Raw genomic sequence first — 57453 nt, forward strand, 5'->3', positions numbered from 1 at the left:
GTGGGAATTTGTTGTTGGAAAAGTTACATGGGAGGGAGGGAGGGTGTGACTGTGGGCACCTCCCCAGGACATGCAGTGAATGGGCGTTTCTTTCTTGGATGGGCTCAGCGTGCATGGTGGCTGTGGGCTCCTTGTTGGAGAGGAACTCGAAGTCCAGGCAAAGAGAGGTTTACAGGCCTATGATGGGGTCACATCCTGACCAACTCATTGTTAGTCCAAAATATAAGTCAAAAATGCATTTAATACCCCAATAAATCTATCATAAAGTCACAAAATCATAAGTTGAAGTCTCAAGAGGGGGGCATCTGTATTTCACTGGAACCGTGGCAAGAAGACCCCACAGACTGGCATTCTGGACACGGCTGCAGGTGAGAGGAGGGCTGCAGCCTGAGGGTCGTGGTGGCCTGAAAGGACCTGGGGATGTGAAACGCTGTCATCGAGGGCTGGCGCGCACACAGGAGGTTGATGGGGGTGTGGCTGCAGGCTGAGTATTGTTGGCTGCAGAGAGATTGGGGGGTTGAGAGTGTGGTCATGGAGCTCAGTGGCTACAATGACACTCCGTGCTCCTGAGGGTGGCGAAGCCTCAGCAGGGCTGGCTGAAAGCAAAGCAGGGCCCTTCAGTCACTTTCAGCTGTTGCACAGAGTGGCAGTGAGATGCTGACAACTTCACCCACGTGGGAATCCTCTGAGGCCACCTGAGAAGGAATCTCACGGATGAGAGCTTGGCTGGGGATGCAAAAGGCCCTGAGACGAGCTTAACACCTTGGCGGCTCCAGGGAGAGATTCCAAAAAGTTTGCAAAAGAAGCAAATGCATCATCCTTTAAAGAGGCGATGTAACGGACCTCCACGCTGAAATATGTGAGTTTCCCAAATCCATGATTCTCCAAGGAAGAACTGAAATCTGGGTATGAAAACTACTCAGCCCCTTGGTGGAGGGGTGTCTGGCAGAAGTTTGGAGCTGTTCCAGCTGGGCCCTGCTCCCAGAAGAGCAGGCTTGCAGAACAGGCCTGAGCATGGCCCAGCTCATTTGAACTGAGTCTCCCCTGTGTGCCATTGACTGGCCCAAAGAAGACATAAGAGGGAAGCTTCCCAGGGAGACTGATTTCCAAATTCATCATTTCCAATTCAAGGCATTTCTGGGAAAAGTTCCCGTTGTTCTCAATGCTCAGTTCAACCAGGTACGCTAGGTTGTCCAGAATCCTGAGGGGTAGTATCTAATTCTGGTCTCTTTCAGCCAAGTGTACCAGGGTCGGCTGGCACCCTTGTCCCTTGGGCAGGAAAGAAATGTCAGTATTGCTTAGGAAGTTTCACCAACTCTCAAGGTTATCAAACGGTCTCTTCTTTTGATTCACCTGTCATTCTGAAGACTGGGTTTTCATTTCTGCAGCTGGCAAGGTGGTGTCTGAGCACCTTGGTAGCCCATGTCATAAAGTGAGATCTCCAGAGACGCCCGAGCACACCAGGCCTTCCAGATTAGTAGTACATCTGCTTCAAAGGGCTTAGCCAGAGCCTGCACAGGCCACTTTTTCAACCTTGCAGGAGTATTAATGCTCCCCATCCGATCACAGGAATGTCCACGAACAGGAAATGGCTCTCTGAAGGCTGCCTCCATAGTCTCTGGAATTTCCATGACAGCCAGCGTGGTGAAGAAATCTTGCAAAGGCTGTTGCTGGAATAATCCATCCCACAGGACTGGAATCAAAGGACACAGGCAGGCCAGCCACAGAGTTCCAAGAAAAAAAACAAAAAGATCCCCGGATTCAGTGACGGATGAAAACCGCCAGGAAAAAGGCTCAAGGAAAAAGGCTTCCCAGCTACTGTGGGACCTCAGCCCCGGATCCCCAGCCCTGCAAGGAAGCACATCCTTCACGATGGCCCGCAGTCACAGCTTCTACGGTACAGAGATAGTGGAAGTGAAGGCTCTGCGTTGTGTGAGCGACTACTTGTGAGAAGTGGCTCCTGCGATGTTTAGACTGGGGACGGGAGGACTGCCTGAGCATGATGAACACTGCTTCCACTTCTGAAGGGCTGTCTGGGGACAGGGTGTCCACTTGCCCAGGGCCAGCGGGAATGTCACAGGGAGGCCTGCCCAGGGAAGGCTGAGGTGCACAGAGAGGGAGCGAGTTCATCGACACTGAGCACAACCAGCGGGCAAGGAGAGTGCAGAGAAGGTTCTTGAGGGGCCAGGCTGGACAGCTGCAGTCTGCGCTGAGTGGCGGCCAAAGGGTTCCGCTGCCCCCAGAGTGCTGAGAGTTTGGGCTCTGGCTGGGCCCCATCCTGGGGAGGTGCCCACCATCCTCCAGGCCAAGTGAGGGGGTGGGTGCCTGCCGGAGAGGGTGGAGCAGGAGGTGGGGCATCCACACGTCCACCCAGGCTTTCAGCCCCTAGTTACTCAGTGAAGATTTTGAGGCCTGGAGAGAGGGGGCGTGGCTTGTTCACAGGCACAGATCACAAGTGAGGCAGAGCGGGTGCTTCCTAACTGTGATGGTCAATTTTAGGTGTCAACCTGAGTGAGCCACAGGGTACCCTGATGACACACCGTTCCCAGGTGTGTCTCTGAGGGCGTTTCCCGATGACATTGACATTTGGAATGGTGGACTCAGCACAGCAGATCCGCTCCCCAGCCAGGGCAAGCACCACCCAATCCACTGAGGGCCTGAGTGAACAAAAAGGCAGAGGAAGGAGTAACTGCCCCGCGTCTTCCTGCCTCACTGCTGGAACGGGGACATCTCATCTCCTGCCTTTTCATCGGGATTTATATCATCAGTTCCCCTGGTTCTCAGGACTTGGGACTTGGATGGAATTACACCACTGGCTTCCCTGGCTCTCCAGCTTGCAGAACCTGAGATCTCTCAGCCTCTGCAATTGCATGAGCCAATTCCTATCTATCTATCATCTCTTGTTGGGTCTTTTTCTCTGGAACACAGACTAATACACGAAATCTGTCCTTTCCCTCCAAATGCAACTGGAATCTCTGCTCCCGTTTACAAAGCTTCTCTGCTAAAGGATCTCTCACGCCGTGGTGGGAAGGGGAGCCTCAGACCCACAGCCTCCACCCCAGGAGGAAAACAGGGCCAGGACACACCAGCAGGCCTCCTTTGACGAAGACCATGTGGTTTTGCTCCTTCTATTACTTTGAACTCTGAACCCCACCCCCGCAGACCTAATGATTTCGTGGCAAATCATTTGTAACACCCTCTTTAGTCTCCTGAAAAAACTTCACAGATAATACCATCAAACCTCGCAGAGAATTTAAAAATAAAACCTTCTATCTGTAATATTAATTAGAAGTCAAAGGTAACTTATAATCAAAGAATTCGTTTCCATGTGGAATGTTTGGCCAAGATCTCACTAACAGACTGGAAGTCACTGTCACTCACTCACAATGCGTAAAGGATGAATTTTTGTCCGTGTTTGACATTCTGCAATCAGGGCTAAGCATTGCCTCGGGATAAAGATTCCCAAAGTGCTGAACAACTCTTGATAAAATCCCAAAGAAAACAAAGCACAGTCTTCCCAGGATGCACGTTGCCAGGTGCGGTCCTGAACCGCGCGTCCACGTGGCTGCAGGGCGCAGCAGGAGGCTCCCCTCTGAGATCCTCGCGGATGGGGTTCGCACCACATCGGCATCTGGAGGTCTCGGGGACGCTTGGAAGTCGTGGAGGGCGCGGGACGAGTCACTGTGCAGGACTGCGGCAGCGCGGGGACAATCTGGAGCGCCCCCCACGATTTGCAGCCCCACCGGGTGGCGCGTGGACTCGCCTCCGCCCGGCCGCTCCTCGGTGCATGGGCCCCAAGAGGACCTGGCGCTTTTTCAGGCGTGCAGGAGACAGAAGCCGTGACGGCTCCGCACGCACGCCCGCATGCACGCCGGCAACTATCCCCCGGGTCACCGTGTCAATGTGCCCGTGTCCCTTCTGGGGAACCCGGTTCTGACTTTCCCGGAATAAAGTACCGCGCCGCGCCTGCGGCGGAGCTGGGCGAACCCCTCCCTCGCCCTCCACGTCGGCCCGGGGCGCGTTCTTCCGTGCGACCACAAGGGGGCGCTCCGAGACCAGGCTCGGGACCCTTGCAGGCGCAGACTTGAAATGCTTGCAGCTGCGCGCGTGCTGGAAGCAGGCTGAGAGGGCCAGAAAGCATTCGTCCTCGGACTCGCATCGCGCTAGACTGTCTAATCTTCCACGGCACCGTCCAGTTTTCCAGCATCCACTGTTAGCACTGGACAATTGTGTCAACTGCATTTCCAATCCTCCCAAACAATGCAATTTTGATATATAAACAGCAGTTTTAACGTTCTTCCAGAAACAGATCAACGGGAACAGGTAAAACAATTGGCCGGTGCTTGCCTACCCCGTCCGCACCCACACCCACAGTTCTCTCTAGAATAACACTAACAAAAATAATAATGCAAGATAACAGTTTTGGAGAAAGTACCACGTGTCATTGTTGTGGGTACTTTATGTGGATGCACTGATTTTATCTTCACCAATAACACTATGAGGTGGGTGCTATGTGATAAAAGTATGGTGAGGACACTGAGCCACAGATAGCTCAGTAACTTGCCCAGGGCCGCATGGCTGGCAAGTAGCAGGACATCACTAAAGAAAGTACAACATTCAAAGCTTCCTGGAAGGGAGTCCCGCCTGCTGGAAGGAGGAGCTTTGGAATGTCTTAGCCATCCTTTACTGTAAGAAAGCGAGGCAGGCCGGACGCGGTGGCTCACACCTGTAATCCCAGCAGTTTGGGAGGCTGAGGCGGGTGGATCACCTGAGGTCAGGAGTTCGTGACCACCCTGGCCAACATGGCGAAACCCCATCTCTACTAAAAGTACAAAAAAAAAATTAGCCAGGCGTAGTGGCAGGTGCCTGTAATCCCGGCTACTCGGGAGGCTGAGGCAGGGGAATTGCTTGAACCAGGGAGGTGGAGGTTGCAGTGAGCCAAGATCGTGCCACTGCACTCCAGCCTGGGCAACAGAGTGAGACTCCATCTCAAAAAAAAAAAAAAATTAAAAACGTCAACAAGAACGAAAAAAAATCCATGAAATATTTTTATACGTGATGTTTGTCACTTGTTTCATTCATGAATTCATCCAGAGCAGACACCAGGTGGGTCTGAGGAGGCCAGCATTGCCCAGTGCAAATTACACTGAACCTAGCCCTGGACAGTGCCCGAGACAAAATTCTGTCCTATATTTTCAATCTTGGCCATGCGTTAGAATCGCTGGGGGAGATTTAAACAGAACGATATCTGGGTTACCCCAGTGTTAGGGGCAAGGGCCTAGAAGAGACAGAGTAAGATCATCTGAAAATCAACTCCATCTTAAAGCTAGCAAGGCACATTCCTTGCCAATCATGACCCATGGTCCTAAGATGCTTACAGCTAAGGAAGCAGCTTGGGAATGGCCTGCAAGAACGAACTCCTACAACAACAGAGAGTCCAGGTGTCCCAGTACCCATGAGGACTAAGTTCTGATTTTTTTATCTTGCCCAAATTCCTACCTAAGGGGTCTACGGAGTCGCGCCTTACAAATCATAAATTCTCATCAGATGGGTTTTATTTGACCCTGTATGACTTACTTTTTAATTTAACTATGGCATAACATTACGAGACAAGGCAAAAATATTTAACCTCCAAATATATTTCCTTGCCCTACCTTGAACTTGCCCTGCAGAGTCTCTTGTGGGGAAAATCCACATCCTATAAAAAAGCCCCTTTCCCCTTTGTTTTCCTTCCTTTCTTTCCAGTCCAGGAGATCATCAACTAAGAGCCAGGCACCCCTTTTAAGTCGATAAGAAACATTTTACAACCTGCTCTCTCTCTCTCTGAAGTCTGCTGAAAGCTTCCTCTGCACAATAAAACTTGGCCTCCACAATCCTTTATATTAACGTGAACATTCCTTTCCATTGATCCCAGGTCTTCAGCTAAGCTCAACCAATTGTCAACCAGAAAATGTTTAAATTTACCTACAGCCTGGAAGCCCCCCCGCCCCACCCCCGCTGCTTCGAGTTGTCCTGCCTTTTTGAACCCAACCAATGTATTTCTTAAATGTATTTGATTGATGCCTCATGCCTCCCTAAAATGTATAAAACCAAGCTGCACCCCGGCCACCTTGGGCACACGTTCCCAGGCCCTCCTGAGGGCTGTGTCACGGGCCATGGTCACTCATATTTGGCTCAGAATAAATCTCTTCAAATATTTTACAGAGTTTGGCTCTTTTCGTCAGCACCCACAGCAACATATGCTTTTGGGAAAATTATAGCTATGCTTTGATGTGCTTACATATGCTGAATGTCAAGGATCATTTCCTTTAAATCAATAAAATAATAAATGTTGTCATATGCTGTCAGCCCATCCACATGTAGTCACAGCTGAGTTCAGTCTTTCATAGACAAGGCCCCTATATAACAAAAACTTAAAACAAAGGCAATGCATTCCTCCGCTTGCCTTCTGAGGGCGCCCTGCCCCGTAAGGGAGTAGCTTTCAATCAAATGTCTCTTGTCACGGCACTCAGCGACTCGCCTTGAACTCCCTCCTGCGTGAGATCCAAGAACCCTCTTTCGGGGTCTGGACTGAGACCCTTTTCTGGTCACACCGCCACCACCCGGCTAACTGAATCAGGATCTCAGAAAATGGGGCCCAGGCACCGGCGTTTTGGTTTTTGTCATTACCAGTTTTTAAAAGCCTCCCCAAGTGTGACTGAAGGGTTCAGCCAGCATTGAGAGCCAATCTCCTTCTTATATAGAGGAGGAAACTGGGGCCCAGAGAGGAGCTGTGGTTTGCCAAAGGCTGAAGAATGTGAAGAAAAGAGGTGTGGGTGCCGGGCGCGGTGGCTCACGCCTGTAATCCTAGCACTTTGGGAGGCTGAGGCGGGGGGATCACGAGGTCAGGAGTTCGAGACCAGCCTGGCCAATATGGTGAAACCCTGTCTCTACTAAAAACACACAAAAAATTAGCTGGGTGTGGTGGCGTGTTCCTGTAATCCCGGCTACTCAGGAGGCTGAGGCAGGAGAATTGTTTGTCCCGGGACCTGGGAGGCAGAGGTTGCGGTGAGCTGAGATCACACCATTGCACTCCAGCCTGGGCAACAAGAGCAAAACTCTGTCTCAAAAAAAAAAAAAAAGAAAAAGAAAAAGAAAAGAGGTGTGGGAGCCACGTGTGCTGAGTTCTAGTCCAGAACCCATGGAAAACGTTACTGCTGGGCCAGACCAGACACGTCACCAGGAGACAGGGCACGAGGTGCCCCGGGGAGCAGGGCACACTGGGAGCTCCCTCTTCACTGATCCCTCCTCTGCCTGAGCTGGCTGTTGGCCATGCTCTTTCCCCAACACCATTTGGCAGAGAGAAATTCTGATGTTGTAATTTAATGCAGGGTTATGTTTTGAGGGGGAAATTTAATTGAGAGAAATGTCTGCTGGACTTTCCTATCCCTTTATCCCTGCCAGCGGACAGGACGTGTCTGTGGCTCAGACAGGCATTCAGGCGATGGGGATTTCCGAAGCTCCTGCTACGTGCTAGACATGGGGTCGTTTTCCCAGAGAGTGGCAACACATCCAGGCTGGAGCCAGCAGCCCAAGGCCAAGATCCCCAATCTTGGAAGGGTCTGGGCAAGGTTATTCTTAAACCAAATGAATTTGGGTGTCTGTTGCTTTGGTGAATCTGTGAATCAGCTTCCATCCCCTTAGAATTTAATTGATTTGAGCCTCAGGAAGCCTGTTTCTTTTTTCTTTTTTTTAAGTAGCCCCACAAGCCAAGCTCAGTGGTGTACGCCTATAGTCCCAGCTACTCAGGAGGCTGGGGTGGGAGGATCACTAGAGGCCAGGAGTTCAAGGCTAGCCTGGCCAACATAGTGAGACCCCTGTCTCTAAAAAATAAATAAGAAATAAAATAAAATGCCCCACAGGAAATGAGGAAGACATTGTGTTTCCTAGTCTAATGCGAGCATGTCACACCTTCCTTCCCCCAAACCTGCCCCTGCCCTTGGTTCCTGGCCTCACTGTCTTCCAGCCACCCAGGAGAGAAACCTGAGACTCAGCCCAGGCTCCCCCTTTCACATCTCCCAACATCACCTGCTTGACTCCCCCACCAAACCCTTCCTTAGACTTAGACCTGCTGGCTTGTTCTCAGGGGGCTATGCCAGTGGCACCTGGAGGTTCCCCGATGCCCTCACCCTGACCCACACTTGGCATGATCTCTTTGTAATTTTTGCAGGCCTATCAGTGTAAAGTGACACCTATGGTGTTTTCATTTGCATTTCTGTAATTCACACTTAGGTCTTTCAGTTTCTCTGTGTATGTGCTGTTCAGTTGCTAAAACTTTTTTTTCTTTTGAGACGGAGTCTTGCTCTGTCACCCGGCTGGAGTGCTGTGGTGCAATCTCTGCTCACTGCAACCTCCGCCTCCTGGGTTCAAGCGATTCTCCTGCCTCAGCCTCCCAAGTAGCTGGGACTACAGGCACGCACTACCAGGCCCAACTAATTTTTGTATTTTAGTAGAGACGGGGTTTCACCATGTTGGCCAGGATGATCTTGATCTCTTGACCTTGTGATCCGCCTGCCTCGGCCTCCCAAAGTGCTGGCATCACAGGCATGAGCCACCGTGCCCAGCCTGCTGAAACTTTTTGATTCTCTTCCTTTGGCATCCCTTGCCCTCTAGGCTCTCATCTCAAACCAGGCAACAGCTCTCACTGTTCCCTGCCTCTTGCTCTCTTCAGATTTCGCTGGGCCAGCTGCCTGAAGCGCTGGCGGGAGCATGTCCCTCTTCTGCACGACCTTCAATAACTGCCTGGGGCCTCCTTCATCAACATGCACACTCCTCACTCTGCCCCAGGGCCCTGCAGAATCAGCTCATCTGGGCTTCCAGCCTTATCTCTTCCTCCTCGTTGCCCCTCCACAGCCCTGACCCCTCGTCCTTGCCCTTCCCCATTCCTTAGCTCAGGCTCTTCTTGCACAAGTTTCCTGCTCTACCTGGAGCCCTCCTTAAGGCCCAAGATCCAATGCAGCCTTTCTCGCATCCGGTGCTTCCTGCCGCTTCACTTCCTCTGAACTCCCCAGCACTGGCCTGCGCTGGCCTCTTTCTGCCTTGTGTTTTCATCCCATGTGGCTGATTTGTCCCGGTGGCCAGGAGCTCCTGGGGGCCTGCTGTACATCTGGTTCCCTCCTCCCCGCTGCCCAAGCCTTTCTCCCAGGCCAGTCCACAATACAGCTGGAAACCAGGTAGAAGGCTGTGCAGTGGCTCAGCCGGGGGCTACAAAGTGTCTGGGAGCAGGAGGGGAGGAGCGGCTAGAGGGAGGCTCAGAGGCTGGAAGCCTGAGCATTCTCGGACTCCTTGGCCCTGAGGACTGAAGGGAGGGGGAAGAGTGAGTGAAGAACGCGCCCACCTCCTGGGCTGGTCAATGCGCTGATGAGAATCAGGGGGAGTAGGGGACAGAGCCTGGTTAGACGTGTCTGTGGTCGACAGGAGGACATGGGGCTCTGAGCAGGGGGTATCAGCCGGGGCTGAAAAGAGCTAAGCCCAAGAGGAGAGCTGGGCTTATTACCAAAGAGGAGGCATCCACACACGGGTGCATGGGAGGCTGCAAGGGGCACGGGAGGACAGCGAACCCTGAGACGAAGCTGCAAGAGGTGGCCCAGGAGGGTTGCGGGGGTGGCCGAGCCGGGTAAGAGGCCGGGCATGGTGGCTCACGCCTGTAACCCCAGCACCTTGAGAGGCTGAGGCGTGTGGATCACCTGAGGTCAGGAGTTTGAGATCAGCCTGGCCAACATGGTGATGAAACCCCGTCTCTACTAAAAACACAAAAATTAGCCGGGCGTAATGGCGTGCGCCTGTAGTCCCAGCTACTCGGGAGGCTGAGGCAGGAGAATCGCTTGAACATGGAAGGTGGAGGCTGCAGTGAGCCGAGATCGCACCACTGCACTCCAGCCTGGGCAATAAGAGTGAAACTCCATCTCAAAAAAAAATAAAAATAAAAATAAAAAAACAAGGGAGAACAGCTCTAGTGAGTGAGCAGCTCGCACTCAGCTGCTGTGAGAATGAAGCTGCCACTCAGCTGGCCCAGGCTGCCCCTACACCTCAAACCTTTTCCTTCTCCTTAGCAGCAGCCATCATGTGTGCTGAGCAGGCAAAGCCACCCTCCCCTCTGGGGGCTTTGTGTCACAAAGTCGAGCGTCTGGGGTTTCCCTTCCCGAGGCTTCGTTTTATCTCAGTTTCTCCTGGGCGCAGCATGGAGGTGGGTGCTGGCCACAGGGTCTCCCACACACCAGTCAGAACCCTGCCCCTATGCTTTCTGGTCATCTCTGCTTCTGTCACATCCTTTTTTTCTCTATACCAATTTTAAATGAAATTCCAGGGAAATAAATTGAAACAGACATTGGGCTTTTGAGCCAGATGTCAGAAGGCAGTGGCCTCCACTTTGTATCACTGGGATGCGGTGAATAGACCTCAGGGTGCAGGCGAGAACGGTTGGGTGTTACATAATGGGGAGGCATCAGGGCTGAGGATATTTTATTCTCCAGGCTGTGGTGCAGCTTTTGAGGATGCAAAGCATAAGGATGGCCTTGTTAGGCCGCACACTCCGGGAGAAGCGATGAAGGAAGAGGAGGAGGAGGAGACTCTGGTTAGTGAAGCAGACCAGACTCCACCCCCTCACCTTGGCAATATAACCCTGTCCCTTGCATGTGAAAAGCCAAGGCTTCGGAGACTCAGCTCCCCTCCGCCCCCACCTGTCGCCTGGTCAGTCCCCAGAGGCCCCCTTCCCCAGCTCCTGTATGCGCTGCTACTAGGGCCCCGCTTCCCGAGCCTCAATAGACACGGTGAGCCGCAGAGAACCGCAGCTCGACCTCAGGTCCCACTCCTGACTAGCATTGTACTGCAGTCCCAGGGAGCCCTGCCGAGGAGAGAGCTGGACGTTCAGCCAGCGACACTGGGCCTGGTCACAGGCGAGCACCACAGTGCCCTCGGGGTTGCTGTAGGTGCACTGGCTCCGGGCTGCCCTTTCCTGCACAGCCAGATCCCAGCTGCCCCCTGCCTTGCTTTCATCCAGCCACGTGACCTGGAAGCCCAAGCGGTCCCGGGTGACGGGACACACTAGCTGCTTCTCATTCAAGGCGGGCACCACCTGGCCTTTGAGGTAGGCAGGGCCGGCGCAGTAGGTCTGGATGTTCAGGAGCCGATCAGTGTACTGCTGCAGCCAGTTGAAGAGGTAGGCCAGGTGGCAGTCACACTGCCAGGGGTTACCGTGCAGGGCCAGGTTGAACAGGTTATAGTTGTTGTTGAAGATGCCCTCCGGAAGTGTGGTCAGCTGGTTCTTGGATAGGCTGAGCAGCTCCAGCTTGGACAGGTTCTGGAAGAGGGCTGGGTGCAGTGCCGTAAGGTTGTTGCTGCCCAGGTAGAGTTTGACCAGCTCCTCCAGGTCTCTGAAGATGCCAGCTGGGAGGTGGGTAATGGCATTGTATGAGAGCATGAGGGAACGCAAGTTGGACAGGTGGGCAAAGGCACCCTCAGCGACAGTCTCCAGCTGGTTGTGGGTCAGAGACAGGCCGACCAGGCATGGGGTGTGGGCAAAGAGGCCGGCAGGCAGGACCCGAAGCATGTTCCACTGCAAGCTCAGAAAGGTCAGATTACCCAGGGAGGAGAAGATGGAGAGCGGCAGGTGCGTGATGGCGTTGCGCTGCAGCCACAGCCTCTCCAGGCAGAAGAGCTGGGAGAACACCTGAGGGGGCAGCTCCGAGATCTTGTTGCTGTCCAGGAAGAGCTCCTTCAGGTTGCCCAGTTTGCCAAACACACCCTGGGGGAGGCCAGAGAGCGCGTTGTTGCTCAGCTTCAGGGTCTGCAGGCTGGTGAGTGGGTGGAACAGCTCCTCCGGGAGCTGGGCCAGGAGGTTCTGGGCCAGGTTGAGTGTCTTCAGATGGGTCAGAGGCTGGAAGAGCCTCCTGGGCAGGGCCTGGAGCTGGTTCCCCTGCAGGTGGAGGGACTCCAGGACAGCCATGTGCTGGAAGAGACCTTCGGGCAGGGCCTCCAGCATGTTGAAGTTGAGGGTGAGCTTGCCCAGCGAGGTCAGGTTGGAGAAGATGTCGGTGCTGAGGTTCAAGAAGCTGCTGCCTGTGACCTCCAGGTCCTCCAGCCTGGGCAGCCCCCCGAAGGCATCTGGCCTAAACTGGCAGAGCTGAGTGTTGAGGAAGACCACCTTGGACAAGTTGGGGTTGCTGCCAAAGGCTCTGGTTTCCAATGTGGTGAACGAGGTCTCCACAAAGATGATGTTTTTGGTGTATGGCGGGATGTCCGGCGGGATGGCGGCCAGCTCCTCATCCGAGCAGAACACCTCCTGGACGAAGCAGTCGCAACCCACGGGACAGGGCTGGGCAGGCCTGGCCAGGAGCAGGAGGGAGGTCCAGAGCAGCCAGGCTCCAGGGAGCATCTTCTAGATTCAAGGAGGGAGAGAGAACAGGAAGAGAAACTTGATCATCACACAGCACGGCACAGTGACCAGGGCACAGTGACCAGAGCACAGTGACCAGAGCACTGGACAGCGAGCTCGAACATGCGGCAGGACCAAGACCCAGGGCTTTGGGGCTTTCTGTGTTCTTCTCAGACTGGGGAAAGAAGTGGAAAGGAGACAAAAAGGCATGGAAGAGAGGCACAAAAGGAGACCATGGGCATTGTGGAATTTTTTAAGATAATATATAGGATATGGACAGATGATTCCTGAGTTGGAAGCTCTTCGACCATAACTCTTCCTGAGTTTCCAAATCTCAGCACACGTCAGAGCCAAATGATGCAGCGATCCTGGCACCTGCTCTTTGCACAGCTGGTGGAGGGGGAGTGAAGCCACAGAGATGAGGTGGCTCCTCAAAACTGCTGCTGAAATGCCCACCTCTGCCCACCTCTGCCCACTCCTCCACGGCGGGGCCCGAGGAGCTTTCCAACATCATGTGGACAGAAGGACCCCAGACCTGGGGATTCTACAGAACAGTAGATTTCTTTAAAATTCTCTAAAATTCTCTAGATTTTCTTGTTTTTTAAAAAAATTTAAAAACAGTATATTTTCTAGCATCTACTCACAGGTCACAAATTGGTGATGCACCTTACAAATATGCTTTATTTATCCCTCAGTGACATTGTTCATATAGGAATCAGTAGCCAACATGTAAAAATTGGAAAATGTCACAATAACGGTCTAGGTTTCAGAGTGATCTGGGGACAGTGGGCCCGCATTTCCACATAGCAAGACCAGCTGGGGCTTCGTGGCCCCTGCCCTGTTAGAGGGTGTGTGCCCTCCAGGCCGCCACTGTTCCCATGCAGAGCGCTTATTCACATGGCTTGCAGTGGTCCTAATTCCATGAGTTCAAATCTTAGGTCCATCGCTTTCTAGCTACGTGACCTTGGGCTTATTGCTTAATCCATCTGTGCTTCAGTTCCCTTATCCGTACAATGGAGATTATAATAGTCCCTACCACGTGAGGGTAATTGTTAGGGATTAAGTGAGTATATATAGGTAACAGTTTTACATCAAGATCTGGCATAGAGTGACTAATTAACCACATTAACTATTGTTAAAGGTTGCAAGCTACCTCATTACAGAAAAGGTTATTTGAACACCAAAAAAATAAAAAATAAAAACAAAATGCTCTTTAGACGGAATACACTTGAATTTACCAAAAATTTAAAAAAGAAAGAAGCCCTTTCACGACATAATCCTAATTTTTCTTAATTAACTTCTCAGTAAAAGGGGTCCGCGAATCGGTGTCCGCAGTTGCAGAATCTGGGTCCCTAGCTCTCCTCGCTGGCTGTCTCTCTGCTGCCCTCTGCTGGTGCCTCCTCCACCTAGAGATTCCGCTTCTGGCTGAAGATCTCCCATTAAACTCATGGGCTTAGGACTCAGTGCTTATTAGGGGAGCCCCCTTTACTCTCCCGCTCAGTCATTCAGTGACTCTCAGTCCTTCCAGGAATGTTCTGCCTCATCATTAGAGAAGGGACAACTTCTCCCTGAGAAAATGCACACCTTCCTTTAGGCTGCTCTAAGGCATGCATAGCTAAGTGAGCTTGGGGAGGCGGTAAGGAAAATCTCTACCAGTAATAACCGCTGGCCTGGGATTGGAATCTGACTCCTGCAGCCAGGCGCAGTGGCTCACGCCTGTAATCCCAGCACTTTGAAAGGCCAAGGCGGGTGGATCATGAGGTCAGGAGTTCAAGATCAGCCTGGCCAAGATGGTGAAACCCTGTCTCTACTAAAAACTACAAAAATTATCCAGGTGCAGTGGTGCACATCTGTAATCCCAGCTACTCGGGAGGCTGAGGCAGGAGAATCGCTTGAACCCGGGAGGCAGAGGTTGCAGTGAGCCGAGATCGTGCCACTGCACTCCAGCCTGGGCGACAGAGTGAGACTCCATCTCAAAAATAAATAAATAAATAAATAAATAAAAATAAAATAAATAGAATCTGACTCCTGCAATCACCTCTTCCAAGAAAAGGAAAATGTCCCTGCCACTTAGGACATGTGAGGGAAAGGAACAAGCCTCAGGCAAGCGTGTGCCTCCTGGCTCTGTGTCCCTAGACCCCAGCTACAGAGTTAGCATGAGACTAGAAACAGACAGAAAGCAGTGGGCCTGGCTGACGAGGCGTGGGGTAGCCACTGTCCCCCAACACACACCACACACACACACAGCTGCCACTAGCACCTGGCCTGCCCCCGAGGCACCTACACAAAACCCCTAGGGGTCCTGAAAGAAGCCGCCCCTGACCCTAGGAAGGAGGACCTGGAGGTACGTGTCTCCACCTTAACACTCAGCACAGGCGCCAAAACAATGGGTTTTCATGGCAGTCTTTTCTGTGTACTCGTCTCTCTACGCCCAGAGCAGCAGTGACTTCCTTTGGGCTCAGGCAGTTTTTTTTGTTGAATGGAGCTCTCCAAGGCTGGGAAGAGCAGCTTGGGAGGCAGAGCCGCTTCCCCTGGGATGGGCAAACCTAGAACGAATGACCCCCAGCCAGGCTGCCAAAGCTGCCTCGATTCCTCCCGAGAGTAAGAGGGGAGCAATTTTGTTTAATTTTATTATTTTTTGAGACAGAATTTCACTCTGTTATCCAAGCTGGAGTGCAGTGGCACGATCATAGCTCACTGCAGCCCCAATCTCCCGGGTGTAAGTGATCCTCCTGCCTCAGCCTCCAAAGTGGCTGGGACTATAGGCATACACCACTGTGCCCGGCGAATTCTTATTTTTACCATGCCATAATATGATCATTGTGCCAGTCCCTCTTCCTTGCTAGCCCCGTTGGTCATTGTTTCTCAAAGGCTATTTCCAGAAAGTACTCCCCTGGAATGATGGGCCAAACAACGCTGGGGCCTGCGGGTCCCGAGACCAGCTGGCCTCCTCCCAGGGAGAGTGAGGCAAGGCCCCGGGGTCTTCACAGCAGGGCTTGGCTCGTGGAGCCCAGATCTCCTGGTTTTGTTCATCACTCCTGCCAGGAAAACAGGGCCAAAGCCGGAGTTGCACCATGGAACGCTCGAGCCCGCTGGGGCGAGGATACCTCTCTGCCGAGCGAGCTGAGCTGCTCCCTGGCTTCCCGGGGTCTGTGCTTCTAACTTTTAATCCGTTGTCATTTGGAAATAATGTGCTTTACACATTTCCAACAAAGGAAGGAGCTCTAGGATTCAAGCCTTGAATCAAAGCCATGGCACTGGTGGCACAGAAAGTCAAGTGCAGGCAAATCAGCTAAGGCTCGGGAGACGCGGGCAGAGGGAGAGACATCTCCCTGATGTGGGGATTTGCCTGAGGGGTCAGTTCCCACCTGCCAGTTCCCAAAGCTCCCGCAGATACATCTTGATCCTCAGCGCAAACATAGAAGTGCCCAGGGCAAGCAGACTGGGGCTCCCGGAGCTACAGTGACTGGCCCAAGGAAACACAACACAGAAGCGAGGGGCCAGGGCCAGTCCTGACAGCCTGGGCTCTGCAGGGTCCTTGCCGTGACACCACCAGGCTCTGTCCCAAGGCAGTGGAGTGGGTGGGGTGGGCAGGCCCGCTCCTCGTATCTGCAGGTCCCAGGGAGAACATCGTCCACCTGGAACTCCACCCACTGTCTGTTCCCTTCTCTTCCCCCCGACTCTCCTGCACTGTGAGTGGAGACCCCACACACATTGCCCCTGGGCACCCCACAGGTCTAAGACTGTACACTTCTGGGGCATGGTCAGCATAGGGAAGATGGACCCGGGGAGGCAGCCCACGCAGGCCGGGGTCCTGGGCACCCAGAGCGTGGTTGAAAATGGGGGCACAGCCTCCAGATGGGCATGTGTCCTTGGCACCCCATGGGGGTGGTATCATGGGGGGAGGAGGGCCAGAACAGGGCCCTGTAACGTTCAAGGCAGGACTCCTCTTGCCTGGGTCTACTGGGGCAGGGGGCGGGGAGGCAGGGATGGTTCTCACAGTGAGGGCACAGAACACTGACAATTTCCAGACGGTCTACTCCCAGCCCGAGCCCCATCCTCACCTCACTCTGGAGTGGCTACGAGTCAGACAGCCTGGGTTCAAATCCTAACTCCCCTCCAGCTTAGCTGTGTGGCTTTGACTGCGTTGCTTAACCTCTCTGTGTTTTGCTTTCCTCCTCTTCAAAACAATGAGCACACTACTACCTTCCTGGTGGGGATGTTGTGAGGATGGAATGAGAAAACGCAGGGAAAGCTCTAAGCTTAGGACCTGGCACATGGCAAGTGCGTGGCAACGTTAGTGACCCTGATCTTCCGAGCAGTGCAGCCCCAGCTCTGTGCTGAAGCAGTCATGGGTTAGCTAGGGAGAAACCCATGAGATCATCCAACCACCCCACTGTGAGCCAATGAGACGCCTCTCCACAGCACTCCTTCTAGCCCTTTCCTCCAGCCAAGGGAAAGAGCTAGAAGGTTTAGGGGAGCGCAGATTCTGAGGGCTCTGGCTGGGAGCTCTGGACTTGGTCCCCTTCCCCAGCCCGGCCTCAAGAAAGCAGGTCACTGGGGAGCTCTGGAGATGAAAGCGCCCCTCCCTGGGAACTGTGGAGGCTGGCCCCCAGGGCCACAGCGGGGCAGCAGCCAGAGGCTTTCTGCTCCTCATCTGGGAATAAGACCAGCAAATGCCCACAAAAATGTTCCACACTTTCGGCAAGCCAAGGATGTCTGGCTTTTTAAATGGGTTTTTTGGGGGGATAGGGAGGGTTTGGCTGGGTGCAAATGAGCTCCTTCCTCTCCTCAAATTGCTTTTGGGAGGGTACGTTTCTGTGCATACCTCAAGCCAGTCTGTCATCCACCACAGAGCTAAGCCTCACTTCTTCCAGAGGGTGATGGGACCTAGAATGGGGCCTAGAACCCTGGCCCCAGACACCCAGGGACTGCCACCCGACACTGGCTCCATGGATGTCTGCCTCACCAACAGGCCTGGATTTGGCCATTTGGGCTCCAGCTCAGCTGGAAGCACAAAGAGGGGCTTCTGAGACTCGTCCAGAGTCCCTGGCTGCTCCCCAAACCTGGTCCCCTCTCTTCTCAATCCAGCAACGTAAGTCCAGTGGCTGAGACGGTCAGGTTTGCCCTGGGTCCCAGCCTCTGCTCCTGCTCTGGCCAGCCCACCCCATCCTCTGCCCAGTTCAGCCCACCCCATCCTCTGCCCAGTTCAGCCCACCCCATCTGCTGCCCAGTTCGGCCCACCCCACCCTCTGCCCAGTTCAGCCCACCCCATCTGCTGCCCAGTTCAGCCCACCCCACCCTCTGCCCAGTTCAGCCCACCCCATCCGCTGCCCAGTTCAGCCCACCCCACCCTCTGCCCAGTTCAGCCCACCCCATCCACTGCCCTGGCCAGCCCACCCCACCCTCTGCCCAGTTCAGCCCACCCCATCCTCTGCCCAGTTCAGCCCACCCCATCCTCTGCCCAGTTCAGCCCACCCCATCCACTGCCCTGGCCAGCCCACCCCACCCTCTGCCCAGTTCAGCCCACCCCATCTGCTGCCCAGTTCAGCCCACCCCACCCTCTGCCCCGTTCAGCCCACCCCATCCGCTGCCCAGTTCAGCCCACCCCATCCTCTGCCCAGTTCAGCCCACCCCACCCTCTGCCCCGTTCAGCCCACCCCATCCGCTGCCCAGTTCAGCCCACCCCATCCACTGCCCTGGCCAGCCCACCCCACCCTCTGCCCAGTTCAGCCCACCACATCCGCTGCCCAGTTGTGTCCCAGGGAGTGAAACCACCTCTCAGAGTCCCAGCCTCTGCGTCTGTAAACCAAGAACGACCACGATAACAATAATCATCATAATACCTCAATCCCAGCATTGTTAGGGCTGTCGTGGCTCTCAAATGAGATAACAGGCATTGGGCCACAGCAAAAAAATAGAAACAACCTAAATGTCCAACCTGAGGGATTGGTTACATGAATCATGCTACTCGGATATAATGGAAACCCTCTCCGCTATGTTTAAAATTATATTACAGGCTGGGTTCAGTGGCTCATGCCTGTCACCCCAGCACTTTGGGCGGCGGAGGCAGGAGGATTGCTTGAGGCCAGGAGTTTGCAATCGGCCTGGGCAACATGGTAACATCTCATCTTTTCAAAAAATTATAAAAATTAGCCCAGCATAGTGGTGCATGCTTGTAGACTCAACCACTCGAGAGGCTGAGGTAGGAGGATGGCTTGAGCCCGGGAGGTGGAGGCTGCAGTGAGCGGGTGATTGCTCTACTGCACTCCAGCGTGAGAGACAGGGGGAGACCTGGTCTCAAAAAAATAGAATAAAAAATAAAATTTTAAACAAAATTTATTATAGATGTGTATTTATGGACAAGATGTTTGCAATATCTTAAGTGAAATATATGAAGTCTCAGAACGCTACTTTTCCATTTTTAAGGTGTATTTGTGCACAGAAAACATAATAGAAGCTTATGCACAAAATATCTGTGGTGGGGTCTGGCATGGTGGCTCACACCTGTAATCCCAGCACTTTGGAAGGCTGAGGCAGGAGCATCACCTGAGATCAGGAGTTCAAGACCAGCCTGGTCAACATGATGAAACCCCGTCTCTACCAAAAATACAAAAATTAGCTGGGCATGGTGGCAGGCGCCTGTAATCCCAGCTACTCAGGAGGCTGAGGCAGGAGAATCACTAGAACCCGGGAGGCGGAGGTTGCAGTGAGCCGAGATCACGCTACTGCACTCCAGCCTGGGCAACAAGAGCGAAACTCCGTCTCAAAAGAAAAAAATTTGTGGTCATTACCTCTGAAAAATCGAATTGTGGATGATTTTAATTTTTTCCTTCTGCTTAAAAATATATGTTCCACATTTTTAAGGAAGAAACATATCACTTTTGCAGTAAGGTTGAAACCTATTTTATTCTAAATATTGAGATAAACATGTAAAATGCACAGCACAGTTCCACATAGTACGGGCTTACTTAACTCTTTCCTTCCTGGCAGTGACGTTGCAAAGGCCCAAGGGAGCTTGTCTATCCGCCATGTTAGCTTCTGGAAGAGAAGACAGCTGACAGGTTGAACTAAGAGGCCGTTGTGAACTGGGCACTATGCGACCCTCCAAATTTATACCCACCCTCCCAGGCCAGTGCAAGTCACACTTCCCCCATGAAGCCTTCCTTGACTACCTTTTTTTTTTTTTTTTTTTTTTTGGAGACGGAGTTTCACTCTTGTCACCTAGGCTGGAGTGCAGTGACGCCATCTCCGCTCGCTGCAACCTCCGCCTCCCAGGTTCAAGTCATTCTCTTGTCTCAGCCTCCCGAGTAGTTGGGATTACAGGCTCCTGCCACCACATCTGGCTAATTTTTGTATTTTTAAGTAGCGATGCGGCTTCACTGTGTTGGCCAGGCTGGTCTCAAACTCCTGACCTCGGATGATCCGCCCGCCTCAGCCTCCCAAAGTGCTGGGATTACATGTGTGAGCCACCGCGCCCGGCCCTTTCTTGGGTCCTCGGATCCCTCTTGTACTGTGTTGAATGTTTGGGCTCTTCCGCTCTGTTTTCTAGTCAGTTGCACCCACCCGACTGAGCCCGTGGTACTTCAGTCTGTGTGATGTCTCTGCAAGCAGCTCTGCACCCCAGCACCTGGCTCAGGGCTGGGCACTGGGAAGGCAGTCAGGCCCTGTGTGCTGAATTGAAGGGAATGTGTCTGTGGCTTTCAGTGACTTCGCATCTCAGGCCTTACTCTCATCCTGCTTAGTAGCAGGGGAAAGCACTTTAGCTCCGCCAGTGCCCCCAGCTGGGATCGGATTCTGACGCCATCACCTACTAGCCGTGTGGGCTTGGGCAAATCACTCCAACTCTCTAAGCCTCAGGTTTTCCAGACTTAATTATCACCTCTGCCCTCAGAGTTCAAATTAGCACTCCATTGGATGATAAATAGGCTAAATAAGATAGTAAATATAAAGCCCTTAACACAGTGCCTGGCACATACTGAATGTTCAATAAAAGGTGGCTCCCTGCAGGTTTATTTCACCGCAAACTTTATTATATGAGCCAGCACGCTTCTGGGAAGGAAACCAGGAGCTAGTTATCCTTGGGCCTGAGCTGGGTGCTGTGGCGTGCGCTTGTAATCCCAGCTACTCAGCAGGCTGAGTGGGAGGATCGCTTGAAGCCAGGAGTTCAAGACCAGCCTGCGCAACATAACAAGACCCCCATCTCAAAAAACAACAATAATTATATGAATAAATAATTAATAATATTTAGTATTAATATAGTATTAATAAGTAATTAGTAATACTATTTATTATTATTATGCCAAGACGACAAGTATAAACTAGGCAGAACCGGCCAACCTGGACATCTGGTCACCCTGCTTATCCTCTACTCACTACAAGCCTTGTAGGCCGGGACTGGCAGATCTTCATCTCACAACCCCCCCGCCCCACCTTCCTCCTGCCTCTTCCCAGCAGCGCCCTAGCTGAGCACCTCCGGGACTTCTCCTCCCAGGGCAGGGGCCCCCCGGAACTGCAGCCTGCCTGGAGCTGCGGAATGCTCTGAAACGGGGGAGATCGCAAGTTCCCGTTCCTGCCCCCACGTCCCTGCAGACCCAGGAGCCCTTTAGCGACCCCAGGAGCCTACCGTGAGGGCTGAGTGGGTGGCGCCGGGCTGCCCTGTCTTCTTCAGGAGCAGAGAGGAGTCTGGTGTGGCCTGTGGTCAGCTCAATCCAGCCCCAGCGCTGATCAAAGTTCCAGGCAGTGGTTCCTCCCCTCACGTGGTCCCAGCGTCCCCGAATGTCACCAGGGTCACAGGACGGACGGCACACGGCCTTGGCAAGGCCTCTGAAGATTACAAAATGACCCTGAACTCCTCCCATGTACAGAGCCCTGCCGGGGGCAAAATCCCACCGAGGTTGCAGGGTTGGCACCTTCAGGACCCCGAGGACACTCAGAAAGCCCTAGAGATTCCCGCAGGCGCCTGGGTTGGTGAGGACTGGGATGGGGTCCACGCTCACACCCATACCTGTGAGCAGAGGCAGAGGGACTGGGAGCCTGCCTTCAGCATCAGGCCCCTGCTGGGCTCTCAGCGTCCGGAGGCATTTCAAGAGGGCTGCGGATTTGTTGTTTTGTCTTGTTGTGTTTGTTTGTTTGTTTAATGAATGAACTTTCTAAACCCTTCCTGAGTTAGAAGGGGAAAAGCTATAGGGAGATGAATTGGGGCCCAATATGGAGAGGAGTGCTCACACACTCAGGGCTGGCCGAGGACGAAAGATGCTGCTTTGGAAGGGAGGTATTTTCCCGTCTCTGGAGGTGTGGAACCAGGGCTGCAAGACACAAGGAGTGTGTGTGTGCTGAGTGCGTGCGTCTGGGGGGGTGTGTGTGTAAGTGGGTGTATGTGTGAGTGACTGTAGGGGGTGTGTGGTGAGTGCATGTGTGGGGGTGTGTTGTGTGTGTTGTGTGTGTAAGTGGATGTATGTGTGAGTGGGCGTGTGTGTGCGTGGGTGTAGGGGTGTGCGTGGGGTGAGTGCATGTGTGGGGGTGTGGTGTGTAAAGTGGGTATATGTGTGAGTGGGCGTGTGTGTGCGTGGGTGTAGGAGTGTGTGTGGTGAGTGCGTGTGTGTGGTGTGTGTGTAAGTGGGTGTATGTGTGTGTAGCAGTGTGTGGTGAGTGCGTGTGTGTGTAAGTGGGTGTATATGTGAGTGGGTGTGTAAGTGGGTGTAGGGGGTGTGTGGTGAGTGCATGCGTGTGGGTGTGGGGGGGTGTGTGTGTAAGTGGCTGTATGTGTGAGGGGGTGTAGGGGTGTGTGGTGAGTGCGTGTGTGGGGGGTGTGGGGTATAAGTGGGTGTGTGAGTGGGTGTGTGTAAGTGGGTGTAGGGGTGTGTGTGGTGAGTGCGTGTGGGTGGTGAGTGCGTGTGGGTGGTGTGTGTGGAAGAGGGTGTACGTGTGAGTGTATGTGTGTATATGTGTGAGTGGGAGTGTAAGTGGGTATATGTGTGAGTGGGTGTAGGGGTGTGTGTGGTATGAGTGGTTGTGTATATGCATGAGTATGTCTCGTGTGTGTAGTATGAGAGTGTGTGAGAAAATGTGTGGTGAGTGGGTGTGTGAGTGTGCAGTGAGTGTGCGTAGGTGTGTGGGTGTATGTGTGTGGTGAGTGTGTGTGTGCAGTGTGTGGGTGTGTGGTGTGTGTGGTGAATGGATGGGTGTGTGTGAGTGTGCAGTAGGTGAGTGTATGTTGGGGTATATGTGTGTGTGGTGTGTGGGTGTGTGGTGTGTGTTGTGAACGGGTGGGTGTGTGTGAGTGTGCAGTAGGTGAGTGTGAGTGTGTTGGGGTGTGTGTGTGGTGTGTGGTGAGTGGGTGTGTGTGAGTGTGCACTGAGTGTGAGTGTGAGGGTGTATGTGGGTGTGTGGTGAGAGCGTAGGAGTGGGTGTGTGAAGGCGTGAAGGGTGAAGGGGTGACCTGGACGAGCAATCTAAGACCGTTTCAATGCCAGGAGTCTAACATGGTATTGATTTTTATCTCATGCTTTTTATGAGTGCAAATTAATGTTTCTTTTGCACGTAAGCTGATTGCATCAGCCAAACTGCAAAGGTCTAATGGAGTGTGGCAAGGAAGTGTGTTTCAGTGGCGATATGCCACAAATGCACTCTGGCAGAGGACAGCAGGAGCCTCTCGGATGGAGAAAGGCAGTGAACAAAGTGTGCCCAGCTCCCCCTTGGCGGCCCCCAGGCTGGCAAGGGCGGGATAGTGGCTGGGAAAAATGGCTTGTGTGGGGGCACTCACAAGCAGGTCTGGGAAGAGCCTGGCACTGCCCTGTACTCAAGGTTCTCAAGCCATCCACACTCGCCTCCAGCAACACCATTTGTTCATTGGTCAACGTGGCCTGGTGAACAAGAGAAATTTGGCATTGGACAGATCTAGGTTTGAATTCTGACTCTTCAACTAACTAGTCAGTCCTTAGACAAGTGATTTAATCTCTACAAGTCTCTGCATTCTCATCTGCGGAATGGGTGTGGCAGAAGGCCTGGGGAGGTAGGAGACAGAGAGAGAGAGTGTGTGTGTGTATAGGGTGAAACATCTGTGGAAGTGGACTTGCATTAAAAATTTCAAGGATCAGCCAAGCGAGGTGGCTCACGCCTGTAATCCCAGCACTTTGGGAGGCCGAGGTGGGTGGATCATGAGATCAGGAGATCGAGACCATCCTGGCCAATATGGTGAAACCTCATCTCTACTAAAAATACAAAAATTAGCTTGGCGTGGTGGTATGCACCTGTAGTCCCAGCAACTAGGGAGGCTGAGGCAGGAGAATCGCTTGAACCCGGGAGACGGAGGTTGCAGTGAGTCGAGATCGCACTACTGCACTCCAGCCTGGCAACAGAACGAGACTTTGCCTCAAACAAACAAAAAAATTTCAAGGATCTTCTGAAAGAAAAGGGATGGAGATTCTAACTCCTTTCCCCCTTATCCAAAATTCCAGAAAGCTGTTTGAGTGTACTAAGGTTCAGTGGCTAGGGAAGGGCAACAAGGCCCTGCCCCGCTCATCGGAGGGGTCCAGCCCTGTAATATGGTGAACATGACTGACCCCTGTCGGGCTTAATCTCCTGGGACAGGCTTACACCTGGCAGAAGGGATCTAAGGCACTAGAAGAGTCCAGGTAAATATGATTGCAAGCCCTTTTCCTGGGTATAATCATGGGATAAAGGGACAGGGACAGCAGATCAGCCCTCTCTTAACTGCTGGACCTGTACCAGCAGCTGTGGCACCCCCAGAACCCAGAGGCCTGAGGGAGTTCTGGGGACGCCTGGACACTTGGAGGGAGTCACCTTCCTTCAGACAGTGTTGCCTGAGAGCCTGGGACTTCCTGAGCCTGGTGCTAAGTACTTATAGGAGTCCAGAGGTGTGTAAGATAGTCCTGCCACCTGCCTGCGTGCATGTGTGTGTGTGCGTACACACGTGTGCTTTGAACAAATGCTGACGGAACGTCAGTGGCTTCCTCATGGTATAAAAGAACCAGCCTGGGAGCCTGGAGGCCTGGGTGCAGGGCTGCCTCAGCCACTGGCTTACTGGTGACTATAAGACATTCATTTCCTGTCTTGAGCTCCTTTTCCTCATCTATAAAATGGATTGAACTTATCCTTCAGGTCTTTTCCAGCCACGGTGGCCTATAGATACCATTTGTTTTTTCTTTTTGGTCCCCACTCATTTTCTTTTTTTTTTTGAGATGGAGTCTCGCTCTGTTGCCTAGGCTGGAGGGCAGTGGCACAACCTCGGCTCACTGCAACCTCTGCCTCCTGGGTTCAAGTGATTCTCCTGCCTCAGCCTCCCGAGTAGCTGGGATTACAGGCACACACCACCATGCCTGGCTAATTTTTGTATTTTTAGTAGAGATGGGTTTTTGCCATGTTGGCCAGGCTGATCTTGAACTCCTGAGCTCAGGTGATCCACCCACCTCGGCCTCTCAGCGTGCTGGGATTACAGGTGTGGGCCACCGCACCCGGCCTCCCACTCACTTTCGAAAGGCCTATTCTCAGCCCAGAATCTGCTTTCCGTAATTATCTGTCCAGTTCAACCTTGCACAAACATAGCAAGAACAGAATCCACAGGTGTGAGACCACCTACACAAGACGTCCATAGAGAGCATACACAGCGCATGTATACATGTATATTATTTATTGTTGATTCTGTACACCAAATGGATTACAAGCAGCATCCAGCAGAAGACAGACCCCCCAACCCTGCCCACCAGGGCTCACACTCTACAAAACCCTGAGGGCCTAGAAATCTGTAAATGCATCGCCAAGCACTGGGGCTGATTTGCAGTAATTCTCTAAGCAAGGCAAACATGATTTAGTTTTGAAGGCAGCACGAAGGCAGCGGGTTGGTGAGAACAATCTCTCCTTAAGAGAAGAAGAAACCTGGGGCGGAAGGAGTTTTACCCAGAAGTGGCTTGCCAGCCCACCCTCTCTGAACCACAGCAATGGCTTCCTTCCCAAGGCCACTGCTGCCTTCCCAACAATGCAGATTCAGTTCTGACTGTGAGATCTGGGGGCTGAATCTTTGAGTGGTTTATAGCTAAAAGCTAGGATACATCTAACATCTGTCGACCAACGCTGGTTCCCGAGTTATCTCTAGCTGTCGGCTCTCTGTAAACTTCCTGAGTTTGGAAGTTCTTTCCCAATAGCTCTACATCAGCATCTGAAAGGTTGTGGAAATTGTGTCCATGAAAAGTTCTAAGTAGAACTCTTGTACCTCTAAAATCTAAGGAGGAAGAACAATATACATACAGCCCAATTCCCATGAGAGGGACCAGCTATTCTATTCTTTAAGGGATGGAGGAGTTTATTTTTTCCTGTGGTTACAAAGCTTTTGATCTGTATGGTACCAAGTGAGATTCTGATGACCAAGACTAAGGAGAGCAACAGGGGAATGGCTTCCATTTTCTTTGGTTTAATGACGAAAGCCCAAGACAAGCCATGAGCTCTTGTACAAAGTTTGAAGAGATAAATAAAACTCCCAGCCTATTGAATACCATGCAGAAGAGCAAGTGCTTCTGTACCCCATCACAGGTGGGTAGAGGCAGCACTCCTACCGCAGGGGTGCTGAGGGCTAGAGAGAGAATCCACGTCCAATGCTTTGAAGAGTATCTGTGCACAGTAAGCACTTTTTAAAAATAGTGGTTCTAACTGGCTTTTGTTGTTTCTTCTCCAACACTGACTCCCAGCTCCCACTACAGATAGGTGTGGGACTGTCAAGGAGCTGTAAACAGAGAGGAAAAGTGCACTGAACTCTGTACCCTACTCCAGCTTTCTGGGGGACCAGCCGGCTCATTCCAGCCCTGAGAATTGAGCAAATGCATCATCCTGTTGGAAAGGAGACTCCACTCAGCTTTTCTAGTAGCTCCTCAGCCAGACAACATGGTGCAGAGAGGTTGAAGGGCCCACTGAAGAAAAGGAGGCCAATGGCTCCATCCAACCACTCTGATGGGAGAAAGGAAGAGGCAAGAGGTTCACATAAAGGGGCCCTCACCCCTCACCTAGGGTGCTCCTGGGTGGCGTCATCTGAGGACAGCGGCCCTCAGGTCAGCCTCTGGGCTGGAGAGGAAGGTGCTCCAATGTCATGGCTACTACCAGGAATACCTAGAGGTTCTGGGTTAAGATTGGCAGGGCCCACTGGATGAAGAGGTTTCCACCTCTCTCCAGCCCTGGCCCACTTGTGCCTGTGCACAAAGACATCTGGAGGCTACTCACAGGAGCACCCGACAGGTCTGTGGGCAAACCCATGCTTCCTGTCTGGAGGGGTACGGGCCGGGCTGCCCCTGTTGGCACCAGGCACAGCAAGCCACCATCAGCGGGTGATGCTCATGTGCCATGCTCTGGGCTCACTTCTTGTTGGCTCTGGCAAGCCTTGGTGGATGTCCTCCAGGTGCCACCAATAGTTTGGAAATGCCTTGGAGACCCTGGGGGGATGACATCTCTTGACTTTGACGGGCCTCATCTCTCCTAGATTCCCTGGGACAGAGAATGAAAAGCTACAAAGTGCACTAGTGTTTGCAAACATCCCTCTGGACCCTTTTTGTGCAGGAACTGGAAGGGAAACCTGGTCAGCACTGTGCTCCTATGGCCCTGGGGGATGTCACAGGTGTCTTGTGGAGCGGGGAGCTAATAAGAGCCGATCGGGATTGGTGGTGGATTTCCAGATCCCCACGGAGTCAGCTGAAGTTCTTTCCTGGGCAGATATGGAGACCCGAAATTCTCCATTTCACCATAAACTGGGCCAGTTGTCCAGAGAAAGACGCACGTTGCCATGAGCCTAACTTCTTGAGCGCAATGTGAATGTGTGTGTAGCAGGAAGGCCAGAGAAGGCAGGCATTCGTGTGACTGTGACTCGAGGAGGAGAATAACCCTGGAGCAAACAACTCAACTCCTAACCAGACCACACGCAGGAGGAGCTCCAGGGAGCCCCCAGACCCAGTGTGACCCGTCGGCGTACCCCCGTGTCGCCTGCTGTAAGTGAGATTCTGAAGTTCAGCTGCCAGCTGACTGTGATGTTGATGGAGAATTTTACCACATTAGAAAGACACTGGATTCCGTTACGCTTGGTTTTCAATTAAAGGATCTCATCTCTGAGCTATTTCACTTCCCCTAAGTGAAGAATGAAAATTAAAAACAGATACAGGCATATCATGTCCATAGAAGGCTCCAGGCGGAGGGGCCTCCGATGAGCCGCAGACAGCTTGCTGGCAGGGAAGGGGGTGTGGCTGCACAGACCTTTGCAGTCAGGATGCTTCTGACCTGGCCAGCCAGGGTGCCCCAGGTCTCAGGGTCTCTCAGGGTCTCCAGATTTAATAAAATCTCATGTTCAGGCCAGAGTCTCCCATCCTGTCCACACGCACATATTCTCCTCCACCCCTGGCCACTGGGCCTTTGCACAGGCTGGCTGTGGGGGGACCATCCTGGCTCACAGGGAGCAGGTCCCAGGTAAGTCCATCTCCAGAAGCTCCCATTTCCTCTGGGAAAAGCCCAGGATGGGGGATATTGGTGATGCTCTGGGTCTGGGTCTAGATGCTGATTACACAGGTATGTTCAGTTTGTGAAAATCCACCAAGCTGTACACTATCCTGTTCCCACTTTTCTGCACATACACTTCATATGCTTCAATTAAAAATTTTAAAACAAACTCTAGGGGTGAACACAAGGACCCCCAGGTACCAGATTTCTTTCTCTATCCCGTACCAATAAGCTGATTTTAATGTTTTTAGAAGTCCAAAATTCTACATGATTTCATTCCTTAAAGGACTAAACTTTTCAAAGCAAAGTTTGCAGTTTGGAAAGATCCTTCTCTAAAAAGCTGAGCTTGCTCTGCTGGGGTCTTTCTTCATTTTCCAGATAAAAATCACAAGTGAGACGCTGATGACGGCTCTTCTGTCTCCAGCAACTGAGTGGCATGATTGTCCTTCTCTCTTTCATAGCATCCCCAAAACCAGGGTGTTTGACGGCTCTTAAGAAACCACTTAAATGGTTTGAAGTCTTCTTTGAGGAGAGAACTCACTCTGCCTTCAGGAGCATAAAATCAAGGGGAGAACTTTCATTTGAGGGGACATGCTGGGTCAAGCCATAGCACAAAGAAGAGAAACAAAAGAAGGGAAATCAACTTACATAATACTTAGGCGAGAGGGGCTATCTCAGCGGAGAACTATTCCCACGAAGTGAGCAGGCTGTGGACTAACTGAGTCTACAGAGGCCAGGAGGGGGCCTGGGCGCAGAGAAGGCTGTTCTTGGAGGACAGGTGGGGAGGATTTGAAGGAGGAGCCCTCTTGAAGGAAGCCCAGGGATATGAATTGGAAATCCCCAGGGCTTTTGCCGTGGCCAGTTGGATCTGTCTTCCTGATTGTGGGAAGGTCCGGCACGACCTGCTTCTCTACGGGAGAATCAGGCAGGTCAGGAAGAGGTAGGCACACCTTTCTCTAGGGCCAGAAAGAGCAATCACGGGAAAGCTCCGTGGACCCAGGGGTGGAGGCAGAAAGATGAAATTCCCAGGTCCTCCAGTCCCATCATTCCCCAGCCCTGCTCCAGTCTGCCTCTTTAACACTCATTGGGTGCCTTCATCTGCATCAGGACGGCTTGGCTCCTCTTCTTGCAGCAGCAACATCCGATGCAGGCAGCCAGGGAGCAGGCCAGGGCGACAATGCCAATTACAATGGCGGCAATGGCCAGCCCACTCTGGGCCTGGGTCATGCCCCAAACGCTGCGGTCATCAGTAGCCTGAATGGTAGTCAGATCAGTGTAGTCTTCCACAGGGCTGGTTAGCTCAGTGGTAGAAGAGATGGATGTGGTGTCAGGGTAACTGGGAGTGTCTGGGTACCATGGTGTTTCTGGGTAACTAGGCACCTCGGGGACACGGACACTCGGAACAGCAACGTTGACATTGATGATGATGAGGGACTGGCCTCGGACATTGGCTGGGCTGAAACACACAGGTACACTGTCCATTCCTAACCTAGGCTGGTTGAGCAGGAGCCAGTTGCGGAGCGGAAGGATGTCTGAGTCACACCTCCAGGGATTGTCATACAGCCGCAGCTCACACAGTTTCCCCAGGTGATCGAAGATGCCGAGGGGCAAGTTCTCCAGCTGGTTGTTCTGCAGCTGGATGGTCATGAGGCCATTGACGTTGGCGAAGATATTCCCTGGGAGCTGTCTGAGGCGGTTGTTCTGCAGGGAGATGTTCTGCAGGTTGGCCAACATGCGGAAGACGTTCCCGTCCAGGTCCCGCAGTGCGTTGGTGTGGAGGGACAGCTCCCGAAGCTCCGTTAGCCCGTTGAAGGCACCCGGGGAGATGAAGCTGATCTGATTGCGGCTAAGAATCAGGACCTGCAACTGGCGGAGGTTGCTGAAGACATTGTCGGGTAGAGAAGTGATGTGGTTGTCATAGAGCCAAAGCTCCTGCAGGTTGGGCATGGGCCCGAAGATCCCCGGAGAGAGCTCCTTCAGGGAATTCCCAAAGAGAGTAAGACGGTTGAGCTGGGGCAGCTGCATGAAGATGCTGGGTGGCAGCTGGGAGATGTGGTTGTTGGACAGGTAGAGTCTCTGGAGGTTGTGGTTGTTGTGGAAGAGACCAGGAGAGAGCAGTCCAATCTGGTTCTGCTGCAGAGCCAGTTCCTGCAGGTTGACAAGCCCATCAAAAGTGCCCATGGGGATATCCGTGAGCCTGTTCTCATACAGCCGGAGGACCTGGAGGTTGCCCAGGTGCTGGAAGACCCTGGGTGAGATGTGGGTGAGGCTATTCTTGCCCAGATTGAGCTTCGTGAGCCCCACCAGGTGGTCGAAGGCTCCATCGGGGATGTATTCCAGGTGGTTGCCGTGCAACTGCAGCTCCTTGAGGTTGCTGCACTGGGAGAAGTGGGCCGGCTGGATCTGCACCAGCTGGTTACTGGACAGAAGGAGTGACTCGAGGCTGTCCAGGCCCTGGAAGAGGCCGATGGGCAGAACCTGCAGCTTATTGTTGGCGAGGCTGAGATAGCGCAGCGAGCCCAGGTTTCGGAAGGCCCCAGGCATGATGCGCGACAGCTCATTCTTCTCAATCCTCAGGGCGATGAGGGCTGAGATATTGAGGAACGGGGACTCATTGAGTTCAGTGATGTGCGTGTTGAGGATCTGCAGGCTCATGGCGTTCCAGGGCAGAGGGGTGGGCACTGCCACAATGCGTGCCCCGGTGCACTCCACCTGGGAGGCCCTGGAGCAGGTACACTCGCTAGGGCAGCCATGGTAGGCCAACCCTGCACCCCAGGCTTGGCAGCCCACCAGCAAAAGGAGATAATGCTTCAGTGGCATAGCCTGTGCAAGGGGAGAGAGCACACATTAGTCAGGGTCCTCTAACCGACACTGGCAAGTTTTAAGCCAACATCAACTTGCAGTGCCAATGCTGGCTTGGCTTTGAACCCCATCATCACATACTGAACGCGTGCTCTCTCTGCTCTGGACAGCAAGCCTCTGCACCTTTGCCCCTGCCTTTCTGCTTCCATGCCGTTGCCCAGGCAATTCTCCCTACCTGGAGTGCCCCTTGTCCTTATACAAAATTTTCCCATGCTTCCAAGTCCAGCTCCAGTGCAATCACCTTTAGGACACTTCCCAGATTCCATGAGTCAATCAGTTACCCTTCTATGAAGTCGTCTTCCCAGTCTCCATCATTGGCCACGGTGGCCTTGGATGTCATTCACTGTATCCCTGTCTGTCTCCTTCCCCAGCCAATAAGCTTTCCACGGACAGGGAGTCCATCTTTCATCCCTACAGGTTCCTTAGGGCGGGAACTGTATCTTATCCATCTCTGTATCCCTCACATCATCTGAATGTGCTGGTTAAACACAGCCTTGTCAGGAGGAACACAGAGGCAATGGGAACAAATAAATAGGGCTGAACCTGAGGGAAGATGGTGAGTCCACAAACACGGTAGCCTGCCGGGAGGTGCAGCAGCAGCGGCAGAGTTAGGACCACAGAGCTGGGATCTGCCTGAATGACTACAGTGGAAGCAGCTCTTCCTCACCCTCGCCTGGGCGTGCCCTGCCCAGCCCATCACCACCAACCATCACTTAGCCATCTGCTAGTCCTTTCACCTGTGCTTCATCTAGCTCGAATTCAAACCACCCTCCCAGGAAAAGGCAATGACGTGTCTGCACCATGTCCTGCCTCACTGGGAGAGGCTGCTGTGGCTTAGCTGGTGCCTGAAGCCAGCCTTGTGGGTATAAGTCCCAGTTTCCACAAGAAACACTGGGGAGTCCTTGAGTAAGTTCCAGGAAACCTACTGAGATGTACTTTGAGCTAAAAGACGGTAGGTCAGGCGTGGCAATGTTCTGAAAATGGAGGCAAGTTCATGGAAATGTTGGTGTTTGAAATCACTGATGACAATTACATATATAACTGTGTGTGTGTGTGTGTGTGTGTGTGTGTGTGTAAAATGTAGAGATATGGGACATGGGTGCTGGTCCCTATATGAATATTTAAGGATCACTAACAGTTTCACCTTGAATGAAGCCTGAGGCCTGCAAGCTTCAGCTCCCTCGTGTGTGAAGAGGGGATGGTAACTCCCACCCCACTCTTGGTGCTGTTGTGAGGAGCGAATGGGGAAAGGATGCAGGGCCATCCCGGCCAGTGCTGTGCAAATGCTTGCCGTTGTTCCATGCTTATCCACAGCATGGACCCTATAGACTCCTGAAGTCAGGAGGGCCTCAAAGTGCTTCTGGTCTTGGCATTCGTAGTCAAGGAACTAAGAATTTCTGTGTATATATGAGAGTATCTGCAACTTCCACCAGAGGTTCAAAGGTCCAAACTCCTGGAAGATGGAGCAGTCACTGCCGGTCACTCATTCCCATCACTTTTTGGGGATTCAAGAAGCAAGGAAAGGCTTCTGAGCTTAAAGCCCAGGTCTCCAGACCCCTAAGGAAGTACTTTGAGTGTTAATGCTGTGTCTCCCTTTCCATGAGCAAAAATCCTGAGTCAGAGGAAGGAATTTCAAATGATGGCATAGAAGCCATCAATGGTTGGTTAAAGAAGGTATTTCTCTGGTCTCTGTTTGTGGCTCTGAACTCACGGGGTCTGAAGCCTGGCCCACGTCTCAGAGTAACCCAGGCTTCCTAATTTGGCCTCAGCCCCGTGCTCCCCTTCCCTGCCCCCACAACAAGCTTACTCTGAGATAAAAACCTAAGCCCATTCCCCAACCACACAGACCTTGATTTTTTTTTTTTTTTTTTTTTTTTTTGAGATGGAGTCTCCCTCTGTCCCCTAGGCTGGAGTGCAGTGGCATGATCTCTGCTCACTGCAACCTCCACCTCCCAGGTTCAAGGGATTCTCCTGCCTCAGCCTCCCGAGTAGCTGAAATTACAGGCGCATGCCACAATGCGTGGCTACTTTTGTATTTTTAGTAAAGACAGGGTTTCACCATGTTGGTCAGGCTGGTCTCGATCTCCTGACTTTCTGATCTGCCCACCTCGGTTTCCCAAAGTGCTGGGATTACAGCCATGAGCCACCGTGCCCAGCCAAGACCTTGATTTTTTTACTTGTTCACAGCCCATGGAAGTCCTGACCTGTTATACTTTTACATTAAGAAATTAACTAAGCATATAGAACAATGGAAACAAGAAAGGAAAAAGAATACCTTGTCCAAAGGCATCTAGATGCAAAGGAATGGGGCCAGATTATGCTAGGGACACATCTAAAAAAAAAAAAAAAACTTATCTAGACAAATGTCAGGTCCAGAACCCAGCAACAGAAAACAAGCTGCCTAAACAGAGTGCCCAAAAATAAAGTGGCTCAATATTCACCCTAGGAGAAGACTTAGGACTTTTTATTAACGATAACAAAGGAAGGAGGCTGCCCACAAAAGCTAGTGTGGTCTGAGACTGGGTTAATAGAAGTATCACATGTGGAAAAAAGGAGGTGATGGTCTCACCCTACACTGCCCTGACGTGGCCACACCTGTAATGCTGGGCTCAGTTCCACTCTGAACTTCAAAAAGGCTAATGGCAAACTGACCTCCTGAAGAATTCTAGAGGATGGCGAGGGGGTCTAGAAAGCAGAACATCTGAGCATCCATTGAAGGAACTGTGTCAGCACCCTAAGACATGGTGAGAAAAAAATTAAATTAAAATTAAAATGAAGGAGCTGTGGTTGAATAAATAACCAGAGGAAGAGATGCTGTGAGGAGTCCACAATCACTTTCCTAGCATCCCTGAAGGGCTGCCACGGGATACAGAAAGAACCTAGCTCAGTGTGGCTTCAGAGGTCAAACAGGTGCAGAAGTTATAGAGTAGCAGATTTCAGTTCACCACTGAAGACAGCCTATCCAGAGTCAAAATGGGCAACCTCACGGAGGGAGTAAGCTCACTGTCACTGGAAGCAATCAAGCAGAGGTTAAAGCAATCACTTGGCAAGCAAGCTGTAGAGAAGATTCCCACGCCTGGTAGGGTATTGGACTGGAAGACACTGGTGTCCTGTCCATTCCTAAGATCTTAGGATTCTAAGGCTGAGTTTCAGGGCATGAGAAAACAATCTGTCCACCAAGACAACGGTGCCTGTACTCTTAGGGGTCTGTGTGGACAGTGTGGGTATTTGCCCATCTCTTTGGTGTAAGTGTATGCGAGATATTTACTGCCTGGGCTGACGCGCAAAAGGTGGAGCTTGAATTGCTCCTGGAGACAAGCTGGCTGGCACTTATATTTAACGTACGCTCATATACCCAGCGTGCTTCAAAACGGTGTCACAGCCCAAGTGTCAGAGACTAAATTAAGTGCACGTCACCTGGCCAGGGCGGGGCAATCTTGAGCTTCCCCATCTATGAAGGACAGTGTAGGATGAGGCACCCTGTGAGGACCCATCTCTATGTGGCTTTGTCTGAGTCTGCACTCCCCAGCTGGGGAGGGGCATCAAGCCAGCCCAGGAAGGGCTTGTGCCAGGGAAGGTGTCCCTTGACCTGAGAGGACTGTGCAGGTAATTCCCTGTGGGAACACAGCCACCACTGTCTAAAATGGGCCACACTCAGCATGACAAATATTGCAAGAATTTGCAGATTTGCCTCTGTATAAATCCTCACGTCTGCAAAGCCCATCCCAGCACCACATGCAGCAGTTTCCTGTTTGCAGCACTTTCGACTGCTGCAGCTGGCGCCCAGGGCCCCACAGGGCCTCCAAAGGGCTCCGCTCAAAAGCGGCTGCAAAGCCCGCAGGGGAGGGAGGGGCCACAGAACTGGGACTGACAGCTGGGCCCTTGGATTCTCAGCACGTGATGCCAGCTCGTGCAGTGGCCGCAGCCTCTAGGAGCCCAGCACCTGGAGGCCTAATAGCCCACGCTGCCTGGTGCCGCTTGGCAGCTCTGACAGATGGCAGTTAAAGGGCCACAAAGCTGCCCTAATTATAACTTCTCCCCCAGGCAACCGAGAGCGTCGTCAATCACTTCAGTGACTCAGTCCAGCCCCTGTCCAGCTCCTGGGAAGGGGGAATAGCCTGGCGTCTATCACTGGCCCATGAAGTCAGCAAGCCGAGCAGGCAAACCGAAGGACAGCCTGACAGCTCTCCTGGGTGCTCTGATGCAGTCCCTCCCCATGAGCAGAAGTGCACAAACCAGGGCACTCTGGCTTCGGGTCTCAGCAGAAGCACCGTGACTCATGAGCAAACACATAATTAGCCTTGAAGTCCTGGGCTTTGTTGGTTGGTGGGTTGGGACGTTTTTCGTTTAATACCATCGTTCACATTCCCTGAACACGAGGTTTCCTGGAAGGAGACTCCTCCTTATTTTAATGACACAGAGCATAACTTTTGGAGGGAGCCTGGAAGACCAACGTTCTACTCTGGTTGACACTAAGTTAAAGTATGAGCTTAGGGAAATTCTCCAGGCCTCAGTTTCCCCATCAGTAAAGACTTCCAAGGGCCCTTGGAGCTCTGTTATCTTCTGATGTGAGGCAGGAAGGAAATTTGGCCTGAAGCCCCTCATTCTCCTCAGCTTCTCTTCCCCAGAGGACCTGCTGGACCTCCAGCAGGGATGCCCGGCCCGGCTCCAGCTTCATGCTGAGGCCTGAGGAACTTATGCCCATCTATTCAGGCCCACCTGCCTCCAAGTTTCCCAGCGAGGGCAATCCCACTTAGTAATCAGCACGTCCGCACATAGCCAATAGCCGTTCCATGGAACCCAGGGACTGGGAGGGGCCTCTGGGAGCTTCTGGTCCTGCTCACTCCCAGTGCACCTGGGGAAACTGAGACCCAGAGAGGGGCTCTCTCTCCCTGGCTTCTGCCTTCTCCCCACAGAGGGCTGCCCAGTCATGGCCTTGTCTGCAGAGAGATGTCACCCAACAAGCCTGAGGGCTCCCGAGGAAGATGTCAGGCTTGGAGCAGCCAGGGTCTCTCCCCACGGCCCACAGTGGGTGCTGACCTCAATCACGTGCTCGTGGGGGCTCAGGCCAGTGGGTCTGCCTGAGAGGCTTGGCCTGAAGCTCGGGCCTCGGTGCCTCCAGACCTCCCCATCTCACCAAACATCCCCTCTCCTGGGGCAGCACATAAAATCACCTGGCTTGTTTAATAGAACTGACCTCATAGCGTTGCTGCTGTGAGGATTAAACGAGTTAATGCATATGAAGCACTTGGGTGAGTTCTTGGCACAAAGTGAGGACCCAATAAATGTTTGTGATGATCGTTATTTTTGTTGTTGGGTAAAAATCAGAATCTCTGGAGACTCCACCCACAGAGATCCTGATCCCTAGATCTCAGCGGGGCCCAGGATTCTGCATGTTTTTCAAACTTCCCAAGTGACTCCAATACAGAAGTCCACAGAACATGCTCAGAAACACCACGTGAGGTCTAGACTAGCCAAGAACCCAGGCTCAGACCTTTTGTCACTGACCGCTGAGAACAAGAGGACCCAGGATGGGGGAGGCCGCAGATCCTGCCACAGGCCTGGCCCCATCCCTTTACCAATATTTCTCTCAGCGGCCCCTTCTGCATCCCCATCAGGAACTGCGGTTTGTGCTGAGTTGAACCTGGCAATAGAAGCTGCTTCCAGAAACAGTACTTAGAGCCTGGAGCATCAGAGGTGCAAGAGCTTTCTGAGTGCACCTAGTCAAACCATCTGCTCATTTTGTAGTTGGGAAAGCTGAGGGGGTCCCCAGGGAGCAGGGGACTTGCCCAAGTTCACACAGTCCGCTGGGGACTCCTGACACCCGATCAGGGCCCCTAACTACAGAGCTTGGCAAACCCCTGAGCCTCATCACCAGGATTCGGGACCTTGTCAACCACCTGCCTGGCAGGGCCTGGGACTGGGGAGGAGGTGGCTTTGCACCCTCCAGCTTAAATCAACTGAGGCTCATACAATCCACCTGCCCCCTGGCCAGCATGATTCGCCAAGGGCAAGTGCTTCTCCTAACTACCAGGCTGCGTGGGTTCAGGGATTCCTTCTTTAAGGCTGCTCTGATGCTAGTGTTTGTTCAATTCCACCTGAGTCTCCTGGAGGACTGTAGGGAAGGGACAGAGGGGTCACCAGAAGGGGTTGACCCCTGTAATCTCAACAGCAAGGCTGGAGATGGAGTCAGGGCTGCAGATGGATTTGTGATGAGGGGTGTGTGGATTTTTATTTTTTTATTTATTTTTTTTTATTTTTTTGAGACGGAGTCTTGCTCTGTCACCCAGGCTGGAGTGCAGTGGTGGGATCTCGGCTCACTGCAAGCTCCGCCTTCTGGGTTCACACCATTCTCCTGCCTCAGCCTCCCGAGTAGCTGGGACTACAGGCGCCCGCCACCACGCCTGGCTAATTTTTTGTATTTTTAGTAGAGACAGGGTTTCACTGTGTTAGCCAGGATGGTCTCGATCTCCTGACCTTGTGATCCGCCCGCCTCGGCCTCCCGAAGTGCTGGGATTACAGGCGTGAGCCACCGTGCCCAGCTGGTGTGTGGATTTGAAACTGGGACAGCTGCACCTTTACCTGTGTCTCTGCTCAAATGTAGAGGCAGGACCTGGGGCCAAGGTCACAGCCCCCGATTTGGGAATACTGCACCCCAAACAGAAAGCATCCTTGAACTCCAAAGCAAGACTGGCCACACCCTCACCCTCCACCTTGATCAAGCGGGGACCCCCGTCTCTCATCTCTCACGGCCCTTCGAAGCCAAAATGTTGCTTATTGTTTTAAAAAAGAAAATCAGTTAAAAAGCGCAATTCCTTTCCAGCCCTTCTGTTGGGGATCCTCCCAGGTCTGGCTTCCTGCAGAGGCCAGAGCAGGACTGTCATTAGCCTGGAAAGGGTAGCAGGAGAAACTGACAAACCGCCTAGCAGAACATGGAGAACTGCCCCAAAAGGGCTCTTATGAGAGCAGCCACGGGCTACAAACAGCCCCCTTCTCAGGCGGGCACCTGGGGTCCCAAAGTAGAGAGAAATGGATCAGCCCCTGATCAAAGCATCTGGAAGCAGGTTCTAATTTCTGTGTCCTAAAGCCAAGAGAGGCCATAAATCTGAAGCAGCAGTGACTCCTTCGTGGTCAGGATTCAGGGCAGCAAATTGCCATGTGTGAACACAGTCTGCTTACTGGCAGGACTGAGTTGGGACAGCTTCTCCCCCATCTCTTATCTCTCCATGGCTGGATCTACTTCTACCCTCGCCTCACCACCCCCTCCATTTTCTGAGCGAGCTAAGAGAGTGTTCCCTAGCCCTGGGAAGAACCTTCCATGACCTGACTTTCTGTGGAATCTATCCAGAACTTTCCCCTGGCCCCGAACCCTCTCACATGCCTGCCTCATCACTGCTGAGCCCGCCCCGCTGACTCAAGACCACAGGCAAATTGGACTGTCTGGCCCTGAATTTACCCCAGATGTTCAGTCTATGCAGAATGAAGGAAGTGCCAGCCGTTAGAGCACTTCTAAATTAAGGAACCAGTGGCACCAACACATCTGAGAGCTGCCCGAGATAAAGTGATGTATCCCAGATAACCCCAAAGGAGAAGCTGGCACGTGGCAGACAGGCACCCGGCACCTGCGGCTGGAGCACACGTGTCATCCCAGAGACAGTGCAGCTGCACCGAGGTGATGCCCTGGGCCCGGGAGGTGGAAAGGCTCTTGCACTTTGGCAGGGGTGGGAGAGTCCTGAAAGTTCTGGTTTTCCACAGTTGGTTTCTTGGCCCCAGGTCCTGCCTCTGCGTTTGAGCAGAAGCACGGGTCAAGGTGCAGCCATCACAATTTCAAATCCACATGCTGCCTTATCACAAATCCATCTCCTGCCCTGACTCCCTGCTCAAAGCCGCCAGGCTCCACAGAGGCCGACACTTCCAGCAGGAGAGAGGGGAAACTGCCAGCATAGTGTCCCCTAAGCCACACTGTTAGAGCCTGAACAATGCTGAGCCCATGCCTGAATTCCAAATTGGAACTGCAAACCAGGGATCGGCACATCTGCTGAAGTCACACTTGCAGGAGTTATCCATCTATGCAAAGCAGACAGCTCTCTTGCCTGGGAAACCCCCATGAAGGAAGGTCTTGGACAGACCCAAATGCGGGGCAGACCACTGGGGGCCAGCAGGAAAGATGGCACAGGCTCAAATAATCTGAACCTTAAAAAGAAAAGTTCTTCCCCTAATGGATCTAGATTCCAGAAAGGTCAATCCAGTGACAAGGGGGGTGATAATTTAGTCCACTTTCAGCCCAACTTGCTGGTCTCAGACATCTCAGCACCACAGGTTGACATCATGAGCTGCTCAGGGCAAGGGGCGTAAGAGGCTGTTGAGGCATCAGCAGAGGGGCTGGTGGTCCTGGTGTCCAGGCAGTGAGGGAGACAGGCTTGCACCCCTCCAGCACAGGCTTCTCCTGTCCCTGTCCCGAGAGCATCCCCAGGCACACGTCAGCTCTGCCCCTTCTGGGGTCTCCCAGGGGAGCAGGTCCAGCAGAAACGGGAAGGGGCTGGCCAGGCCCTCTAAGCAGAGAGGAGGGACGGGGGTGGCTCGCCTACTTACCAGCAGCTCAGCGCCTGCTCGCCGTGGACAAGAGAGAGCCTGAGAGGAGGACGAGGGACGGCTCAAGACTGCAGCATGAGTGTGGCTCGCCTGAGCTGTCCCGGTATTTAAACTATCCCGGGCGTGAGTCACTGCAGAGGGCAGTGTTGGCCCTGGGAGGGGGGACTGTGGGCCACAGTGCAGCGCCTGCATGTCCCGGGCTGACACTACAGGGGACACACAGCTGGCATCCCTAAATGTAAGGGGTTTGCTTCAACCGTGTTTAAAAACTCAGGACACATTTTCCTCTTTCCGTCTTTCCCCCAGTGTTTCTTTTGGATTCCTTCACTGCACTGGCCACTGTGAGAGTTTACAACGACCCTGCAACCCCCTCCCTAAGTGACTGTGGATCCCCTGCTGCCCTGCCCTGGCCAAGGAGACAAGGACCCCGAGAGAGGGATGGGGCAGGATTCAGGGGCGTTTCTTTGCTCCTAGAAGTATTGGCAAGTGCTTCTCCCTGTGGTTCTAGAAAACTCATTCATTCTTCTCTTTCTTTCTTTTTTATTTTAAACTTTTTATTTGGCTTTAAATTTACAGACAATTAACGTGATTCATCTGTTGTTAACATTTTGGAAGAAGCATTTACTTTAGATTCCAAGGAAAAATATAATTACGACCACCGTGTCCCCTCTAAAAACAGCATTTCCGATTTCCTTGTGATGCTGGGGTCTTTGCCATTACTGCTGCTCTGAGAGGTGCAGGCACACACGTCTCTGGCTTGGGGACGGGCAATCAAGGGGCATATTTGGGCGTGAGGAGCTTCCCTATGCCCCTCACCTCTACATTACAGCCCACACACTGCTGCCCTGTCTGCCCCCCTCCCCAGTGGGGACAAAACTGTTTCTATTTGTGGTATCCCCAAAAGGGCCTGGGGAAGAGGATACAGGAGTCATAGCTGGAGGGGTGGGAAGGCTTCCAAACCCCGGCTTCTCCTCCGAGATGGAGCCTCAACAAGGCCTGAGCTGCCCCAAGCTGAAGACACCCTGCCCTTGCCTGGCTCAGTTTACCTTCTCAGCTAAGTGGGGAGAGTGATATTTACACACAGTGCCTCATGGAGTGCCAAGAGGCTTAATTAATATTTGCGCTGTGTTTTGAGATCTGCAATGAAAGGAAGATATAAAAGTGCGTAGTGTTATTACTGAAATAGTTGCTTGGGTGGCTTGTCATGGTCAAGGCCTACAGCCTGAATCATGCCACATTCCTCCTCACCGTGGCACCATGATTCAGAGCCAGAAACAAAAAGTGTCTTGTCCACTAAATAACAGGAGCCCAGGAGGGGCAGGCACTGCTTGGAGTGGCTCCACACAGCTCGAAGCCCCATCCCTTCACCCACCAGCCTTGTTCCCACGTGGAGAACACCTTCTCTCTTACTGCCCTGGTTCCTCCACGTTTCCAAATCAGGTACTTTAACTTTTCTTTTTCATTTTTGAGACGGAGTCTCATTCTGTCACCCAGGCTGGAGTGCAATGGCGTGATCTCAGCTCACTGCAGCCTCCGTCTCCTGGGTTCAAGCGATTCTCCTGACTCAGCCTCCTGAATAGCTGGGATTACAGGCATGCACCACCAGGCTCAGCTAATTTTTGTATTTTTTGTAGACACGGGGTTTCACTGTGTTAGCCAGGATGGTCTCAATCTCCTGACCTCGTGACCTACCCGCCTCAGCCTCCCAAAGTGCTGGGATTACAGACGTGAGCCACCGCGCCTGGCCACTCTAACTTTCTTTCCATAGAACCTGCAAGAATAAGAATATCCCTCTTTTTCCTCTTCCATCCTCCTTAATCCTAGCAGCCAACTGCTCTGTGTCAGGCACTGTGCTGGGAGTGGTGGACAACACCGGGATGAATCGGCTGCATTTAAAGACGGCTGTTTGGGAAGCACCTGCTGTGAACCAGAGACCCCTTGGGTACCTCACTGCAGCTCTCCATCATTTCACCTCCACCAGCTTTCTCGGCCTCACCACGTGACATTTGGAGGCAGATAATTCTTCATTGCAGGAGCTGTTCTATGCGTCGCAGGAGGCACAATGGCATCCCTGGCCTCTGCCCTCTAGATGCCAGCAGTACCCCCCGATCCAAAAGTAGCAAAATGTCTCCAGACATTGCCAAATGTCCCCAGGAAGGGAGAGTTTACACACACACACACGTACACACACACACATGCACCACACACTCATGGTTGAGAACTACTGATCCGCCAAATAGTCCTATGAGTGGCAGTAATTACCCCCATTTCACAGACAAAAAAACTGAGGCCCAGGTCTGTTAACTAATTTCCCTGCAGCCATATGCTAAGTGACAGAGCCAGAGTCCAAGCCCAGCCTGTGGGCTCCATGCTATCTGCACACCACTGGATCCTGTGCTCAGGCACACAACCCCCATGAAATGAAGTTCAGACTGACACAGAGCGGGGCTGGGAGAAGATGGAAGGAGTGAGGTCACTGACAGACCCTTCTTCGGGGCAAGCTTGAGAATGTGGGAGCATTTCAAGGGATGGACCTGGGGTGTCATGCAGAGGGTGACATTAAAAGATGAGCAGGCTCAGCCAGGTGCGGTGGTTCACTCCTGTAATCCCAGCACTTTGGGAGGCCGAGGTGGGCGGATCACAAGGTCAGGAGATCGAGACCATCCTGGCTAACATGGTGAAACCCCATCTCTACTAAAAATACAAAAAATTAGCAGGGTGTGGTGGTGGGCGCCTGTAGTCCCAGCTACTCGGGAGGCTGAGGCAGGAGAATCGCTTGAAACCAGGAGGCGGAGGTTGCAGTGAGCCGAGATTCCGCCACTGTACTCCAGCCTGGGCGACAAAGCAAGACTCTGGAAGGTGAGGGGAGAGGGTAAAGGAAAACCATCCAGTCAGAGTGAGCAGGAGAGAGAATGTGGCTGGAGCCCAGGCTGTGTGGCAGGGCCTCACTGAGGACTGGGATGCTCCCGAAGAGTGAAGTCCTCTGTAGGCAGTAGGGAGCCACCGGGAGTTTTGGAGGAGGGAGAGGCCCAGGTGGAGCCATGCTGTAGGAAGTGTGCTATGGGGGTGGGGGGGGTGTCCAGCCTTCACAGAGGACTCTCTCTGGCCTTCGTGACAGCGCGTGGGTTTCCACACAGTAAGCAGGCCATGCAGGAAGGAGCAGTTCCCCAGGCTGGGGGTGCCGTGGAGATCGGGCTGCAGGACTCTGGGTTTCCACACATGGAGGCCCTCTCTTCCCCAGAGAAGCACCTTCTCCTACAGAGGAAGCAAGGCAGCCCCCAGTCAGCCCCCAGAACAGCCGCTCTGTTCCACTAAGGAAGGGACGGGACATCTATTATTATTGAAAGGGAAAGCCTGATTTACCACCCGCAGGCCCTGTAACCTCAGGGCTCACTTTCCAGCCCCCCTGGGAGAACCAGAAGAGCTGGGGTCGTCCCAGGACTTCAGGGAACTCTGCTCTCTCCCGCCCTAGTATGTGTCTCTATTCTAGTTAGAATCGGGCACTGGAGGCCGTGGGACCCAGCCTCCCCTCGGTGGGGCAAACCGCTCCCCAGCACCCTCCATAGCTGGCGTTAGGATCCTTGCTCAGTTCACCTCAGGGGTGGGGACACTGTGACCACACCATTATGTCCCCTGGTGGAGCAGCAGAATAAAAAACATGGAGAATGCCTCGGGCTGGTAAGGATGACGGTGGTCTCACACTCTGTTGATGGGAATATAAACTGGTAGACCAATAGCTATCAAAATTCAAAAACCCAGGCATGGTGGCTCACGCCTGTAATCCCAGTGACTGGGGAGGCTGAGGCAAGAGAATCCCTTGAGGCCAGGAGTTTGAGACCAGCTTGGAAAGCATAGTGAGACCCCATCTCTCCCCCAACAAAAAAAAAGACACTCAAAGTGTGTAAACCCCCACATACACAGACATGATGTTGCGTGTGCATAAAGCAATACGTTCAAGCATGTGCCAGGCAGCATGACTGGCAGCAGCAGATCACTGTGAACAACTCAGATGTCTGTCTGCAAGACAGTGGCTGTGCACATCATGAAAATCCATACCAAACAGCCAGTTTTAAAAGATGAGACAGATCCATCTTTATTTGCAGAAGAAAAACATATCAGATGTATTAAGCATAAAAGCGAGTGACAGATTAATGTATATAATACAATTGCACTTACCGGCTTAAAAAGAAAAGAAGTAAATGTACAACTCCTCAGTTATCCCTCAACACGTGGGAAAGAGTTAAGAAAACAATCTTTCTATTTGTCAATCATGATCACACAAAAAGCCAGAAGATGGTACAAAACGTCAGTTATCCCACTGAATGGCCCTCGGTGTCTACAGAGTCAGCCTCGGATGGCCATCCAGGGCTCTCGTCTCCGCCTGGTTGCCTCCCACCTCTCTCCCGCCCGGGTGGCCCTCCATCTGCTCTCCCTTCAGGAGGCAGAAAAGGCCATGAGAGCCCCAAGGTCCCAAGGGGCAGCCAGTGGTCCCCAGCTCATTCCCAGGTCCTGGCTGTTCTCTGAAGGAGGAATTTTAGGTTGTTCCTCAGAGCAGCGCATCTCAAAGACACACAGGCATCCCTTTTGCTCACGAGGACAGCCTCTCATAACAGGACTGTGTTGGAGAATTCGGCCACCTGAGTCTCTGTGGATGTATTCAGTTTTATAGAAAACTTTCCCTGACACAGCTTAAGAGGAACAAGAAAGAACAATGCAGGTGTGAGAAATTTCACTCAGCTATATGGTGTGTGTCTGTCCGTGTGTGTTTTTATCACACGTATATATACACACACGGGTGTCTTTGTCTGTATCTATATATGAATGCATAGAGAAAGATCTAGAAAGACACATACAAAATTGCCACAGCACTGGCGGCAGGAAGCAGTGATAAACAAGGGTGTTTATAACTATGTGTTGTTTTATGTTTCATTTAAACAAACATGCATTCCTGAATTACATCCGGTAAGTAATTAGAACAACTATTTTGAAATATAAAAATAAGGTTCTTTTTTTTTTTTTTTTTTTCTTTTGAGATGGACTCTTGCTCTAGCTCCCAGGCTGGAGTGCAGTGGCGCGATCTAGGCTCACTGCAGCCTCTGCCTCCTGGGCTCAAGCGACTCTCCTTCCTCATCCGAGTAGCTGGGATTACAGGCACACAACACCATGTCTGGCTAATTTTTTTGTATTTTTAGCAGAAATGGGGTTTGGCCATGTTGCCCAGGCTGGTCTCGATAAGGTTCCATTTTTTACATCTTTTTCTTAAACTGAAACCTGCCTCCCTGGGCCCTCCACACTGGGCTCTCCTCCACCCTTTGGGCCCCACGGTGACTGCCCTTGCCCGTGTCAGGCCCATCCATTCCAAAGCCTTCTCCTCTCGTGCACCCTTGGAACTGCCCCACACAGGCCCTCCCCACAACCGTCCTGGGGGGTCACTGGGGAGCCCTGCATTCGCTCAGTAACTGAGCATCCAGTAAGCAGCAGGCCCTGAGCCAGGTGCTGGTGTACAGAAGTTAACGCAGTCTGAGGGGCTCAAACACATGAACCATCAGGTTCCAGCGTAAGGCCCATGTGGGATTGGTGCTGTCATTCAGTGAGCTTTGGCAAGTGTGTAATGACATGTATCCATCATCATATATCATACGGAGTACGTACACCACACAGAATGTTTTTTTCTTAGTAAAGAATGAAACATGTTTATAGACTGAGTGACATGTCCAGTGGAGTCAATGTCTAGTGGAGAAGGAGGGAAAGAAAAGAGAAGAAAGGAGAGAAGAGAGGAGAGGAGGGGAGGGGAGGAGTGAGGGGAGGCTGTAGGGGAGGGGAGGGAAGGGGAGGGGTGAGGGGAGGCTGGAGGGGACGGGAGGGAAGGGGAGGGGTGAGGGGAGGCTGGAGGGGACGGGAGGGGAGGGGAGGGAAGAAGAGGGTTAGGGGAGGGAAGGAGAAGGTAAGAGGAGGGGAGGGGAGGAGAGGGGAGGGGAGGAGAGAGGAGGAGAGGGGAGGGGGGAGGGGAGGGGAGAGGGGAGGGGGGAGGGGAGGGGAGGAGGGGGAAGGGGAGGGAAGGAGAGGGGAGGGGGGGAGGGGAGGGGAGGAGAGGGGAGGGGAGGAGAGAAGCCGAGACTCTTTTCTTCTTGAAACAGGCCCCTAACGCCCACCTAGCGCTCAGCAGGAGCAAAAGGGCTTTTCCTGTCACAGAAGGAGCTCAGGTTCCCTGATGGCTTCCAAATCCCAGCCCCGTCCATCCCTGACCTGCCACTTTGAGCCTCCTTGTCCCCATGTGTGAGCTCAGATAACAACCTGCCCCACTTGACTGATGAAAGGATTAGAAGGAGAATCGTGTGTGAAATGCTCAGCTCAGGGCTTCATCCCAGCAGATTCCCTATAACTGGGAAAGCCCCTCCCACTCCTGTCTTTCCCTGTTTACAGGGTTGTTGCTGCTTTGTCAGCAGGAAAAAGGCAGTCTTTGAGGAAATGACTTATTCCTACTTATCCCAAAGAGGTCAAATTTAGTCTCTATAAAGTACTACACACCATGCTCATACAGGAAGAACGAAGCCAGAAACACTAAAAATATATAGAATAATAATAATGGGACAAACAAGCAAACAGTCACCTTCTTAAAATCCCCAGTGACAACTCCCAGACTCATGTCCTGCCATACCCGGTAATTAGTGATGTTTCTCCAAAGGCAAGTTTCGTAAGATGGCCCTTGGTCCCCGGCCTCCCTTCCTCATGGTGATGATGTGTTCAGAGTCAGGAGTGTCCCAGGGAGGCTGTTTGGTCACAGTGTCGAGCCTGGGAGCAGTGGGTGGGGGAGAGAGGAGTTCACGCATGAGAAAGAAACCTCCCGCTTTTAAAAATGGTCCAAGGATCTGAACAGACATTTCTCCAGAGAAGATATACAAATGGCCAATGAGCACATGCAAAGATGCGCAACATCACAGTCATGTGGGTTGCTATCCAAAAAACAGACAGTAACAGGCGTTGGCAAGGATGTGGAACACTGGGACCCTCGTATGCTGTGAGCAGGAATGTAAAAATGGTACAGCTGGTGTGAAAAACAGCGTGGCAGTTCATTGAAAAGTTAAACATAGATGATCATGCGATCCCATCATTCCACTTCTGGGTGTGTACTCCGAGGAACTGAAAGGAGGGACTTGAACGGATGTATGTGCCTCTGTGTTCAGAGCGGTATTATCCACAATGCTAAAAGGTGGAAGCAGCCCCCATGTCCACCGACAGAGGGATATCGATGAGCACAATGTGGTCTAGCCAGACAATGGAATATTGTTCAACTTTTACAAAGAAGGAAAGGCCGGGCGCGGGGGCTCACACCTGCAATCCCAGCACTTTAGGAGGCCAAAGTGGGCAGATCACCTGAAGTCAGGAGATGGAGACCAGCCTGGCCAAGATGGTGAAACCCCGATTCTACTGAAAATACAAAAACATGAGCCGGGTGTGGTGGTGGGCGCCTGTAATCCCAGCTACTCGGGAGGCTGAGGCACGAGAATCGCTTGAACCCGGGAGGCAGACGGTTGCAGTGAGCCAGGATCACACCACTGCACTCCAGCCTGGGTGACAGAGTGAGACCCTGTCTCAAAAAAAGTAAAAATAAAAAGGAAGAAAATTCTTCCTTAGACATTGTGCTAAGTGAAATAAGAGAGCCACAAAAGGACAAACACTTTATGATTCCTTTGATAAGAAGTATATAAAATAGTGAGGCAGAAACTAGAATGGTGGTTTCCAGGAGCTGGGAGAGCAGTGGGGGATGGGGAGTTAGTTTTTAATTAGGGACAGAGTTTCAGTTTGGAAAGATAAAAAAACTTTGAAGATGGATGGTGATGGTTGCACAAAAATATGACTGTACTAATGCCACAGAACTGTGCACTGAAAATGATTAAAATAGTAAATTTGGCTGGGCGCGGTGGCCCATGCTTGTAATCCCAGCACTTTGGGAGGCCGAGGCAGGAGGATTACCTGAGGTCAGGAGTTCGAGACCAGCCTGGCAACATGGTGAATCCTTGTCTCTTCTAAAAATACAAAAATTAGCCAGGACTGGTGGCACACGCCTATAATCCCAGCTACTCAGGAGGCTGAGGCAGGAGAATTACTTGAGCCCAGGAGGCAGAGGCTGCAGTGAGCTGAGATCGTGCCACTGCACTCCAGCCTGGCCGACAGAGCAAGACTCTGTCGAAAAAGAAAAAAAAAGGAAATTTGATGTGTATTTTACCACAATAAAAATTTGGAAAAATTGATACATTTTATGTTATGTAGATTTTACCACACACACACAAATCAAGCATCAAATGAAATCATGCTGGAGAAAGTTGAGGACCACCATTTTGCTGGTGAAATGTTCTATGACATTAAAAATTAGTCCTTTCTGAAAACATTAGGTATTTTTTAAAAAGACTGCAGAAACCCAATCTAAGCAAGCTGGTCCCTGGTTCAGTGTGGACAGGAACAGGTCATAGAGCTCACCTCGCTGCTCTGGGATGAACTCAGCTCCCCTCACCCCACAGGCATGTGCTGAGGTGACAGGAATATGAGCCATCTTTCCTTCCTTCCTCTGTAATTTTGTCTTTTTTTCACATTTTTCTGTAGCTGATGAGTTTTATAATGGAAAAAACATTCCTTGGATTCTCTCTATTTTGTTTTATTTTATTTTATTTTATTTTATTTTTGAGACGGAGTTTTGCTCTTGTTGCCTAGTCTGGAGTGCAGTGGCACGATCTCAGTTCACTGCAACCTCTGTCTCCCAGGTTCAAGCGATTCTCCTGCCTCAGCCTCCCAAGTAGCTGAGATTACAGGCACCCACCACCATGCCTGGCTAATTTTTGTATTTTTAGTAGAGACAGCGTTTCACCATGTTGGCCAGACTGGTCTCGAACTCCTGACCTCAAGTGATCTGCCCACCTCGGCCTCCCAAAGTGCTGGGATTATGGGGGTGAACCACCGCACCTGGCCAAATTTTTTCCATTTTAAAAACCTCATCCTCCATGCCAGACCCTGCAGTGTCTCTCAAGAGGAGCCTCCACTGCCTGGAATTAGCCCCCTGGCGATGTGCTCTTTTCCAGGTCAGCCATGCTGGTAGGACCCCAGGGAGGAGCTAGACTCACAGTTTAGAGGGAGCAAAGTCCCAGCAGATCTTGGTGGCCATTGGCTGGACTCCAGGTGGGCACTCCGCTCGAGGTCTGCAGAGACAACAGGAACCAGCTTCGGCCTCCTCCCCCAAAGTCATGGGGTCCCAAGACACACAATGAGCATAAAGCACCCCAAAGTAAAACCTGTCCTCGAAAAATTACACATAGAGTTAAGCAACGTGTCCTGAAGCACCAGAGGAGGGAAAGATTTGCCCACCAGGATTGATTAAGGAGAGGTTCAAGGGGTAGGTGCAGAGCTTTGGAGGGTGAATGGGATTCTGAAAGGGCCGAAGAAGTGGGTGGGCCATCCAGCTGCAGAGCAGGGCTGAGCAAAGGCCTGGAGGCAGGAAGGGAGGCTATGGTGGGAGACTGAGCTTTCGCAGGTAGCTGATCACCAGGCCCTCGCATGCTGGGTGAGCCACGTGGACTTCTTTCTATGGCTGACTGAGAATCAGCAAGGGGAGTGAGTGCGAGGGTTTCGTTTATTTTATCAAGAGACCAGGGCCGGGGGCTGTGGCTCACCCCTGTAATCCCAGCATTTTGGGAGGCCAAAGTGGATGGATCACCTGAGGTCAGGAGTTCGAGACTAGCCTGGCCAACATGCTGAAACACCTTCTCTTCTAAAAATACAAAAATTAGCCAGGTGTGGTGGCACACACGTATAGTCCCAGCTATTTGGGAGGCTGAGGCAAGAGAATCACTTGAACCTGGGAGTCGGAGGTTGCAGTGAGCCAAGATCACACCACTACTCTCCAGCTTGGGTGAAAGAGCAAGACCCTGTCTCAAAAAAGGAAAAAGAGACCAGCCCACCTGGCCCCACAGACCTGAGAAGCTGCCTGTGCTTCTCATCTTCTCATTCAAAGCTCGGATTTGAATGTTCTGCGTTACTGAAGGTTACACAGAAACACAGGGCATGCGGGCTCAATCCAGCCTTCAGGGCAGCCTGAGCCCAACCCATAAGCTTGCCACATGTCTTTCCAAGGCTGTTTTTCAAAGAACCCTCTCATTCCTCCCTTTCAGAGAGGTTCAGAGAGTTTCAAAGCAGGCAGTTAACAGGTAGAGGTGGCAGGGGGACAGGGCTGTGTGCAGGAAGCAGAAGGGAAAAGTTCTCTTTGGCCTAAAGCAATTTATTCAAGTTGCATTTAATTGTACATTTTAATATGAGACTTCCAAATTTTATGCCACAATAAAGCAGAGTAGCCTTTGAAATGATAAAACTAACAACCTCATAGTCCTCATGGCTGGAGCAGCTGCCAGTGCATCACCGCATGTAATTAAAGGTCGGGAGCTATAAGAGCAATTGTTTTCCTTGGTTATTACATGAAGGAGCAGCTCTGTTTTGAATGCCCTACGTGACTGAAGGTTATGCAGAAACACAGGGGCACATGAACTCAATCCAGGGAGCCCCATTCCTCCACCTCATTGAGAAACTTGCCTTCCTCGTCACCTCCCCCATCCCAAATTCCTCTCAGGGAACAATCCAAGAAGGAACAGAGAAGTGCCATTAGCCCGATGAACAGGCTCAAGAAAGACACGGAAGGCTAGAAACCCAGAACATGGACCTTAGCAAGTCACTTCTGCCTTTGGGAATCAGTGTGCCATCCAGACAGTGGGGACGTCACATGAGATAACCACTTACGGCAGCCTATCAGTCTATGGAAGAAATTATATCTTTTTACCCCATTTCATCTGGTAAAGAAGGACAAGAAGGAAGGAGGGAGGGAGGAAAGAAAGGAAAGAAGGAAGGAGAGAAGAGAGGACATGAGGAAAGGAGACAGCCAGGCAACCCTTGTTCCCAGTTCATGCTTGCATCCTCCTTGGCTCATTTCAGACCCTTTTTGTTGCACTGCCCGCCACACACATGTCAATACAGTCAGTATTGATGTGCACAGCCCAGACAGCCGTTCAACTAATGCTAATGAGCCTAGGTTCCACTGTCAGAGCCGCCACCTGAGTCCTTGGAATGACAGACCTTGTTCTCCCCAGCATGAGCCATTTCCTTCCTAGCAAATTAAGGGAAATGACGAGCTTGCTCCTCACAGCAGAGGACTCTGAAGACAGGAGCATCATGACTGTGCTTCTTAACACTGAGCAGGTGAAATGAACAAGTGGCTGGCAGTGTGGATGCAGATCTGATGACAGGTGATGAGGAGCTGCGAGTTGGTGTCCAGGCTGATGTGGACGATCCCCCAGGCTTACCCTGCTCTGCCCAGCCCATCCCATCCCTCCGTGGAGGCCTTTCCTCCTGTCTGGAACGGAGCTGTGGTCCTCAGGACTGGGGACTGTCTGAATCAGCTTCCTGGTCATGTCAGAGTACAATGGATCCACCCATCCACTCGTTCATCTATTCGTGAATTTATTCTTACCCCTCCTGGCTGCAGAAATGATTTGAGGCAATTTAAAACATAATAATAACAAGATAGCATAAATTAAAAGTAGGAAGCGGCCGGGCACAGTAGCTCACACCTGTAATCCCAACACTTTGGGAGGCCGACCTGGGTGGATCACTTGAGGTCAGGAGTTCGAGACAACAGGCCTGACCAACATGGTGAAACCCCATCTCTACTGAAAATACAAAAATTAGCTTGATATGGTAGCACGCGCCTGTAGTCCCAGCTACTCCGGAGGCTGAGGCAGGAGAATTAATTGCTTGAACCCGGGAGGTGGAAGTTGCAGTGAGCCGAGATCACACCACTGCACTCCAGATCCACCACTGCACTCCAGCCTGGGCGACACAGCAAGACTCCGTCTCAAAAATACATAAATAAATAAATAAATAAATAAGAAGCAAAGAAGGAAGAAAGACGAAAGTGAGAGACTAAAATCCTGTAGCCAGTGGCACACGTGATTTATGCACTTGTCTGTATGGATGCTAGGCAATACAAATATCCACTTATTATTTTTTTAAAGGGATAGACTTGGCTGGCATACAGTTTTGCCCGACTCCTCTCCCTGCCTGGAATGTAGAGGTGGGAGGAGCTGCAGCCATGGGGACAAATGCCACAGGCCACAGATGGTAGATGACGCCGTGGAGGCGCTGCACCGCCCTGGAGGGTCTGCCGCTGCGCTCGCTCCTTCGCTCGTGGGCAGGCACATGAGCACAGCCGTCCCCCACTCGGCTAGGCCAGGGTCTGCAGCAAGTCTGTTTCTTGCAGCCAGTCAGGATGCTGATCCAGAAGGCAACTGAAGCGATGGCCAGCGGGAAACTGCCCAGGCAGCAGAGATTCAGAAGGAGGGCAGGGCAGAGGCTTCTGGGCTCTCAGTGTTTAAAGGCTGGGAGAAGAGGTTGAGCCTGCAGGAGAGACCGAGGTGAGACAGCCAGAGACGGAGGGATGGGGAGGTGAACTCACCAAAGTGGGCCACACCTTGGCCTCTAAGCTTTCCAGCAGGCAGTGCAGTGGGGAAAAGGAGATCCCAACCGTTTGCATGGCCAGACGAGGGGTGAGGGGCTGGAGAAGGGTGGCGTAACCCTGGGCCGGAGCCAGATGAGCATTTCTCCTCAGGGTCCTTGCACAGTGGACGCTTTGCCACTTGGTCCAAACGTCCCCAGCAACAGGCCTCCTGACAACTAAGCCGTGAGCGCCATGGGGTCGTCTCAGATTTTATCCACCACGTGACCCCAGCCCCTCATGTCCAGCTTGGTTGAGGACGTATTTGAGGCCATCGGGAGGAGTGGATGAGCTGCGTGTCTCTTTCCAAGATCTCTCCCTGAATAGCATTTCATCGCACCTGAGCTTTTAAACATCAGGTGGCCGTGAGTCCGTCCCTGCCCTTTTGGCCAAGCGTTGAAGGGCAGGGCTTCCCCTCTCCAGAAAATACAGACTCACCACACTGGAGTTGGCCTCTTCTGATGAAATCATGCCGCCTTAAAAGAGAGTCTTTAAATGTCCAACAAAGGAAACACTTGGTTAATCTGAGAAAATCAGGAATTCCTCAGGAAGAAAGGAAGAGGCAATGGGTTTCCAGCTGGGTATTTAAGTGACTTCCTATAATGCAGTCTATAAACTGAGTCCAAAGGTCTGGGCTCTGTTGAGGAGGAGGACTCCCTCGGGAAGCTGTGTGGCCTGGTTTCCTGTGATGAGCCCCACTTCTCCCGCAGGCCCCTCCTCGGTAAGGGAGGTCCGGGGAGCAACCCAGGCAGGGGCCTCTGTTGCTTCACCGGCTCTCACACCCAGTCCCTGAGCTGCCCGAATGGCTCTGGTCTACCTGCTGCCACAGACTCAGGGAAACCCAAGCGCCGAGTGGTCCAGGGGCCCCAGGGAAGCAAAGAAGGTCCTTGAGTTCACCGAGCCGTCGTACGGGCACATGGATGTCCATGGCCTGGAAAGGAACCTTTTTGCTTTGCAGTTGAGGGAACTGACTTTAGAGAGAACTTGGCCAGGGTCAAGCTGTGAGGAGTAACTGGGGGGTCCTCATTCATCCTGTCTCCCCAGCTTTGTGGGCGCCACGTTCTTGCCCGCACAGGGAAGGCGCGTTCTCTGGCACCTCCTCACGCAATCTCACTTTTCCTAGCACAACAATGGGAGGTCCCAGGGTTGTTGCAACCCTACTCTTGCCCCTGTGGATGGCTGGAATTAGGCACTCTCGGAACAATCAAGTGAGAAAGTGCTTTGTGACTTGTAAAGCTCTGCGTGAGGAAGGTCCGCTGGGCACCCATAAGGCACTGCGAGGCAGGCTATCCCAGGACTTGGTCTCTCCCTGTAGCATTTACGGTTACACATTAGGTCAACAGGTGCTATTGTACCTGAGGTCAGAGCTCCTCCAACGGAGCCATGAGGACAACCAGCCAAGGTGCATTTCTGCAAAATGTGGTGAGGGCAGTAGGGATGCTCATGGGGACAGGGATGCCGTGGCGGGCACTTGCACCCTCTTCCACCTGCTCTGGGAAAGGGCCCTTTCTGCAGCTGCTTGAGTGTTAGGAGGGAGATTAGCAGGACCAGCCATTCAGGTGCAGCCTGGGGGAGGGTAAACGGACAGGTGACAAGTGAGGTGTGTCTTTGAAAGGATGGAGGGAGACTGGACAGGGAAGGAAAGTGAGGAGTAGGGAGAGACTCAACTCTGGGCATCGGAGCATCAGAGTCGGAAGGGTCCTCTGGTCCAGACCCTCATTTTAGATGGGGACACTAAGGCCCAAGACGGGAAAGGACTCCCTCAAAGTCACGCAGTTGGTCAGTAGCAGAGGGATGATCTGAACCCCGCTTTCAAACATGACAGAATTGGCAGAGGGATGATCTGAACCCCGCTTTCAAACATGACAAGATTTGCACCTCGAAATGCCTCCCACTTTTCCATCTTCCCTAATCCCATATCTGAAGCCTGAATATGGCCAGTTTGATCCGTGAGGTGCCCCCTTCTCCACTGTGGAGGAACAGGTGACCTGGCACAGCATTATCAACCTCTCAGAGGAGAGTCACCTCACAGGGCCCTCCAATGAACCACCTCGCAGGGAAGGAATGGACGCGGGAGCGTCAAGTTGCAATAAAGGAAGGGCAGGAAGGAGGGAGAGGTCAGAAGGCCTGGAGGGGATGCCCCGGGCAGGGGGAGGTGTGGGTGTCCAGAGGAAGAGGAAGGAAGCGGTGGACCAGACACATACTTGGGACCCCTCAGGTGGGCAGGGACCAGCCCTCCTGTAAGGACTATTAGTGAAACTATAACCAAGCTTTTCCAAAGACAGCTGGGAAAATAAAACCCGAAGAAGCATCTGTGGTCCAGGGAGAGGGCCCTCCCCTGGAAGAGCAAGCCGCAAGAAGCCTGCCGCTAGGATGGCTGGTGCTACATGTTTGAGGACGTGGACAGATCCCAGGGCATTAAGCACCCAAGCCAACTCAATGCCTGCAGATGGCTCTTCCTCCCAGTGCAGCTCAGCTCCACAAGACCAAGGCCAATGTCTCAAGTGACCACTGCCTGGGCAGCAGGTTACACCCACACCCACCCAGCGCAATCCAGGCAGGGGTGACCGACCGCAGACCGTGTGAGGTAGAAGGAGCATTTTCCAGCCTCGTGCCTGTCTCTATCAAATGCTGGAAATCCTTCTGGCTGTGGTTGCTGGGTCTTGGCCTGAGCTCCTCCCCGGGTAGGAGCTCATGGCACACTTGGTGGCCACTCCGACCCTGGAGGGTGCTGACCAAGGTCTTCCTTGGATGCAGACAAAATCTAACCCCCTATATTTCCTACCAGTTTGTCCTCATTTTGTCCTTTGAAACCACATAGGACAAGTCTCCTTCCTCTTCCTTGTATCACCCCTTTAACTGGTTCAACCCTGTAACCAGCAACCCTGAATCCTCTCTTCTTCAAGCTGAACACCCCTGGCTCTTTTATCCAGTTTCCATGTGGCTGGGTTCCAGTTCTTCACCCCAGCACCTCTCTTTCTGCACTCTACCCTAGTTATTTTCTACTAAACTCTCTCTGCTTGCTTAATGGTGGCTCCCAGGATTGAACACAACATTTGAGTTGAAGGCAGTATTTTATTTTATTTTTTTTATTTTTTATTTTTCAAGACGGAGTCTCACTCTTTCGCTCAGGCTGGAGTGCAGTGGCATGATCTTGGCTCACTGCAAACCCCACCTCCTGGGTTCAAGCGATTCTCCTGCCTCATCCTCCTTAGTAGCTGGGACCACATGCATACGCCACCACACCTGGCTAATTTTTGTATTTTTAGTAGAGCTAGGGTTTCGCCATGTTGGCCAGGCTGGTCTCAAACTCCTGACCTCAGGTGATCTGCCCCCCTCAGCCTCCCAAAGTGCTGGGATTAGAGGCATGAGCCACTGCGCCTGGCCAAGGCAGTGTTTTAAATCCTCCCTGCTCTAGGGACTTAAGAAGGTGGCTTCTCTACACACCTCTTCTCCTTCCTGTTTGCCCATGTCTTGACTCCCTGACCCAAGCTTCAAGGACCCAGACAGGAAAGCCACGCTTGCTCAGAGACAAAAAATTATGAACACCTGTGGCTCATAAGAATTAACTATGTGTGACAAATCCTGATTTTCAAAAACCTTTATAATAAGAAAGAAGAATATTGAGCTCTCTTAAGAGTAGTGGGGTCAAAAGGGGGACGTGCCCCAGTACCACAGCAGGTATTGAAGGGACCCTGGGCCAGGTCCTTGTCTGGATGCTGGCTCATACGTGACATGTTGGTCCAGTCAGGAGAGAGTTCACCCCGAGCACCTCCTATGTGCCCAGTTCTGTGCCAGTGCCATTGGAGAAAAACTAATTAATACATAGCTCTTACCCCAAGGAGCCCAGTTAGGAAATCAGCGCATAGAGAATTACAGTGAAATGTGCTAGAGGCTGGGATGCAGACATCAACATCGCGAAGGTTCACTTCCTATCGTTTCCGAAATGAGGGATCACAAACCCGAAACAGACGTCACCGGGCTAACGTCAAGCTGTCAGCAGGGATGCATTCCTGCCGGAGGCTCTCAGGGTGAACCCTTTCCTTGCCTTTTCCAGCTTCTGGAATCTGCCCCCACTCCTTAGCTCACAGGCCCCTTTTCTTTCCTCACAGCCAGCAGCGTCCCATCTTCAAATCTCTCTGACTCTACCCTCCCGCCTCCTTCTGTCCCTTACGAGGACCTGAGGGATCATCTAGGATCAGCTTCTGTCTAAGATCCTTCACCTAATCACTCCTAACAAAGCCTCTTTTGCCATCTGAGGTAACATATTCACAGGTTCTCTGAGATTGGAAAGGGGACATTTTGGGGGGCCATTATTCTGCTCACCCAGGGAACAACTAACTCGGGCTGTGGGAATGATCACATTTGAAGGGATCCTTTAAAGGCTCTGCAGGAGGTTTACGCAGAAACAAAAAGGAAAAGGAGATTTATAAAGAAGAATACACTTGCCCAAAGCATCAAGACAAGAAAGCACGGCTGGTGTTTGTCCTTTTTTTGATTGTTTGCTTTTCTTTGTTTACTTTTCCACAAACAGCCAGCATCTGCCTGATTGCCTCTAGTGCTGAGAGGCTCACGACTTTCCTAGAAACCCATCTTCTCTATTCAGTCCTGTTGACAGCTCTGAACTGAGGATCTTCCTTAAATTGAGCCCTGATGTTTTCATAATCACTGGAAATGTTAGTAGACCTCACAATGCCCAGGAGTGACTTAGCTGGAGCACAGTGAAGTACTGTGCAGTGGGAGGATCATGGTACGCAGGGGGTCTGGTATATCCAAGAGGTTCTCTGAGGCTCATCCTTGGAGAGATTGTGTTCTTCTTAAATGCACCTGGGCAGGTGGCCAGGTCAATGACTTAGCAGAGCAATACCATTCTCAAAGCTGGGTGGTCTGCGGAATTTCAGACGCCATCTCCTCTACCCCTTTGCTACAAATCAACTAAAAATAATTTGAACTGAGGATGAATTTGAACTTGAGCTTGAAGGGACAAAACCTTAGAAACCCTGACATTTTCCATTTCTCTTTTGATGTCACTGGGAACAAAAACTGCTAGGGTCTTAGAGCTGAGGAGGAGGCCCAACCCTCTGCCTTCTTCCTGAGAGCAAGCTGGGATGCTGGCCATCCTCAGATGGGCCCTGCAGTGGAGGTCAGGTGGAGAGGATGGGAGCTCTGGGCTGTGGGGCCTGTGAGGGAAGTCTTGCCTGGAAGGCCTCCTGCACCCCTGCTACCTCTCTGCATGTCTGTTAGCCTCCTCATTCCTGGGTGTCCTTCGTGCTGGGCAGGAGTGTTCTGGGTTCTGCTCCGGGGTGTGGCACAATGGGGCAGACCCCTGCCTTCCTGGGGTACCAGTGCCAGGAAAGCCTCTCTGCTCAGGCGCACCTCCAGTTTACAATGCACTTTTACATTTATTGCCTTCTTTGGCCCTCAGAACACCCTGGTGTGAATGGGGAAACTGAGTCAGTGGCAGAGCTGAGACCAATTCTGCAGTTCCCAGCACACAAGGATGCCTCCTGTGGGCTCCAGATGGCTCCTGTTGGGTCCGGGCTGGGCCTGCAGTGACTGTCAGTCATGG

General features: G+C 52.2%; 2 protein-coding genes across 5 annotated transcripts; both read right to left on the minus strand.

Moving 5' to 3' along the window:
- Positions 1–10483: 10483 nt before the first annotated feature.
- Positions 10484–21125, minus strand: CPN2 (carboxypeptidase N subunit 2). Of its 2 annotated transcripts, none has more exons than XM_063721649.1 (2): positions 21039–21125; positions 10484–12415 (listed from the first exon to the last, which is right to left on the minus strand). In XM_063721649.1, the coding sequence occupies exon 2, from the start codon at positions 12410–12412 to the stop codon at positions 10775–10777; it is 1638 nt and encodes a 545-aa protein (XP_063577719.1). In that variant the 5' UTR covers positions 12413–12415; positions 21039–21125; the 3' UTR covers positions 10484–10774.
- Positions 21126–25049: 3924 nt separating this feature from the next.
- On the minus strand, positions 25050–39458 carry LRRC15 (leucine rich repeat containing 15). 3 transcript variants are annotated; one of them, XM_009239667.4, is made up of 3 exons: positions 39356–39427; positions 33416–33497; positions 25050–30724 (listed from the first exon to the last, which is right to left on the minus strand). In XM_009239667.4, the coding sequence occupies exon 3, from the start codon at positions 30719–30721 to the stop codon at positions 28976–28978; it is 1746 nt and encodes a 581-aa protein (XP_009237942.1). In that variant the 5' UTR covers positions 30722–30724; positions 33416–33497; positions 39356–39427; the 3' UTR covers positions 25050–28975. The 3 variants fall into 3 exon arrangements, with proteins under 3 accessions (XP_009237942.1, XP_003776440.1, XP_063578465.1); XM_003776392.5 differs by lacking the exon at positions 33416–33497 and having other exon boundaries at positions 39356–39458; XM_063722395.1 differs by lacking the exons at positions 33416–33497; positions 39356–39427 and adding an exon at positions 33039–33080.
- Between the last annotated feature and the right edge of the window lie 17995 nt (positions 39459–57453).

The sequence above is a fragment of the Pongo abelii genome, chromosome 2 (genome assembly GCF_028885655.2).
Source record: "Pongo abelii isolate AG06213 chromosome 2, NHGRI_mPonAbe1-v2.0_pri, whole genome shotgun sequence".
In the NCBI taxonomy this organism is placed as follows: domain Eukaryota; kingdom Metazoa; phylum Chordata; class Mammalia; order Primates; family Hominidae; genus Pongo; species Pongo abelii.

What these genes read in the sequence shown, in the direction of transcription:
- CPN2 (XM_063721649.1), bottom strand. Translation starts at nt 12,412, where the DNA reads ATGCTCCCTGGAGCCTGGCTGCTCTGGACCTCCCTCCTGCTCCTGGCC.